This window comes from Dryobates pubescens, chromosome 31 (genome assembly GCF_014839835.1).
Source record: "Dryobates pubescens isolate bDryPub1 chromosome 31, bDryPub1.pri, whole genome shotgun sequence".
In the NCBI taxonomy this organism is placed as follows: Eukaryota; Metazoa; Chordata; class Aves; order Piciformes; family Picidae; genus Dryobates; species Dryobates pubescens.
In genome coordinates, this window is record NC_071642.1 from 9731851 (window position 1) to 9798251 (window position 66401).

At 55.6% G+C, this 66401-nt stretch overlaps 6 protein-coding genes and 1 non-coding gene across 8 annotated transcripts in view; 3 read left to right on the plus strand and 4 right to left on the minus strand.

Moving 5' to 3' along the window:
- Positions 1–2902, minus strand: part of ATP6V1B2 (ATPase H+ transporting V1 subunit B2) — a 9913-nt gene extending 7011 nt beyond the window's left edge. The window contains exon 1 of the mRNA XM_054175160.1: positions 2760–2902. Coding sequence (XP_054031135.1) covers positions 2760–2871 — 112 coding nt within the window. The 5' untranslated portion in view covers positions 2872–2902. The remainder of the gene's footprint in view (positions 1–2759) is intronic.
- A 2727-nt stretch (positions 2903–5629) lies between these two features.
- Positions 5630–21205, plus strand: SLC18A1 (solute carrier family 18 member A1). Its single transcript, XM_054174927.1, has 17 exons — positions 5630–5685; positions 8108–8220; positions 8455–8815; positions 9154–9212; positions 9474–9557; positions 10404–10496; positions 10964–11053; positions 11834–11877; positions 12032–12092; positions 12227–12322; positions 14817–14895; positions 14988–15039; positions 15827–15890; positions 15991–16110; positions 17053–17186; positions 17450–17574; positions 21151–21205. The coding sequence occupies exons 1-17, from the start codon at positions 5630–5632 to the stop codon at positions 21203–21205; spliced, it is 1686 nt and encodes a 561-aa protein (XP_054030902.1).
- A 23-nt stretch (positions 21206–21228) lies between these two features.
- MAK16 (MAK16 homolog) lies at positions 21229–26308 on the plus strand. Its single transcript, XM_054175170.1, has 10 exons — positions 21229–21306; positions 21925–21974; positions 22492–22601; positions 23287–23351; positions 23455–23606; positions 24568–24622; positions 24711–24785; positions 25091–25201; positions 25408–25464; positions 25742–26308. Exons 1-10 carry the CDS (start codon positions 21292–21294, stop codon positions 25937–25939), a joined length of 888 nt encoding a protein of 295 aa, XP_054031145.1. The 5' UTR covers positions 21229–21291; the 3' UTR covers positions 25940–26308.
- A 53-nt stretch (positions 26309–26361) lies between these two features.
- Positions 26362–30838, minus strand: TTI2 (TELO2 interacting protein 2). The gene is made up of 7 exons (XM_009907000.2): positions 30013–30838; positions 29162–29348; positions 28754–28846; positions 28237–28421; positions 28000–28143; positions 27349–27511; positions 26362–26461 (listed from the first exon to the last, which is right to left on the minus strand). The coding sequence occupies exons 1-7, from the start codon at positions 30663–30665 to the stop codon at positions 26381–26383; spliced, it is 1506 nt and encodes a 501-aa protein (XP_009905302.2). The 5' UTR covers positions 30666–30838; the 3' UTR covers positions 26362–26380.
- Positions 30839–31135: 297 nt separating this feature from the next.
- On the plus strand, positions 31136–31229 carry LOC128898795 (small nucleolar RNA U13). Its single transcript, XR_008462978.1, has one exon. It is a non-coding gene; the product is annotated as a small nucleolar RNA U13 (small nucleolar RNA).
- A 2030-nt stretch (positions 31230–33259) lies between these two features.
- Positions 33260–40981, minus strand: RNF122 (ring finger protein 122). Its single transcript, XM_054175192.1, has 6 exons — positions 40878–40981; positions 37644–37800; positions 36293–36338; positions 35536–35577; positions 34794–34876; positions 33260–33450 (listed from the first exon to the last, which is right to left on the minus strand). Exons 1-6 carry the CDS (start codon positions 40900–40902, stop codon positions 33336–33338), a joined length of 468 nt encoding a protein of 155 aa, XP_054031167.1. The 5' UTR covers positions 40903–40981; the 3' UTR covers positions 33260–33335.
- Positions 40982–42960: 1979 nt separating this feature from the next.
- On the minus strand, positions 42961–49505 carry DUSP26 (dual specificity phosphatase 26). Of its 2 annotated transcripts, none has more exons than XM_054175358.1 (4): positions 49150–49505; positions 46820–47092; positions 44517–44758; positions 42961–43712 (listed from the first exon to the last, which is right to left on the minus strand). In XM_054175358.1, the coding sequence occupies exons 2-4, from the start codon at positions 46996–46998 to the stop codon at positions 43513–43515; spliced, it is 621 nt and encodes a 206-aa protein (XP_054031333.1). In that variant the 5' UTR covers positions 46999–47092; positions 49150–49505; the 3' UTR covers positions 42961–43512. The 2 variants fall into 2 exon arrangements, with proteins under 2 accessions (XP_054031333.1, XP_009905188.1); XM_009906886.2 differs by having other exon boundaries at positions 44517–44725; positions 49150–49502.
- Positions 49506–66401: the final 16896 nt, after the last annotated feature.

The following is a 66401-nucleotide window of genomic DNA, read 5'->3' on the forward strand; positions in this document are numbered from 1 at the left end:
GGGGTCCAGTTCTGAACCACTTCTGTCATTTCTGAACTCCACAAGAAGGTTTAGGTACTGGGTTGTGTTGCCAGCAGCCTCACAGTACCTGAGCTACCGTGGAGATATGATATTGCCACTGTCTTGTCTGCAGGCCTCTATCTAGGGACCATCTGAGTGCCACCAGAAACATCAGGGCAGTGGAGAGCTGGCATTTTGAGCTAAGCAAAATAGAGCTGCAAGAAGTTAGGAAGCTCTTCATCAAGAGGGTGGTGAGAGCCTGGCACAGGTTGCCCAGGGAGGTGGTGGAAGCTCCATCCCTGGAGGTTTTTGCAGCCAGGCTGGAGGTGGCTGTGAGCAACCTGCTGTAGTGTGAGGTGTCCCTGGCCATGGCAGGGGGTTGGAACTGGCTAAGCCTTGAGGTCCCTTCCAGCCCTGGCAATTCTGTGATTCTAAGATCTTTCAGAAGCAGGGTGAAGAATCTGTGGTAAGGAAGGTGCCACTGCAGTTTATGTCCAACAAATGGTCAGGACCCCTTAATAATATCAAAATTCAGCCTTGCAGTTGGGTTTCTGCAGCCACAGAAGTGTCCTGCTCCATGACACTGCAGCCACCCACACCTGGTTTCAGCAAAGCCAGCAGATCTCATGCTCCCAAAGCTGATCAGCAAAGCTACTACAGTAAGCTGCGGGGGTTGGGAAGCTTCCAAAACCTTTCCTGTCTCCTGCTCTGTAAAAGGTTGAATTTCATCTCAGCCAAACTCCTCCTGCTCCTGAGCTATCCTGAGTTAAGGATTGACACCTGATAGAAGGCCACAGGCAGCCAGCTCAGCAGAAGGCTCATGTCTTAAACATCAGCAGCTCAGGCATCAGCTCCACACACAATTTCTGCCCTGAATTCCTCACTCTGCCCTCAGCCCAGTCCTCCTGTGTTGTTCCAAGGAGACAGGAGCAACCTGGCCAGAGCTCAGCACCACTTGACCCACAGATCACAGCAACACTGAGTCAAAGCTTTCTGAGGGTCACAAGCAGAAGTGACCAAGAGAGTGACTGTTAACCACTGCCAGGGAAAAATGAGCAAGAGGAGAACAGGAGAGGCATCAGCACCAGGTTCTTAGTCACACTACAAGGCAGAGAGAACTTGTGGTGCTAGGAAATTCCACCAGCACCACTCCAAGCTGCCCAGGCTGGCACTTGCCATGGGGTGTCTCAACTGTCAACAGTGTGGTGTTTACACCTCAACAAACACCTTCAACTGTTGCAATGTAATCTCTCAACCAGCAACAGTCAAAGCCACCTTAGATAAGGGCTGAGGGTCACGGGGGTGTAAAATGGGCTAAGGCTGGAAGGCTTATTCCTCAGTTTTCCTCTCGTCATGTCTGCTGAGCACCCTCAGACACCCACAGGTGTCCCTGAATGTCTTCATCAAAAGCACAAGCTGGCCTCGCTCCTCCCCCCTGGGCAAGGAGTAGCACACAGGCACCATGCTGGGAAGAAGGCTCTGCTTAGTCTCCAAGTGTCTGCAGCCCCCAAGAAATGGAGAACATGACCCTGAGCAAACCATTCCATCTCATGACTGTCTCATGAGCACACTTCCTCCTCAGCCAGCAGCACAGGGCTCACACTCCTTGCTTTGTCCCCACGTTTTCCAGCGTCTCACCATCCCCACTGGAAAGAATTTCTTCCTCATCTCCAGTCTCAAGCTCCCCTCTCCCAGCTCAAAGCCACTGTCCCTCTTCCTAGCACTACAAGCCCTTGTCAAAAGCCCAGGGAAGTGGCTGAATCCCCCACCCCTGGATGGATTCAAAAGCCATCAAGGTGTGATGCAATACTGGCTCTGGTAGACCTGGTGATCTTAGAGGTCTTTTCCAACCACAGTGACTCTGAGATCTGCAGATTTCCCTGACACCAATCAGCATCAGCTCACCCCCAACTCAAAATCCCTCTTTCCAGCAAGATCAAACAGTTCCATGGCAAACCAAAAGCAACTAAAACCTTCTTTGTAGCCGGCTTGCAAGCAACATCAGTTTGGGTAAAAGCCAAAAGCCTGACAGAAAGCCATGAGCTGAATGTGAAGTCACCTTGGCTCCAACCAGAGCAGAGGAAGCTTCTGCTCCACAGTAAAGCAGAGCAGTAAGCTTGAGGGGAGCAGAAGTGGAAATGATCCATTTGGCTTTCAAGCCAAGCTGACATCTGCACTGACCATGGCAAAGCAGCTCCCTGGCCACCACCTCCTAAGCCTTGACACCGTTTAGCTGTGAAGTCCCTCGATTAATTGCTGCCGAGAGCAAGAAAAGGTTAGGAAGAAGAAGCGAACCTTAACCAACTTTGACTCCCCCCCTGCCGCGCTGCAAGGCAAGGGCTTCCTGCCAGCCTGCAGCCTTATTTCCCCTTTCCCTCACATTGCTCAACTCCCTTCCGAACGAACAGAATCCACGTCAGCTCCCGCAACTTACAGCGACCTGCAGCCCTGACAGATCCCCCCCGCGGTTCACCGGGGAGGCCACCCGGGCGCCCTGTGCCACCCGGCGGGCTGCAGGCTCCCGGTTCCGGCGTGGGACCGACCTCAGCCTTCGGAAAGGAGGAAACGCTGCCGAGCAGCGGCGCGGCCCCTACCCCCCCGCGCACCCCCGGGCCTCGCAGCGAGGCCGCTCCCGCCCCTAAGCCGCGGCCCAGCCGCCGGCCTCAGGCCTCCCGCCCGGCTCCGGGGCGGCCCGGCCCGGCCGCGGCCCGGCCGCGGGGAGCCTCCCGCCGCCCTCGCCCGCCGGGCGCCGCACTCACTGAGGCGCGGCTGGGACAGGTAGTCGCGGGTGAGCGCCGCCACCTGCTCGCGGGGCCCGCCGGGCCCGGCGCCGTTCACCAGCCCGCGGACCGCCCGCACCGCCGCCGCCATCTTCTCCGCCTCCGCCGCCCAGGGCCGGCCCGCACCGCGCACGCGCAGATAAGGCCCCGCCGCGCGCCGCCCACCGCCCGGCCCCGGCCGCGGGCGGGCAGCAGCCGGAGCTGGCCGCGGTGCTGGGGGGGGAGGCGCCGCCGAGCAGCCGCAGCCCGCAACCGCAGCCGCGCCGGCGCGGGGGAAGCGGGAGGCGAGGGGAAGAGGGGGAAAGGGAGCGAAAAAGAAAGGGGAAAGAGGAAAAAATAGGGAAGGGGGGGGGGGGGAAAGAAAGGAAGGAAAGAGGGAAAGGAGAAAAAAATGGATGAGAAAGAGGGAAAATAGGGAAAAAAAAGAAAATAGGAAAAAGGAATATGGGGGGAAAGTAAGAAAGAAAGGGGGGAAAGGAAAAAATGGGGAAAAAAGAAAAGAGGAAAAGGGAATGGGGGAGGAAGGAAAAAAAGGGGGAAGAGGAAAAAGGAAAAAGAAGAGAGGGAAAGGAAATATGGGGGAAAAGGAAGAAAACAAAGGAGGGTAAAGAGGGGGGAGAAAAATAGGGAAAAAAGAGAAAAGAGGAAAAGGGAATATGGGAGAAAAGTAAGAGAAAAAAGGGGAAAAGGAAAAAATGAGGGGAAAAAGAAAAGAGGAAAAGGGAATGGTGGGAAGGAAGAAAAAAGGGAAAAGGAAAAAATAGGAAAACAAGAAAGAAAAGAGGGAAAGGGAATATGGGGGAAAGTAAGAAAAAAAGGTGGGGGAAGAGGAAAAAATAGGAAAAGAAATAAAAGAAGAAAAGGGAATATGGGAGAAAAGTAAGAGGAAAAGGGAAAGAAAAAATAGGGGGGGAAGAAAAGAGGAAAAGGGAATAGGGGGAAAAGTAAGAGTAAAAGGGGGAAGGGAAAAGAGGGAAAAAAGTGAACTAAAAAAATGGGTAAAAGGAAAAAGAAAAGGGAAGATAAAAAGATTAATAGAAAAAGAGAAAAGAAATAGGGAAATGAGAGAGGGAAAAGGTAAAAGGAGAAAGGAGGAGGAAGGGAGGAAAGAAGGAAGCAAGGAAGAGTAATTAATTAAAGCATTGACTGAAGGGTCAAATGGCTCAGAAGAAAAGAAAGAGAAAGCAGAGCCCTGACCCCCACCCTGGTGCCCACAGCCCCGAGCCAGGAGTGAGAAGGACATTTGGGGCTCCCTCTCCCCACTGCCTCAGCTCAGCACAGCTCTGGCACTGGGCTTTGGTGTCCCAGGGCTCTATGAGAGCCTTCCCTCAGGATCTCTTCACACAGGTTACGTTTTAGCAGCCGCTGTTTGCTGCCCTCCTCCCTGGGCAGCGAGACAGAGCTATCTGACTTCGGACACCCAAACTCTTCCACCTTAAACCCAGAAATATTTCTGTTTTCAAAGAGCTGTTGGCAATCCTGTGCCGCCCTGGGAGGAGCAGCAAAGTACCAAGGGCTGGGGAGACCGAGGGATAAAACAACCCCAGAGAACTGTTTGGCTAAGGAGGGAGCAAACACAATAAATAATCCCCAGACAAAGGGACAATGCCATGGAGTGGATTAAACACAAACCCAGCAGGCTTTGGCCAGCTTTCAGCTCTCCTTTCTCATGCAACATGACCTCCAGCAAATTACAGACCTCTCCTGCTTCTAAAGACTCCAAAGGACTTAACAAAACCCAAGCCAGCAGGACTTGGGAAGTGAACAGCCTCAAGGGTTGCTTCGACCAGCACCACTTTGCCCACTGGTTCCACCTGCATTCAATGCCTGGCTAAAAGGCAGCCTTGAGGAGGCACCCCCCAGTTGCTCCAAACAGGCATTTTGTGTGCTCTAAATATTTTTACTGAGTCCTTAATTAGTCTCTCAGGCTGAGAAAATTGGCCTGGCAGACCGAGAACAAAGCCAGCCTTGGAGGGGAGGATGCAAATTCGCCTGCTGGAGAGCAGGAGGCAGCAGGCCAGGTCCAGTGCTGGGTTACAGAAACCTCTTGGTAGGGGGAAATGGGCAGAGAGTGGTTTTAAAGCAAAATTGAGAGTTGTACAGGTGGGGCTACTGCATCTGAATGCCATTTGTGTCACACTGCTCGGTCTGGCTGTGCAGCAGGCCTCGTGGCACCCTCCTAGGTGACTCAGCAGCAGGGACCAACCTCCCCGAGCAAAGCCTGAACTCACCAGGACTGCAATCAGCCCACAGAGCCAGTGGGAGGGCTGGCAGCTGGGGATGTTCAGCCTGGAGAAGACTCCAGGTGGACCTTAGAGCTGCCTTCCAATCCTCCAGAATCCTCCAGAAAGGCTGCAGAGGGACATGAGGCTGTCTAGAGACAGGACAAGGGGAAGGGGTTGAAGCTGAAGGAGTGCAGGGTTAGATGAGAGGTGAGGAAGAAGTTCTTCAGTGTGAGGGTGGTGAGGCTCTGGCACAGGTTGCCCAGGGAGGCTGTGGCTGCCTCCTGCCTGGGGGTGTTCAAGGCCAGGCTGGATGAGCAGCAGAGTCTAGTTGAGAGGTGTCCCTGGGCATGGTGGGGAGGTTGGAGCAGATGATCTCTGAGGTCCCTTCCACCCAGAGCCCAAGGCAGAGCTGAGCAATTCTGAGCTCCCTCAGTAGATGGTAGTGCTGCTCTACTCATCCTCTGCTGACTCCACAGACCTTCAGAAAGTCATTTCCAAACCCAGACATTAAATTGTGAGCTCATGAAATATATGGAAAGGCTTGAGCTTGTGCTCTAATGCCCACCCAGGGAATTCCTTGCTGGGATCTACTCATCTCATGTTATTGGCAATAGTTTCTGGGCCATGCAGGAGCTGGATAAATGGCCTCCATGGCAGATTTACATGCCAGTGGAGAGAAGGTGAATATGTTTAGGATTTATTTTCTTCCTCTGAGGTAAATCCCTGCATCCTGGATGGATGATGGTGTCAGAAATTGTGGGGCAAAGTGTCAGGGGTTTAAGGAAACAGAAATGATGGAAGATGACTCCTGCAGCCCAGCAGGCAGCTGTGTGCTGGGCTGCAGCCAGGGGAGTGTGGGCAGCAGGGTAAGAGAGGAGATTCTGCCCCTTGGCTCTGCTCTGCTGAGACCTCACCTCCAATCCTGCCTCCAGTCCTGGTGTTTCCAGCAGAAGAAGGTCACAGAGCTGTTGGAGGGAGTCCAGAGAAGGTCACAAAGATGATCCAAGGGCTGGAGCAGCTCTGCTATGAGGACAGGCTGAGGGAGCTGGGGGTGTTCAGCCTGCAGAAGAGAAGACTCCAGGGCCACTTGATGTTGCCAGCCTTGCCTCCCAGTGAGGAACCCATTCCATGCCCACCTGCTGATGCAGTCCCAGGTTGGCACACTCAGTGTGCTCAGACCCAGGCAAGAACTGAAGTGCTCAGAGAGAGATAAGGTTGATGAAAGCCTGCAGAGCAGGTGGCCTCTGCTGCAGATAAACACTCCTGGCTCTCTCCTCCCAGTTCCCCCTCTGCCCACCCCTTCACCCTGCTCTGATGCAGAGGGAGCTGCAGGGCTGAATGAATCTTGTCTGAGGTCCCAATTAAATCTCCTGTGCAGAGAACCACTCCTATCTTCTTCTGATAAGGGCTAATCATAAATCCACTGGGAGCAGCAGCTGCAGCCCACACCAGCTCCTGTGCCAGCAGCCAGCTCCTCGCACCAAGATGAGCTCCAGGGTAAGAGTTTGGTTTGTTCTGCTCCACTCACCAGGTCTGCACTGAGCAGGGGATGGGGTTGATGGCTTGAGATGTAAAGGCTGTGGCAGTCTACCTGGTTTTGTTGTCTCTGCTCCCCCATTCTCCCTTTCTCTTGCTGTTATCTGGTATTTACAAGTGCTTGGGGGGGCAGTGGGAAGCCAGCCCTGTCTCCCAGCTCAGGTTAGGTGATGGAGGGTTTGGAATGTTTGCTTTTGTTAATTAAAAACTGCTAAATGTCACTGCCTGGGGTTTGGGGAAGGCAGAGGATGGTTGGAGGGAGCACCACAGAATGATTTGGGCTGGGGGGACCTTAAAGATCATCCAGTCCCACGGCAGGGACACCTCCCCTTAGACCAGGCTGCTCGAGGCCTCATCCAGCTTGGCCTTGAACACCTCCAGGGAAGAGGCATCCAGGACCTCCCTGGGCAACCTGTTCCAGGGTCTCCCTCCCCTCACTATAAAGATTTCAGAAATCTACTGCTGTAAAAGCTCTGAAGGACCCAGCTCCACTCATCTTGCCACTCAGCCTGTGTGGTGCCTCAGAGCTGTGAAGGAGGCAGAGGGCTAAGTGCTTGCTTGCTTGCAAATTGCTGATGGACATTTTTCAGAGGGACTGAGCACCCAATCTTCTCTCAGCCCCTCTGAAGCCCTGATCTTAATCACCTATGTGAGGCTTTTAAGTCCTGTTTCTTGCCAGGACATTTCAATTAGGTCAAATGAAAAGACATGCAAGGTAAATGAATTTCCTTTGAGACCTAATTGACTCTCTGAAGAACAAACATGGAATAAAAGATGCTGAGATTACCACAGATAAGCTACAGGCTTGAGCTGTGCTCTGGGTCTTTGCAAGCAGACTTAAATGATGCCTTACAGCAGGAACAAGATGTCTCAGGAGAGTGGAAATGGGTTAGAGGCACTCCCCAGCTGCAAATTGAAATGCAAGCTTGATCCAGCCATGACCTTTGAGAGCAAAGAGGATGGTCCCAGCTCCCAGGGAACAGCACCCAGCTCCTGCAGGACACAGCACTAAGTGACCTCAGGAGTTGCCTCCTCAAGGGAAAAGTCAAGAGGTCTGTGAGATCCTTATGGGGACAGGCTGGGAGAGTTGGGGCTGTTCAGCCTGGAAAAGGCTCCAGGGAGACCTCAGAGCAACCTTCCAGTACTTGAAGGGTGCTACAGAAGAGCTGAGACTTTTGATGAGTGCTTGTAGGGACAGGAGAGGCAATGGCTTTGAGCTGGAAGAGGGGAGGTTGAGACTGGAGATGAGGAAGGAATTCTTGACAGGGAGGGTGGGGAGACACTGGAACAGGTTGCCCTGGGAGGCTGGGGATGCCCCCTCCCTGGAGGTGTTGAAGGCCAGGCTGGATGAGGCCTTAAGCAAGCTGTGCTGGTGGGAGGTGTCCCTGCCCATGGCAGGGGGTTGGAACTGGATGAGCTTTGAGGCTCCTTCCAACCCAGCCCCGTCCATGAACCCATGAATAACCTGAGGTGCTTTCTTCACAGGTTATAGAAGACCATCAGCCCTGAAGACCAGGAGCCAGCAGGTCCCAAGCTGAGCTCCAGGCTCTCAGCCATGTCCTCAGCTGCTGGACACAGGCCCTGGGCCTGGCTGGCAGCAGGCAGAGCATCCAGGAGGCTGGTGCTGGTGGTGGTCTTCGTGGCACTGCTGCTGGACAACATGCTGCTGACGGTCGTGGGTATGGTGTGAGGCTCTCCCTGCGCCCTTTGGGTGCTGCCTTGGGGCTTAGCTCCTTGGGTGATCTCTGGTTGATGGCAGCAGGGTCCCTGCACGGGGAGAGCCACGGGGAGGGCAGGGTGCTGGCAGCTTGCAGGACATCAGTATCTGGCCAGCACCATTCAGTTCAGGTGTGTGCTGGGCAAGCAAATGGAGTCAGATCACTAATTCAGCCCTTCCTTGCCTTTTCTTCCAGTGCCCATCGTGCCAACCTTCCTATACACCACAGAATACAAAGGCACCAACAGCTCTGCTGCCCCAGCCCAGCCCGAGCTGGCTCCTCCAGCCTCAGAGCCTCCTCCTTTCTCCTTCCTGTTCTCCTATTCTGACACCACCACAGTGACTGCCTCGGGCTCCACAAGCACTGTGGGCTTGGGGAACAGGACAGACAGCAGCCCCCCAGCACAGCCAGCCCCCAGCAGCCCCCCAGCACCGAGCAGCTGCTTGGAGGGTGAGGAGTTCCTGGCCGAGGAGAACGCCCGTGTGGGGCTGCTGTTTGCCTCCAAGGCTCTGGTGCAGCTGGTGGTCAACCCAGCCGTGGGGCTCCTGACCAACAGGTAGGTCAGAGACACCTGGGTGAGCCCTTGAGGGCCAGGCAGCTCCTGCCTGCTGATGAAATCAGAGAATGGTGAGGCTTTGAGGGCATCATTGAGGCCACCCTCCCCCTGCCAGAGCAGGGTGGCTCAGGGCAGGGCACACAGCAACACATCCAGGTGGCTTTGGAAGCTCTCCAAAGTAGGAGACTCCACAACCTCTCTGGGCAGCCTGCTCCAGACCTCCAGCACCCTCACAGTAAAGTTTCTCCCCATGCTGAGGTGGAGCTTCCAGCAAGAGCAGCTCTCAGGCTGGAAGGAGGGCTCCTCCCTGAGCTGGTGCCTGTGTTCTGCCTCTGCAGGATAGGATACCACATCCCCATGTTCATCGGCTTCACCATCATGTTCCTCTCCACTCTCAGTGAGTATTGCCCTTCTGCCTGCCCTTCATAGCCAGCAGCACAGCTCAAGGTATTTTGTGCTGGGCTCTGCTGCTGTCTCCACGCAGGAGGAGAGACAGCAGAGCAACCAGGCTCAGAAACCAGTAACAAGCAAGAATGAGTGGCCCCCAGCTCCTTCCAGCGGCCAAACTGCTGCAAGCTGAGGCTGCTTTTACCCTCTGCAGGGTCTGGATGCTCAGGCCACAGTCCTGCCTGATGTCATCTCTCTCCTTCCTCTGCAGTGTTTGCCTTCTCAGGCACCTACACCCTGCTCTTCATCGCCAGAGCCCTCCAAGGCATCGGCTCCTCCTTCTCATCAGTTGCAGGTAAATGCTTTAGCTACAGAACCACAGCTCAGATTGCAGTGGCTTGGAAGGAACCCCCAAAGGGCATCTTCTCCAACCCCCCTGCACTCAGCAGGGACACCTCCAACTAAAGCAGGCTGCCCAGGGCCACACTGAGTCTCATCTTGAATGTCTCCAGGGACAGGGCCTCAACCACATCCCTGGGCAGCCTGTCCCAGTGCCTCCCAACCCCCACTGTGCAGAACTTCCTCCTGGTGTCCAACCTAAATCTGCCCTGCTCCAGCTTCAAACCATTGCCCCTCCTCATATCCCCACAGGCCCTTCTGAACAGCCCCTCCCCAGCCTTCCTGTAGGGCCTTTCAGTGCACCCTAGTCCCTGTGCTGGCTGCCCTGATGCTTAGCCATTATCCCAGTAAAGATCAGCAGCACAAACACACTGAGAGCCTTCCTCAGCTTCAAACTCCTCCTCCTCGCTGCTCCTGCCCAGCTGGTGCAGGCAGAACCTGCTGGCAAGCAGATAAATCCCCTCCTAAGCCACAGGATGCTTCCAGAGAGCAGCCTGGTGGAATACAGAATTAACCAGGTTGTAAAAGACCTTTGAGATCATCAAGTCCAACCTACCACCCAGCACCATCTGCTCACCAAACCACAGCACCAAGGGCCTCAGCCAGGCTCCTCCTGAACACCTCCAGGGATGGGGACTCCACCACCTCCCTGGGCAGCACATCCCAGTGGCCAATCTCTCTTGCTGGGAAGAACTTCTTCCTAACATCCAGCCTGAACCTCCCCTGGAGCAGCTTCAGACTGTGTCCCCTTGCCCTGGCAGCAGCCAGCCTCAGGTGGCCTCTGCCTTCCCTCTGCTGCCAGGGCTGGGCATGCTGGCCAGCGCCTACACCGACGACTTCGAGAGGGGCAGCGCCATGGGCATCGCTCTGGGAGGCCTGGCCTTGGGTGTGCTGAGTAAGGAAAGGAGCAGTGACAGCAGCAGCAGCTCCAGAGCTCTGCTGGCCACCACCTGCCTGGCTGTGCCCCTGCCCTGGGGGCACCCCATGGGCACGGCCTCCTTCCCCTCCTTCCCCTCCTTCCCCTCCTTCCCCTCCTTCCCCTCCTTCCCCTCCTTCCCCTCCTTCCCCTCCTTCCCCTCCTTCCCCTCCTTCCCCTCCTTCCCCTCCTTCCCCTCCTTCCCCTCCTTCCCCTCCTTCCCCTCCTTCCCCTCCTTCCCCTCCTTCCCCTCCTTCCCCTCCTTCCCCTCCTTCCCCTCCTTCCCCTCCTTCCCCTCCTTCCCCTCCTTCCCCTCCTTCCCCTCCTTCCCCTCCTCACCACCTCCACCAAACAGCTGGTGGGGGGTTCAGAGCCCCCCAGGCTGGCAGGAGGGCGTGCTGGGGGCAGTGGCACTGCCAGTCTCTGGCACAGCTTCTCCCTTGCAGTTGGGGCCCCTTTTGGAAGTGTGATGTACGAATTCGTGGGCAAATCATCTCCCTTCCTGGTCCTGGCATTCCTTGCCCTCTTGGATGGAGGTAAGAGGCCAAAGGGTTGAATCCTTCCTTCAGCAGGCCAGGCAGGAATGAAGACTTTGCCCTCACCCAGGGTGATCCTCCTCCTTTCCCTGAGAGAGCCCTCGGAGTGGCACAGCAGAGTTCCAGGCAGCAGCAAAGTGTTTTGTTTTGTAGTGGGAAGTATTAAGCTAATTAAATGATAGCCACAGCTTCCATCTTTGCCTAGCTGTAATGCAAGATATCTGTAGTGAAGCATGTAAGAGCTTGGGGGAACTGAAATGTGGGCCCCAGCCACAGCAAACTTCCTCTCTTCCTTTAATCCTACTCTTTTTTTTCCCCCACATTCAATTCCTGCCATGCTCTGCTTGTGGCTCCCCAGCAGGCAGCCTGATGGAGATCATTTGCATATCTGACTGCTTCATGGCTTGACAGAACACTTCCAGCACATGAAACTCCAGGGAGTTTGGCTGCTCACTCCCATGGGAGCAGGGCTGGCAGCCACCTCTCCCCCAGCTCACTGCAGCAGTGTCCCCAAACACAGACAGAATCATAGAATCAATAAGGTTGGAAAAGACCTCAGAGATCATCAAGTCCAACCTGTCACCCAACACCTCAGGACTAAACCATGGCTTCAAGTGCCACATCCAATCCCTTACTGAACACCTCAAGATACTGCATCCCATGGTGGGGGGGGTCTCTGCCTACCAGAGGGGTCAGGCTGAAGGAAAAGCCAAAGGGAAATGTGGATTGGAAGGATGCTGTCTCCAGAAATGAGCTAAAAAGGCAGTGCTTTCTTCCCAGCTTTGCAGCTCTGCATACTGCAGCCCTCCAAGATCTGCCCCGAGGTGAGTACAGACCCCTGGGCACACCTCAGCTGGTGCCCAGGGCCGTCACCAAGGTGGCTTCCCCAGGCTGCAGAGCTGTGCCAGCTCCAAGCTGAGGATGGGGGTGATGCAGACACAGCTCTCAGCCAGCCCCAACCCCTTTGGCATCCCACAGAGCTCCAAGGGCACACCAGTGTCCACCCTGCTGCGAGACCCCTACATCCTGATCGCTGCAGGTAAGGCAGGGCGCCGGCAGGCAGCACGCTCCCCTCCGGGCACTTCCCTCTCCTGATCGAAGAGACTCCCTCACTGCCTGCTTTGAAACAGCCAGAAGCCAAGTGGCTAAACCAGAGCCTTTTCTCCCCATCAGGAGCCCTCTGCTTCTCCAACATGGGGGTGGCCATGCTGGAGCCCACCTTGCCCATCTGGATGATGCAAACGATGTGCTCCCCTAAATGGCAGCTGGGTGAGTGCTGGGCTTTGCGGCCTCCCCCCAGCCCTGAGCAGCTGCTGGCTGTAGTTCAGCTAGGACTGGGCCTTGCTTTGGCACTGGGAGGTGGGTTGAAAATGCTCAGAGGCCTGGCAGCCCTGCCCTGTGAAGGAAGGCTGAGAGAGTTGTGTTTGTGCAGCCTGGAGAAGAGAAGGCTCAGAGAAGACCTTACTGGCATGGAGCAGGACATAAAGGGAGGCTGCCAGGAGGATGGAGGCTTCCTTCTTACAAGGAGGCAAAGACAAGGGGTGATGGGGACAAGTTACTGCTGGGGAGAGTCCCACTGGGCTCCAGTAGAAAATATTTCTCCATGAGCACAGTCAGACACTGGAATCATCTCCCAAGGGAAGCAGTGGATTGCCCTGCACTGGGCAGCTCAGCTTGCCAGGGTGCTAGGCCAGCTCACTGCAGCTCCACTACCACTTAGACAGCTTGGAGCAGGCAACCCTTGGGGTCCCTTCCAGCCTGGCAGCCTGGGATTTATTTTTTTTTGGTTTTATGTCACTCAAGAAAAAGAAATGTCCTCAGGCAGCCAGAGAGATCCCAGGCTGCTCCCCTTTCATAGCTGGAGATGTCCTCCGTGCTGGCTGCACAATGTCTTGGCCTCCATTACTGGAGGCTTTGCAGCCTCCCCCCACCAGCAGTGGGGGTGGAGGGAAGGCTGCTTTGTGCAGAGGGAGCCTGCTGGATCCTGTCCTCTGCAGGGCAGGCAATGGGCTCGTGCTGGGCTGAAATGGTGGCAGCCAGATGGGTACTGCAGAGGCAGCTGTGAGCAGCACAGGGCCCTGCAGAGGGTCCCAGGCAGGACAGGATGCTACGTGCTCATTACCAGCTGCCTGGGAAATGGGATCTGCAGATAACAGCAGCCTGTGTTTGCTGCACAAGGAAAAACCCAGAGCTCATCAAACCCAACTGGCTGAGAATCCACCCCAGGGGGTGCCCCAGGTGACACTCAGAGCCCAAATTGAATTGCAGCCTGGGAGCAGGAGGCTCTAGAGAGCTCCTAATTGAGTTACCCCCTGGTCAGGCAGCAGCTCCCATCCTGATAAGAGCTCATGAGCAGGGCACTGAGAGGGTGGATGAGGGCAGAGCAGCATCCCAAAGGCTCGTGGTGGTGGGGAGAAGGCACAGTGTAGCTGCCTGGAAAGGACAAGTGTCACAGGCTGAGGAAAGCACTCAGGGCTGCCCCTGTCACCACTGAACTCCAGGGGAACCTTTGAGGTGACCCAGAGGGCAGCAGGCATCTAAGAAATCCCCAGATGCAGTCCCTAGATTTTTCAGGTACAGATCACAGCCGGAAGGGACCCTCAAAGCTCATCTTGTCCAACCCCCCTGCACTCAGCAGGGACACCACCAACTAGGTCAGGCTGCCCAGGGCCACAGTAAGTCTGATCTCGGATGTCTCCACGGATGTGGCTTCAGATTTGAGAGCAGTTTGGGTTTACCACCCAGCTCAGCTGCAAAGCCACCCAGCTCACAAGCTGTGATCACCTCAAGGCCCTTCTCTACTGGCTTGAGCTTGCCCACCCCCAGAATTCTGGAACAAATCCAAAGGAAGGCTTGGACTAAAGCTGGAGGATTACCCATGTTGTGTAGCTGTGAAAGAGAGGCAAGAAAACGAACCATAAATCAGAGTGTTCCAAGAAGGAAGCTGCCTCAGTGCCACGCAGCTAGCAGTTGTGTTTACATCAAACAAAGAGCATATTAAAAACAAACAGCTGGGAGAACAGCAAACACTGCAAGTATTGAACCTGGGCTACAGACTGAGCCCCAGGCTTGCCCCTGGCACACTGAGTTCATTCCTCTTTGTTTAGAATCACAGAACGTTAGGGGTTGGAAGCCACCTCTGGAGATCATCCAATCCAAGCCCCCTGCCAGGGCAGGGCACCCAGGAACGCATCCAGATGGGGCTTGGAAGGCTCCACACAAGGAGACTCCACAGCTTCTGTGGGCAGCCTGCTCCAGGCCTCCAGCACCCTCACACCAAAGCAGCTTTGCCTTGTGTTGAGGTGGAACTTCCTGGGTTCCAGTTTGTGTCCAGTGCCTCTCATCCTGTCACAGGTCCCTGCTGCAATGGGCCTGGCTCCTTCTTCCTGAGCCCTACCCCTCAGATACTTATAGACATGAATAAGATCCCCTCCCAGGCTTCTCTCCTCCAGGCTAGGCAGCCCTAGGTCTCAGCCTTTCCTCATCACACAGATGTTCCAGTCCCTTCAGCATCCTTTTAGCCGCCATTGGACTCTCTCCAGCAGTTCCCTGTCCCTCTTGAACTGGGGAGCCCAAAACTGGACCAAATACTTCTGCTGCAGCCTCACCAGGACAGTGCAGAGGGGCAGGAGAACCTCTCTTGACCTGCTGGCCACATTCCACTCACCCCAGGGCACACTGCTGTCCCATGGACAACTTATTGTTCACCAGCACTCCGAGATCCTTCTCCATGGAGCTGGAACTCTTTTCCTCTCTCTCTCAGGGATGGCCTTCCTCCCTGCCAGCATCTCCTACCTCATTGGCACCAACCTCTTTGGGATCCTGGCTAACAAAATGGGTCGGTAAGTGGGATTCCAGCTCACCCCAGTCCTGTGCTTGCAGCTGCTGGTGCTGTGCACCCTCAGAACCTCTGCTAACTGCAGCCCCCTTGCAGGTGGCTGTGCTCCCTCATTGGCATGGCTGTGGTGGGGATCAGCCTCCTCTGTGTGAGTAGCACCAGACAACATCTCCAACAGCCTGAGCATGAAGGGCTCTGCTCTGCTTTGGTGGGGGGGGGGTGTGTGGGGGGTTTCTTGCTGCTGCTTCTTCCTGCACCAGCAGGGAGAAATGGGTTTTGTTCCCTGGGATGGGTCTCACTTGCAGGAACAAGGCTGAAGCCCAGAGGCACTTTGCTGCCTTCAAAAGCCAGCAGCAAGGGTGGGCAAGGGGTGTGGGGCAAGAGAAGATACTGAAGCCATGAGCATAGAATCAGAGAACTGCTTAAGATGGAAGACCTTTAGGATTAAAGTCCAACCACTAATTCAGCACTGCCAGGTCACCACATGTCCCTCAGCACCACATCTACACAACTTTTAAACCTCTCCAGGGATGGTGACTCCACCACCTCCCTGGGCAGCCTGGGCCAGGCCTTGACAACCCTTTCAGGAAACATTTTTCTCCAAATACCCAACCTAAACCTCCTCTGGCACAACCTGAGGCCATTTCCTCTTGTCTCACTTGTTACTTAGGAGAGGAGACCAACCCCCACCTGCCTCATCTCAGGGAGTTTTAGAGAGCAAGAAGGTCAGAGAATCACAGAATGGTTTGGGTTGGAAGGGACCTTCCTGTAGGAGAATCAGCAGGGGCAGAGTGGGTGGCAGCAGTGGAATGGAGTTAAGGGCCTGGCAGTAGGTGCTCAGTGGGCTGCAGTTGTGCACAGATCTGTGTTACACCTCCACACCTCACACAGCTCCTCTGACCTCATCCATGCACTCCCAATCTCTCCTCTCCAAGGTGCCTCTGGCCAAAACCATTTCTGGGCTGATCGGTCCCAACGCTGGCCTTGGCTTTGCCATAGGTAAGCTGCCAGGGGCCAGGCTGAGCACAGCTCAAAAGCAGCTCTCACCACTGCCCTGGGAGGAGCTGATGACTGACCAGGGGCTTCTTGCTTTGGGCAGGGATGGTGGACTCCTCGATGATGCCTATCATGGGGTACCTGGTGGACCTTCGCCACGCCTCTGTCTATGGCAATGTCTATGCCATAGCTGACATTGCCTTCTGCATGGGCTTTGCCATAGGTATGGCACTGCCTGCCTTCTGCATGGCACTGCCTGCCTTCTGCATGGGCTTTGCCATAGGTATGGCACTGCCTGCCTTCTGCATGGCACTGCCTGCCTTCTGCATGGGCTTTGCCATAGGTATGGCACTGCCTGCCTTCTGCATGGCACTGCCTGCCTTCTGCATGGGCTTTGCCATAGGTATGGCACTGCCTGCCTTCTGCATGGCACTGCCTGCCTTCTGCATGGGCTTTGCCATAGGTATGGCACTGCCAGCCTTCTGCATGGGCTTTGCCATAGGTATGGCACTGCCAGCCTTCTGCATGGCACTGCCAGCCTTCTGCATGGCACTGCCTGCCTTCTGCATGGGCTTTGCCATAGGTATGGCACTGCCTGCCTTCTGCATGGCACTGCCTGCCTTCTGCATGGGCTTTGCCATAGGTATGGCACTGCCTGCCTTCTGCATGGGCTTTGCCATAGGTATGGCACTGCCAGCCTTCTGCATGGCACTGCCAGCCTTCTGCATGGCACTGCCTGCCTTCTGCATGGGCTTTGCCATAGGTATGGCACTGCCAGCCTTCTGCATGGCACTGCCTGCCTTCTGCATGGGCTTTGCCGTAGGTATGGCACTGCCTGCCTTCTGCATGGGCTTTGCCATAGGTATGGGACTACCTTCTGCATTGTATGGAGCTTCTCCATAGGCATGGGATTGCCTTCTGCATGGCCTTTGCCACAGGTATGGAGGAGCTCCTACCTGTGGCATGATGTCCTCAGTGTGTGTCTCCCCCCTGCCTGTGGCATGATGTCCTCAGTGTGTGTCTCTCTCACTCTGTCACTCCCTCTCCTCCACCCAGCAGCCACTGCAAGCAACCAGCACCGTGCCTGCAGCCCAGAACCCCTCCAAAGTGGAAGAGCAGCTTCTTCTCTCTGTCACCTGAGCCTTTCTGAATCTTCCATCTGCAGGCCCCTCCACAGGTGGTGCAGTTGTACGAGCTGTTGGCTTTCCCTGGCTGATGGTCAGCATTGGAGTCATCAACATTGCTTACGCTCCTCTCTGCTGGTACCTGCGCAGCCCTCCTGCTAAGGAGGAGAAGATTGTGAGTTCCTTTATTCCCTGGGGGGTTGACAATCCAAGCATCTCAAAACAGATGTGCCAGGGATTATCTCTTCCAAAAAGGGACAGAAAATTCAGACAGTAAAAGCAGGAAGGCTTAGGGCTGTCACCCTTCCCTTAACTCCCAGCTGCTCTTCCCCAGGCAGAAGTTGTTGGCTTTCTCTGGAAGCAGTAATCCTCTCATTAACTATGCAAATTGATCACCATCTCTATTCTAAAGCAAAGTTTCTCCTCTCCTTTCCCCAGGCAATCCTAAGCCAGGAGTGCCCCATGCAAACCAAAAGCTACACCAGCCAGAAGCCCCTGCGTGAGCTCCCTCTCGCCGCCGGCAGTGCTGTGGGGGCAGAGAGGGTGGAACAGCCCAGGCAAGGGTGTGTGCCCCCCCTGGAAGCCAGGGGATGCTTACAGAACATGCAGTAGCACCCCAAGAACATCCCAGCCTCTCCCAGGGCTTGCAGAGACAGGATGCACACAGGCTCTATGGCTGACCTGCTCCATGCAAGCCACAGCAGGCAGTAAGAGGCCCAGGATCTGGAGGCTCTCTCCGTTTAGCTAAGCCTCTCCTTCACTGCCTGGCTTACAGGCGAGTTACCCAAACCCACTGCTTGTGAGTACAGTTACAAAGGTGAGGAGAACCACATCATAGAATGGCCCAGGTTGGAAGGAACCTCAGAGATCATCTCTTCCACTCTCCACACCATGGGCAAGGACACCTCTCCACTAGACTCAGCTGCTCAAGGCCTCATCCCGCCTGGCCTTGAATACCCCCTGGGAGGAGGCATCCACAACCTCCCTGGGCAGCCTGTGCCAGAGTCTCACCACCCTCACACTGTTCCTCACCTTCCATCTAACCCTGCTCTGCCTCAGCTTCAAACCATTCCCCCTTGTCCTGTCTCTAGACACCCTCAGGAAGTCTCTCTGCAGCCTTCTTGGAGGATCCCTTCAGTGTTGGAAGGCAGCTCTAAGGTCCTGCCAGGGTCTGCTCTTCTCCAGCCTGAACACCTCCAGCTCCCTCAGCCTGTCCCCACAGCAGAGCTGCTCCAGCCCTTGGATCATCTTTGTGGCCTCCTCTGGGCTCAACCTGTCTTGGGCACAGCCTCACCATGCAGCAGGGGCCACCATCCACACCTCTCCCAGATGAATCCATTTGTTAGCTCAGTTAAAGCTCTTGAAAGGGAAGCACTGGAGAAAACAAACTCAGCAGCATCAGCTTTGGGAGGTTTCCTTCTGCAGAGCTCTGCTACTGTCCCCAGCATGAAAGCTTCCTGCAGCAGCAGGGCTTCAGCCATCTGTGTCACTGCCAGGCCATCAATAAAGGTGTCAGCATGCTGCTGGTGTGCTCCATGCTCCTCAGAGGACAGCTAACAACAAGCACTGGCTGCTGGCTAGGGGAAGCTTTATCTGTTGTGCTATTTATGGGCTACTGAGGGCTGCTCTGTGTCCCTGCCACCAGCCATTAAATCAGACACTGGGAGAACTCTAAGAAATCGAGGTAGAAATGGGGCTGAAAGCAGGTTTAGAGTCTCAGACACAGACTCAGCCACCAGAGGTCAGGAGCTTCCTCCCAGGGAAGCCCTGGCCAGGCCATAGCTGGAGTACTAGGTCCAGGTCTGGGCTCTCCAGTTCAAGGCCAGGGACTGGCTGAAGAGGGTACAGAAAAGGGCTACAAAGATGTTGAGAGGGACTGGAACATGAGGAAGGGCTAAGAGAACTGGGGCTTTTTAGCCTGGAGAAGACTGAGGGGGACACGTCTGAAACTCTTCAAGGGAGGCTGGGGCCAGGCTCTGTTCAGTGCTGCTTAGTGACAGGACAAGGGGCAATGGGCACAAACCTGAACATAATGATGAGGAGAAACCTCTTTCATTTAAGGGCAATGAAGGCCTGGTGCAGGCTGCCCAGAGAGGTGGTGGAGTCTCCATCTCTGGAGTCATTCCCAGCTAACCTGGATGTGCTCCTGTGTAACCCACTCTAGGTGACCCTGCCTTGGCTGGGGGTTTGGAGTGGATGATCTCCAGAGGTCCCCTCCAACCCCACCACCCTGTGATCCTCTGATCACTTGTGGTTGTAAGAGACTAAGACAGCATTTTAAACCCTGCCCCTGGGCTGAACTGGGGTAATGTAATCAGCTGTGTTTGTGATCCCAACCCATCGGGAGCAGAAGCACCACCGATGCATTTTAAGAGCCCTTTGGCGAGTTCCTGGCCCCAGGTTTAGATCAGAGAGCAGCTGCACCGGTAACAAGAATTGCTGAGCATAATGGGCTGTAAAACTTGCAGCCAAGAGAGAGTGAAGTCACAGAGGTACCAAATACATTGTGGAGACATCAGAGAAATTCCTCTGATCTCATTTTTCAACTCTTTTGGCAGAGAAGCCTCAAACTTGACACTTTTCTCTGGCTCCTCTGCTGGCAGCTTCTCTAACCAACTCCTTTCTGCCTCCAACGAGCAGTTGGGTAAGGCACAGCCCTTGCCCTTGCCAGACAGCAGAGATGATTCACTGCTCTGCAGCCCCCAGCAGCACAGTGCAGATGCTTTTGCCAGCGGGCAAACGGGAGGACAACGACAATCCATCAGGATTTGGGACCATATGACTCATCACCAAGGGTCATCAACGACTCTTGTCAGGCAGTCCCCCAGCCGGGCCGGGCCCGTTGCCCCCCCTTGCTTTGCACCACCTGAGCCGAAATGATTCTTTCTGAGGCTTGACTGGAAATGACTAATGCTGAGCCTGCTCTCCCAAAGTGGTTATTTTTATCCTCCACCTGTTTCCCTGCTTTGCCAAGAACAAAAGGGGGAAAAAAAATCACCCCACAAAACAACAACAAAAAAGGCTGTTTGCTTTGTGTGATGGAAGGAAGAAAAGTGAGCCTTCCTGTTTGGGGGAACTTATTCACACCTCCACAGCACAGCTCCCAAACATTAATGGTAGTCCTGTCTGCGTGCTGGTTGCTCTGGAAACTCACCTCCTGGCAGCACAGAATGGTTTTGGTTGGCAAAGCCCTTCCATATCAGCCAGTCCATCCATTCCCCAACCCTACTACAACCATCAGCACCACATCTCTGCAGCTCTGAAACTCCTCCAGGGATGGGGATTAAACCACCTCCCTGGTCAGCTTGTTCCAGCTTTGAGAAACTTTTCAGCAAAGAAGTTTCTTTTAATGTCCAACCTAAACCTCCCCAGGGGCAACTTGAGGTCATTTGCTCTCATCCTATCTCTTGTTACTAGGCAGAAAAGACCAACCCCTACCTGACTTCAACCTCCTTTCAGTGGTGGGTGAGGTGCCTGGGGAGAGCTGGCTGGTGAGGAATCCACCTTGCTGGGGCCAGAGACTCCTCTGTCTTCATGATGCAAGTCCAGAGAGGGGCATTAAAGCTGGTGAAGGGTCTGGAGAAGTCTTGTGAGGAACAGCTGGGGGAACTGGGGCTGTCCAGTCTGCAGAAAAGGAGGCTGAAGGGAGACCTCATTGCTCTCTACAACTCTCTGAAAGGAGGTTGGAGCCAGGTGAGGGTTGGTCCCTTCTCTCACCGAACAAGTGATAGGACAAGAGGAAACAGCCTTAAATTGCCCCAGGGCAGGTTCAGGTTGGTCATGAGGAACAATTCCTTTCCCTTGAGGGCTGTCAAGGTCTGGCCCAGGCTGCCCAAGGCAGTGCTGGAGTCTCTGGAGGGGTTTCAAAGCGGTAGAGATGTGGTGCTGAGGGCCATGGTGTGGTGGCGCCCTGGCTAACGGTTGGCCTCCATGATCTCAGAGGGCTCTCCCAATCCAACCCATCCTATGGTTCTGAGCCTTTAGGGCTCGCACTGCGGGTAGGCCGCCGCTGGGTGAGGCGAGCCGGGCCTGCGATTAATGGCCCAGCGCTCAGACCCAAACCAAAGCAAACCGCTCGGTGTGGCGCTCGGCTGCGCGCAGCCACTAAAGGCCTCTCTGTGAGGGACTGCCCCCCGCAGAAGCAGCGCGGCCGCCATGACAGCCCGGCCCGGCCGCGGCCTTCACTTCCGGTGACGCCGCTCTCGCGACAGCTCGCCGCGCCCCGCCCCTTCCGGTGATGGCGGCGCGCTGAGGCGGCGCGGCCCCGCGGAACCGGCAGCATGCACTCGGACGATGTGAGTTGAGTCGGTCCCGTCCGCCCCGCCTCAGGCAGCTGCGGCGGCGGGCCGGACACCCCCTCCCTCCCCACATACCGCCGCATAGCGGGCGCTGGCCTCTACCCAGACCGGGGAGGGTTAGGTACCGAACCCGCGGCGGGGGCGGGTGTCATCTGTACCCAACCCAGAGTGAGCCCGGTACCGAGCTCGGAGCGGGTCCCCTGTAGCGAAGATGGGTGGGTGTTCTTTATACCCATCCCAAAGGGTTCCCGGTCCCCAACCTGGGTGGTTCCCTCGGTCCCCAACACGCGGTGGGGGTCCCCTGTACCCAACGTGGAGTGATCTCAGTATCGAGACTGGGGGCTCCCCCGCCCCCCAGCCCATCGCCGATCCTCAGTACCCAGCCCTGGGGGGTGTCCTCTGTTCCCAGCGCAGTGATTGATAGACCGGGATGGGAGGGCTGTAAATGGGAACATGCCAGCAGCACATCTCCTGTCCCTGCGCCACTGCCACACTGAACCCACTGTGCCGGAGGGGGGCAGAGAGTGGTCCCCTGTCTTGGTGGGGTATTGCCCATCGTTAGAGCCTTGTCGGGGGTGCACAGGGTGCAGAGTGTCACCTGCTGTGTCCTTGCAGGTCGTCTGGGATATGCTGGGAAACAGACAGTTCTGCTCCTACAAGATAACGTGAGTGTGCGTGGGGAGGGGGTGGGCTGAGTTCTCCAGGCATGGGAGCTGCAGGGTGAGGAGTGGGAGGGACAGATTTGGGTGCCCCTCCCCCCTGGCACATTCCTTTGTGTCCTGTGTTGCCACAGCTCCATGTGATGGGCACAAAGGATGGGCACTGGTGAGGCTGCACCTGGACTACTGGGTTCAGTTTGGAGCCTCTACTCCAAGAAGGTCCAGAGAAGGGCAAAGAAGCTGGTGAAGGGTCTGGAGAACAGGGCTGGTGAGGAACCTGGGGTGGTTCAGCCTGGAGAAAAGGAGGCTGAGGGGAGACCTTTTGGCTCTCTACAACTCCCTGAAAGGAGGTTGGAGAGAGGTGGGGGTTGGGCTCTTTTCCCAGGTAACAACTGATAGGACAAGAGGGAGTTCCAAAGCCATGGAGAGGTGGTGCTGAGAGCCACAATTTAATGTTGATCTGGGCCTGATAACCTGAAAGGTCTCTTCCAGCCCAAACAATTCCATCCTCTCTCCTCTGCAGAACGAAGACCCAGAACTTCTGCCGCAATGAGTACAACCTCACCGGCCTCTGCAACCGCTCCTCCTGCCCGCTGGCCAACAGCCAGTATGCCACCATCAGGGAGGAGAAAGGTGGGACTCAGGCAGCTACAAATCAACAACCCCTTGTGTGGGGAGGGGGCAGATAGGTTCTGCCTGAGGGCACCCTCCCAGTGTCAGGGACACTCTCATGTTCACAGAATCATGGAATGCTAGGGGCTGGAAGGGACCTTGAGAGATCACCCAGTCCAACCCCCGAGCCACAGCAGGGTCACCTAGAGCAGATCCCACAGAAACTCATCCAGGCAGGTCTTGAATATCTCCAGAGAGGGAGACTCCACAACCCCCCTGGGCAGCCTGCTCCAGGGCTCTGTCACCCTCACAGGGAAATAACTCTTCCTCCTGTTTCCATGGAACTTCCTATGCCTCAGCTTCCACCACTGCCCCTTGTGCTGGCATTGAGCAGCACCCAGCAGAGCCTGGCTCCAGCCTCTGGAGCCTCCACATCTTTATAAACATTAATGAGGTCACCCCTAAGATTCCTCTTCTCCAAGCTACAGAGCCTCAGCTCCCTCAGGCTCTCCTCCTAAGGCAGATGTTCCACTCCCTTCATCATTTTCATGGCTCTGCGCTGGACTCTCTCAAGCAGTTCCCTTTGCTCCTTCTTGAACTGAGGGGCCCAGAACTGGACACAATACTCCAGCTGTGGCCACACCAGGGCAGAGTAGAGAGGGAGAAGAACCTCTCTCGACCTCCTGACCTCCTGACCTCTCCTCAGGCCGCTGTTACCTGTACATGAAGGCAATAGAGCGAGCACCCTTCCCCCGCCGCCTCTGGGAGCGGGTGAGTCCGGCGGGCTGCTCCCCGGGGGGGACCCCAAAGCAGGGCGTGTCCCTGGCTTTGCTGCCGCTCTGCAGCTCAGCTCTTTCCATCCCTTCCACCCCAGGTCCTGCTAAGCAAGAACTACGAGAAAGCCCTGGAGGAGATCGACGAGAACCTCATCTACTGGCCGCGGTTCCTGCGGCACAAGTGCAAGCAGCGCTTCACCAAGATCACGCAGTACCTGATCCGCATCCGCAAGCTGACGCTCAGGCGGCAGTGAGTGAGGGCAGCGCCGGGGCCGAGGCAGCGCCGTGCCCCAGTGCCCACAGAACCACAGAGCTGGCAGGGTGGAAGGGAACCTCGAGGCTCAGCCACTTCCAACCCCCCTGCCATGGCCAGGGACACCTTCCACCACAGCAGGTTGCTCACAGCCACATCCAGCCTGGCTGCAAACACCTCCAGGCAGGAGGCTTCCACCACCTCCCTGGGCAGCCTGTGCCAGTCTCTCACCACCCTCATGGGGAACAACTTCTTCCTAACACCCAATCTGAATCACCCCACTTCTAGTTTTGTTCCATTTCCCCTAGTCCTATCACTCCCTGACAGCCTAAAAAGTCCTTCCCCAGCTTTCCTGTAGCCCCCTTCAGATACTGGAAGGCCACAAGAAGGTCTCCTGGGAGCCTTCTCTTCTCCAGACTGAACAGCCCCAACTCCTTCAGTCTGTTCTCACACGGGAGGTGCTCCAGCCCTCTGCTCATCCTCATGGCCCTCTCTGTCCACCAAAGCCACCACCACAGCCCTGCTGCTCTTCTCCTGAGGCTTTAGGCAGGCTTGTGAAGGAACCTGGCTGGAATGGAGCTCATTGTGGTGTAGCCTGAGTGTACAAATGACCTGCAGCCTTGTTTCTAAAGACACCACTGGCTGGTTGTTGGCCCAGATGAGCTTATCTGCTCCAGGAGGCTGAGAAATTCATAGTCACAGAAGGGTTTGGGTTGGGAGGGACATTAAAGGTCATCTAGTTCCACCCTTCCACACCATGGGCAGGGACACCTCCCACCAGCCCAGGTTGCTCAAGGCTTCATTCAGCCTGGCCTTGAACACCTCCAGAGAGGTAACATGCACAACCTCCCTGGGCAACCTGTTCCACCCTCACTGTCAAGAATTTCTTCCTCCAGTCTCAGTCCTCCCTCCTCAAGCTTCAGTCCCTTCCCTGACTCTCTGTCCCACGTTCCTGCAGGAGGAAGCTCGTTCCTTTACGCAGGAAGATTGAGAGGCGAGAGAAGAGGAGAGAGGTAACTCCACAGCACTCCTTCAGCTATCTCCTGCTTCTGTTCCAAGCATCTTGCAAATAACTGACACAGCTCCTCTCTCCTCCTTCAGGAGAAGGCCCTGATTGCTGCCCAGCTGGATAATGCCATTGAGAAGGAATTGCTGGAAAGACTAAAGCAGGACACAGTAAGGATCACTGTCTTCAGAGCAGGGCAGGAAAGCTGCTCCTGCCCTCTGTCCTGCTGGCTCTCCAGGGAGGGACACAGGTGTTGGGCATGAAGCATCATTCAGGTAGGAGGGGCAGGGGATGACTGCAGGCTGCCCTTCCTGAGGGGCTTCAGAGCAGCCTGGAGGACCCTAAACCACAGAAGCCCTCATTCTCCGAGTCCTTCACAGTTAGTTTGGTATTGCTCCTGGGCAAGATTTGAAGGACCCTCCCAGCACCACCTGTCTTGCTGCTGTGCTTTATGGCAAATGCTTTTCCTTTGCAGTATGGAGACATCTACAACTTCCCCATCCATGCCTTTGACAAAGCTCTGCAGCAGCAGGAAGCCGAGAGCGAGAGCGAGTCTGAAGCAGAGAAGGAAGAGGAAGATGATGAGGTAATGCCTTCAGCCTCAGCTCTGGGGGGAATCTTTCCCTGCCCTGCTGCAGCACCTCTTGTTCACCTGCATGCTGGGCACTGTTGGGGTGAGCAGAGGAGAGGAAGCAGAGGTGAACTCAGCCCAAGCAAGCGGTGGCCTCGGTGGCTTTGCTGCTCTTGTGCTCAGCTTCTGCTCACTTTCATTCCTGACTTTGTTTCTTGCAGGACATGGATAAAAGGGAGTTTGTGGAAGCAGATGACAGTGACCTCAGTGACTTTGAGGTAGGTGAAGCTCCAGGTATAAACTGTCAGGTTTAAGCTGTTGGGAGGGAACCTCCACCCTCTTGGTGGCTCTGGGGGTGTGCTGGGAGCCAGCAAAATCAGATCTGTTTGACATGGGGATAGAGCCAGAGTGCAGCATCTCCCCTGCAGCCCAGCTCCTCTGCCTGCACAGCTGGGAGCCAGGAATTCTGGAGTGGAACCAGGTACAGGAGAGAATTTTGCAGAGAGAGGTTTAGTTAGAGTGTGCTTTGATGTCACTGCTCTCTGTCTTTCTCAGGACATGGATAAATTGGAGACCAGTAGTGAAGAGGAGCAGGAAGAGGAGGAAGAAGTAGAGAAAAAAGCCTCTCAAGCCTCTCACTCCAAATCCAAAGGGAAAACTCCCCTGAAAGGCCCAGCCAGGAGAAAACGTCCCTACATTGAGATAGAGTATGAGGAAGAGACAGAGCCAGCCAGCAAAACAAAGGCAGCTTGAGCCCTACCTGAACCCCCACTCTGTACTGAAGGACAGGACCCCAGCTGCCACCACCACTCCTTCCAGCTTTGCAGGACCCTCAACAACTCCTCCTTTTCCCATACACTAATGATTGTCTTTCAAAAAAGAAGGGTTTCTGTCCTGACTCCAGGCACTGCAGCCAGCCTGTACAGCCCCCCCTGTCCCCATGAAGCACAGCCTGAAGGAAGAGGCCTTCCCAGCTTCTCTTCAACCCCACAGCTCAGGCTGTGCTCCAGGAAGGAACCTGGCTGGGGGGACACTGCTGCTTGCTTCTGGAGAAGCCCACAGGAGGCATGGGGGAGCACATCAATGTGTCTGCTTTGGGTGAGGGGTGCAGGGTGGCATGAGAAGGAGAGGAACTTTAAATAAATAAACCCTTTTTACTGTACAGAAAGCAGGTGAGCAGTGATCAGCCACCCCTCAGGTGTCCTCTTGCACTCTTCTGATGCACTCCCGGACTCGGTTCTCCTCACAGCTGCTGTACACACCCTCCAGCAGGACCTGAAAGGAGAGAGGCATCCACTTCCAGGCTTGGCTCACTCAGGTTTCTGGGGTTCCCAACCCTCCTCCAGCTATCTGGTGGAAGAGAATTGCACAAAGCATCTCTCCACACCTGTCAGTGTGGGGATCCAGTCACTTAGCAATCAGACTGAGCCAGCACGTGGCCAAGAAGGCCACCAGCATCCTGGCCTGGCTCAGCAATGGTGTGGCCAGCAGGAGTAGGGGAGGGACTGTCCCCTTGGACTGGGCACTGGGTGAGCCCTGGGTTCAATTTTGAGATCCCTACTACAAGGACATGGAGGGGCTAGAGCTTACCCAGAGAAGGGCAATGAAGTTGGTGAAGGATCTGGGGAACTTTTGAGGAGCAGCTGAGAGACCAGAGATTGTTCAGCCTGAAGAAAAGGAGGCCAAGGAGAGACCTTCTGGCTCCCTACAACTCCCTGAAAGGGAGTGAGGTGGGGCTTGGTCCTCCTCTCACAAGGAACAAGCGATAGGACAAGAGGAAGTGGCCTCAGGTTGCACCAGAGGAGGTTTGGGTTGGACACTGGAATAAACTTATCCACTGGAAGGGTTCTCAAAGCCTGGCACAGGCTGCCCAGGAAGGTGGTTGAATCCCCATCCCTGGAGGTGTTTTAAAGAGGCAGAGATGTGGTGCTGAGGGTCATGGTTTGGCCCCAGCCTTGGCAGAGTGAGAGAATGGTTGGACTGGATGAGCTTAAAGGCCTTTTCCAACCAAAGCCATCCTGTGCTTCTACTCAATTCACACACGTGGAGGTGGCTGGAAATTGAGGCTTTGAGAATCCTGAGGAAGCCAGGTGGGCTCTTGCATGCATTCTGTTGCCATTCTAAGAGGCAAGGGATTAGAGCTGAAGCAGTTCTGGGCTCACCTTCACTTGCCCCTCAGAGCAGCGATCCAGCAGGATGAGGCATTCAGTGGCTCCCTGCAGCAAGGCAGCTTTGACTGGCTCTGGTGTTGAGCCCTGGTCAGTGTGCACATCCCACATCATCTTCAGCAGGGCTTTGAGGAGCACAGGGAGCCTGCAGGGCATCCTGCAAAGGAAACCAGCAGCTGCACCCCAGTCTAAACCCTCCTGGCAAGCCAGGGGAATGCTTGGCAGTTCCTACCTGCTTCAGGCAGGAGCTGCCCATTGCCAGTTAGGTGTAAAGAGAGACTGCAGCTAGCCCAAGGGGAGCAACTCCCTCAGCCTGGAGGCTGAAGAAGCTGCCTCGCTCCATGTGTCCACCAGAGGGAGGAGGACACAAGCCCTGAACACAGAGCTGAGCTCGGGGCCGTGTGTTGGGAGTGCTGAACGGGCAGCACAGGCCTGGCTCCACAGTTGTGCCCTGCAGGGAACACAGGAGCCACACCCAAATCAGGACCCACCTTCACTTTGGGGTCAGATGTTTCAGCCAAACAGAACTGCCAGCAACTCCTCCCTGGGACAGATTCTCCCTTGAGGTCTCAGAGCCTTCTCCTCAAGCAACAGTAACTCTGGCTCTGAGAGAGCACCCAGGATATGCTTTCTACAGCTGTGTACCTGGGCCAAGCATACTCTATGGTGCACTGCAGTGTCTCCAGTACTCCCAGTCGGGCTTCTTCCTCAGGGCCGTCCCAGACTTCCAGATACCCCAGGATAACTCTCTCCAGCCTCTTCAGGTGCCTCACTATCAAGATGCCAAGTCTGCCAGCACAAAAAACAACCCAGGCACGCTGAGGAGGGAGCCACAGAGCAAGGGCAAAGCAAGTGCTGCAGGGCCGTGGGTGCTGCTCTCACCTCTGCACGAAGGCAGGCAGGGTCCTGGCGTACACTCGCCGCAGCGCCAGGCGATGCTCGGCCTCCATGTGGGTCAGCACCAGCTGCAGCACCTCCTGCCACTGGGAGGTTGGTCTGGGCTGCTTCTGCTGCCTCTGGGCTCGCTCCAGGATGGGCAGCAAGTCCAGCAGGCACAGCAGTACTGCCTGGTTCAGTGAGAGACAGGGCTCTGAGTGCTGCTGCTGCTGTTGTCTCCACACCACCAGTAGCATCCAGCCCTGCTGACCACCCACAGACCAAATTATTTCTGCTGCTTGTTCCCAAGCCCTCTTCAGCAAGGCTGCCACTTGGATGGGGCCAGGAGGCAAGAGATTTTGCCCTCTGTTTTGGTGTTTTCCTCAGATCTGCTGAGTGACTTTGTCTCTTAGGCATCAGCTGCTAAGAGCCTGTCTGTGGGGGAGAGGTTCTGCCTCCTGCCTGGAGCTGGCCATGCCTCATGGGGCTGACACACCACGGAAACGCAGCTCTGCTGTCCTACCTGGATGAGAGGAGCCTCTCTTGAGTAGAGATGGTTGTAGAGAGCATGGTACACAACCTGAGCTCTGTTGAACTGGCACAGATCAGCAGCTGGCTGCAAGAGCAGAGAACAGAGCGTTAACTGCTGTGCATCCCACTCAGCAGATGCTTCATCTACTGGAAGAGAAAAGGGCTTCACAAACCCTTGGACACACTGTGCAGGAGGAACGCTGCTGCCAAGAGAACAGGCAGCAGGTGGCACAATGAGTGCAGGTTGAAGCCTGCCGTGCACAGCAGCAGCCACCTGCCTTTGCCTGCTTTGCAGCTCCGCCGGCATCGCTGCAACAGCCCGCTCTGCAGGCTGGCACAGGAGCTCAAAAGGTGGCAAGGTGACTCTGTGCAGTGTCAGGAGGTGTGACCTCAACCTTACCACGTTGAGGATGATGTGATGCAGGCAGTGCACCCCCAGGATTTTGTTCTCCTCCCGGTAGTCGTCGGAGAGGAGCAGCGAGGGCGGCAGGACACGCTCCAGGTGAGCGCTGAGCCAGGGCCGGCTGACGTGGGGCAGGCTCCAGGAGAACACAAACTTTGTGGCAGGGTTTCGCTTCCAAGTGTCCCTAGAAAGGCAAACACAGGCTCAGTGAACACTGGAATTAAGCAATCACAGACTGCTGGGGTTTGGAAGAGACCTCTGGGAATCATCCAGTCCAAGCCTCCCTGCTCCAGCAGGGCACCCACAGCAGCTTGCCCAGGAGCACAATACCCAGGGGGAGTTGGAAGCTCTGCACGCAAGGAGACTCCACAACCTCTCTGGGCAGCCTGCTCCAGGCCTCCAGCACCCTCACAGCAAACAAGTTTCTCCTCCTATTCAGACAGAACCTCCTGGGTGCCACTTTGTGCCCCGTGCCCCTTGGCCTGTCCCTGAGCACCACTGAGTGGAGTCTGGTTCCAGTCTCTTGCCCCCCACAGCTCTTTTAGCTCTTGCTGAGCATTGCTCAGATCCCCTTTAGGGCTGCTCTTCTCCAGGCTCAACAGCCTCAGAGCTCTCATCCTTTGCTCCTCACAGAGATGCTCCAGGCCCCTCAGCATCTTTGTGGCCCTAACTAACTACACAGCTGAGCCTCCCAGCTGACAACAAACTCTGATTCCCCCCCACCTCTCTTCTATTTCTGGGGTATTTGTAAAGCTCTTGGCCTCGTATTTATCACTGAGGTTCTTGTAATAGCAGTGTTCACTCCATTGCTTGAAACTTTCCACTATTTCCCTCCCTTCCTTACTCACTTGGTCAACTCCTGTTTCAGGAGCCCCATCACTGCTGCAAATCTTCCTTCCTCATCTTCATTCTTTCCTCGGAGGAATTCAGCCACAGACCCGCAGCCCGCAGCCTGCAGCAGCAGCTCCAGCAGCTCCTGTGCCACCGCTTGAGACCTTGTGTTAGTCCACGGCCTCTCCACCAGGTGTGTAGCAGTGAAGATGTAGATGGGTCCCAACACACAGCGTAGGATTGGACCCACCACGGCGATGCCCAGAGACTCCTGGCTCTTGGCAGCTTCCAGCTTTGCAAGGAGGCAGAGAAACACTGAGCCGACGTCTGCTGCTCTCTCAGCGGTGGCAGCGTAGGCGCTGTCCTTGCTGGGGAGATCCGCAGCATCCTGCTCCTGCTTTGGCGGCGCTGCGTAGCCGTTCAGCGCGGTCACCAACCCGCCCAGCGCCGCAGGGCTCACGCCTCCCAGCAGCCACCGGCAGTCCGCGGCCTCGATGAGCGCACCCAGGTCTCTGACCACGGCGGCCTTGGGGGCACCGCCGGGCCCCTCAGAGAAGAGCATCCCGAGCTGGAGGAGGACTTGTTCGGCCGGTGGGACGGCGGGGGGCGGCTGCTCCTCGTCCCGTGGCTCCTCCAGCCTCAGGGCTCGCACCAGGCCGCTGAGCTCCATAGCCCGACCGCCGCCACCTCCCACCCCAGGGCGCGACTTCCCACACTCAAACCCTCCCTATCAATACACCCCCACAGCCCACTTCAGGTCCACGTCCCGGTACCGACCGCAGGCCACTGACAGACCCCCGGAATCCCTCAGAACCCTTCACTGCAGAGCGCTTCCGCCTCCCGCAACGGCTGCCGCAAAGTGCGTCGCTGTCGCAAAACGCCGCCATTGCCGTAAGCGCGCTTGCGGGTGGGTGTGCTCTTCCAGTCGCACATAAATTAGCATGTATAATTAGCCGCCGGGAGGGAAGGGAATCGCGGCCTTGCAGTCGAAGGAAGAAAGGAAAGAGGCTGAACGAACGGGACAAAGTGGTGGAGAGGCCAGTGCACCGGAGTCTGGCCTGCCAGTGAGGACGTGCGTCACCGTGACTTTGATGTGAGGGGCGCGGTGTTGGGCTCGGGAGCGGGTGGAGACGGGGATTGATCCTTCCGGTTCATATCAATGATGAATGGGAGCGGCACGCGGCTGCGTGACGTGTGCACCCTCCGTTACGACGTTGCACATTCCCATCTGAGCGCCGGGGGGGTCTCCGACGTCATCGCTGGCGTCAGCTTCTCTTTCAGTGTGGGGAAAAAAACAGCTGCAGGGGGGGGTGGTGGTGGTGGTGGTGGTGGTGGTGGGTGCGCGGCGGGTGCGGGGCAGCTGCGCCGCTGCTGGGCTGCAGCCCTTCCGCGCTACGCATCACTGCGAGGCTCCGCTTTGAGGCTAACTCAGGCACTTTCGGTACCTTCTCCCTGACCCAGCACTGAAAGGCTCCAATCTGAGGCTAATTCAGGCACTTTTGGTACCTTCTCCCTCACCCAGCACTGAAAGGCTCCAATCTGAGGCTAATTCAGGCACTTTCGGTACCTTCTCCCTGACCCAGCACTGAAAGGCTCCAATCTGAGGCTAATTCAGGCACTTTCGGTACCTTCTCCCTGACCCAGCACTGAAAGGCTCCAATCTGAGGCTAATTCAGGCACTTTTGGTACCTTCTCCCTGACCCAGCACTGAAAGGCTCCAATCTGAGGCTAATTCAGGCACTTTCGGTACCTTCTCCCTCACCCAGCACTGAAAGGCTCCAATCTGAGGCTAATTCAGGCACTTTTGGTACCTTCTCCCTCACCCAGCACTGAAAGGCTCCAATCTGAGGCTAATTCAGGCACTTTTGGTACCTTCTCCCTCACCCAGCACTGAAAGGCTCCGCTTTGAGGCTAATTCAGGCACTTTTGGTACCTTCTCCCTGACCCAGCACTGAAAGGCTCCAATCTGAGGCTAATTCAGGCACTTTTGGTACCTTCTCCCTCACCCAGCACTGAAAGGCTCCAATCTGAGGCTAATTCAGGCACTTTTGGTACCTTCTCCCTCACCCAGCACTGAAAGGCTCCAATCTGAGGCTAATTCAGGCACTTTTGGTACCTTCTCCCTGACCCAGCACTGAAAGGCTCCAATCTGAGGCTAATTCAGGCACTTTTGGTACCTTCTCCCTCACCCAGCACTGAAAGGCTCCAATCTGAGGCTAATTCAGGCACTTTTGGTACCTTCTCCCTCACCCAGCACTGAAAGGCTCCAATGTGAGGCTAATTCAGGCACTTTCGGTACCTTCTCCCTGACCCAGCACTGAAAGGCTCCAATCGGAGGCTAATTCAGGCACTTTCGGTACCTTCTCCCTGACCCAGCACTGAAAGGCTCCAATCTGAGGCTAATTCAGGCACTTTTGGTACCTTCTCCCTGACCCAGCACTGAAAGGCTCCGCTTTGAGGCTAATTCAGGCACTTTTGGTACCTTCTCCCTGACCCAGCACTGAAAGGCTCCAATCTGAGGCTAATTCAGGCACTTTCGGTACCTTCTCCCTGACCCAGCACTGAAAGGCTCCAATCTGAGGCTAATTCAGGCACTTTCGGTACCTTCTCCCTGACCCAGCACTGAAAGGCTCCAATCTGAGGCTAATTCAGGCACTTTTGGTACCTTCTCCCTGACCCAGCACTGAAAGGCTCCACTTTGAGGCTAATTCAGGCACTTTCAGTACCTTCTACCGCTGCTGCCCCAGCAGGGCCGCAGTCAATGGTGCCCTAGGGCTGTGTGGGTGTCTCAGGGTCCCCACAGCTAGCTGCAGCCCGGGAGGTTTCTTCAGCTCCCACCCCAAGTCCCCTCAAGCCCCCAGGAGTGCTCAAGCTCAGGACAGCTCAGAATTGTCCATTTAATCATTGGTTTTTCCACACAAAACTGTGCAGTGCTGCCCCCACCCCCCCCATCGGGGGGCAGCCTGAGGGCACGCAGGGGATCAGGTACAAAAGTCTTCTGTGCAGCAAAAGGTGTCCTCAGCACCGTAGGGGCTCAGCTCCACACAATCCCTGCCCCTCCCCTCCCCCTCCCCAGGAGCACCAACCGGGGTGATGTCAAAAACCAAACCACCACCCCCCAAAAAAAACCCCCACCACCTCAAAAAATAATAAAGCAACCACCTGAGAGTTACAAAAGTCCCAACTCAGAGATCCCAAATCCTTCCAGACGGAGCGGTGGACCCAGCCGGGGGGGGGGGGGGCTGGCCGGGCAGCGGGGGAGGAGGTGGTGGTGGGCAGCCACGGTCCCGCCATGGCCCCCCCGCTCGGTAGGGTCTGCCTGGCGAGGGAGCTGTGCCGGTCACACCAGCTCGTCCAGGAGGGTGCCGATGCCGGCGCGGGGCTGTGCCAGCCCTGCCATGGGCTTGTTGCACATGGGGCAAACGCAGCGCACCTCCAGCCACTTCAGCAGGCACCTGCGGGGCAGAACCGGGGGAGATGGAACGATCCAGAGGGGGAAAAACAACCAAATCCCTGCCCTGGAGCTGTAGCACTTTGGGGCTTTACCTTTTTTTTGCAGATCCTGAGCAGAAAAGTAGCAAAATGGCAACAAATCACTGCTGGGTGTGAAAAGGGAAACAAAGAGGAGACTAAACAGTCCCTGCTGGAGAGAGAGCTACCAGAAGGTTGGTGGTGCCAAAACAATTCTCTCCTCTCTTCTTGCTTCTTCACTCTGCAGAGATTCTAACTGGCTTCTGCTTGACCTTGGCTGCGTTGTTTCGGTGTTAACTTTCTGTCTCTTCTCCTCTCTGTACAGGGTGGGTAGGGGAAGGCAGAGGGAGAAGCTAGTAGCTGCTAGAAGCTCTTTGGGCTGGGGCAATCCCAAGCACCAATATAGGCTGGGCAGGGACTGCCTTGAGAGCAGCCCTGGAGAAATGGCCTTGGGGGTGCTGGGGGAGGAGAAGCTCAACAGGAGCCAGCAGGGAGCACTTGCAGCCCAGAGAGCCAAGCAGAGCCTGGGCTGCAGCAAGAGAAGCATAGCCAGGAGGGCCAGGGAGGGGATTCTGCCCCTCTGCTCCACTCTGCTGAGACCACAGCTGGAGCTCTGGGGCCAGCTCTGGAGCCTCTGTGCCAGGAAGGATCTGGAGGGGCTGGAAGGTGTCCAGAGAAGGGCCAGGAGGAGGAGCAGAGGGCTGGAGCTGCTCTGCTGTGAGGACAGACTGAGGGAGCTGGGGTTGTGCAGGCTGGAGAGGAGAAGGCTCCCAGGAGACCTCATTGTGGCCTTCAGTGTCTGCAGGGGGCTACAAGAAAGCTGGAGAGGGACTTTTGAGGATGTCAGGGAGGGATAGGACTGGGGGGGATGGAGCAAAGCTAGAAGTGAGGAGATTCAGATTGGATGTTAGGAAGAAGTTCATCCCCAGGAGGGTGGTGAGAGCCTGGCACAGGCTGCCCAGGGAGGTGGTGGAAGCCTCATCCCTGGAGGTGTTTGCAGCCAGGCTGGAGGTGGCTGTGAGCAACCTGCTGCAGTGTGAGGTGTCCCTGCCCATGGCAGGGGGTTGGAACTGGCTGAGCCTTGAGGTCCCTTCCAAGCCTGACAGTTCTGTGGTTCTATGATCCCCCTGGTCTTTGCCCAGGGCAGGGCTCTTGTGCTGTTTATTAATACCTGTAAATATTATCAATCCTGTCTACTTTGTACACATTCATTGCATCCCAGGGTAGCTTTCATTTGCTTCCAGCTGGGCTGGGCTGGCAGAGGGAATGCTGGGTGGGGGAGGAATTTCAACCCACCACAGCTAGCCCAGGCTGGGGCTGTACTCACTTTCTGTGGAAGCCATGCTGGCATGGCAGCACCCCCAGCTCCTCCTTCAGCCTGAAGTCTTCCAGGCAGACAGCGCAGGTCTGCTGTGGGGAGGGAGAAGGGAGGTGAGGTTTGGATCATGGGCACTACCCAACGCCCAGGTGTGGCCCTGATCCCACCAGACATGGAGGAGGTTGAAAGGAGGTTGCAGACAGAGGGGGTTGGGTTCTTCTCCCAGGCAGCCAGTGACAAAAGGAGAGGACACAGCCTCAAGCTGTGCCAGAGGAAGTTTAGGCTGGAGGTGAGGAGAAAGTTCTTCCCAGAAAGAGGAACTGGCCACTGGAATGTGCTGCCCAGGGAGGTGGTGGAGTCCCCATCCCTGGAGGTGTTCAAAAAAGGCCTGGATGTGGCACTTGGAGCCATGGTTTAGTTGTCAGGAGGTGTTAGGGGATAGGTAATAGGTTGGAGTTGATGATCTCTGAGGTCTTTTCCAACCTGGTTGATTCTGTGAAATCCTACTGCTGTGCTGCCCCTTCCTGGGTATTGCCAGCTGGCAGCTCAGCCCAGTTCCCAAGCTGCCCCCAGGGAGGGGTTCCCTCCCCCAGCACCATCATTCCCCTGCCATTCACTGCTGGCATGTCCCCATCCCAGCCTCGCTCTGCCTTCAAGCTGCCTTCAACCTCACAGAGCAGAGGAGCTGTGCCCCAGGGCACTGTCGCAGTTAGCCCCAACTCCAGCCCAGCCCAGCGGTGGTACCACTCACCCCATGCACATTCAGCCTCCGGGCATCACCCTTCAAAACCACCTGAGGGAGAAAAGGAGGCAGAGGATTACCATGTCCAGCTCTGGGGCCCTCAGCTCAAAAAGGACATGGATCAGAGGAGGCCAGGAAGATGATCAGAGTGCTGGAGAACCTCCCCTGTGGGCACAGGCTGAGAGAGTTGGGGCTGCTCAGTCTGGAGAGAAGGTTCCAGGGAGACCTTAGAGCAGCCTGAAGGAGTACAGGAGAGCTGGGGAGGGACTTTTGACAAGGGCTGGGAGTGATAGGACAGGGGACAATGGTTTGAAACTGCAGGAGGGGAGATTTAGATTGAACATTAGGAAGTTGTTCTTCACCATGAGGCTGCTGAGACACTGGACCAGGCTGCCCAGGGAGGCTGTGGAGACCCCACCCCTGGAGACATTCAAGGTCAGGCTTGAAGGGCCTCTGAGCATCCTGATCTAGTTGGGGATGTCCCTGCTGACTTGGGACTAGATGACCTCCAGAGGTCCCTTCCAACCCAAGGCATTCAAGGATTCACATCAGGAGGGAGTTTGCCAGGAGCCCCAGAGGAGCTTGAATGGAGCCAGGCAGGGTCCAGCTGCACCTGGGTGCAGCCAGCACCGCTTCCCATCCAGCTGCTTCTGAATGTGCCCAGCTGGGACAAGCAGCATCAGTCCCCACCGTGCCCACCTGCACCCACCCCCTGCTCTTCCCCAGAGCCCCCTGGGGCCGTGCAGGAAGCCACCATGGACTTTACCTCCTTGTAGCCGAAGCGCTCGCTCTGAGCCTGGTGCCGCAGTTTGCTGCCGAGGGGAGAAAAAGGCTCTGTGAGTTGCAGGGCAGCCACAGCGAAGGGAGGAGCACACACTCCTGCCCAGAGCATCTGGGGAGAAGCAGCTCTGAGCTGTGCCTGAGCAGCCTGGCAGTGCCTGGGGCCGGCAGGAATCGGCAGAGGGGAGCGGTGGGAGCCGGCAGCCCCCCTTGGATTGTTTGCCTTAGGAAGTCGTTGGCGGCGCAGGAAGTGCTCCACTTCCAGCCAGCAGCTCCCAGCCCCTGCTCTGACCTTGGCTGGGGAGAGGGTGCTGGGAAAAACCACCCAGCTGTGAGGAGAAAGGGCCTGGACTGCTCGCAGCAGAGCTTCTGCTCCAACCCAGGCGCTGAGATGTGCTTCCAGTGGCCAAAAGTGGCTGAGGGGTGCATGGGACATGGGAAGGACTTGAGCCACCCAGGCCCTGCAGAAAGAGCAGCTGCTGCCTCGGCTTTGGGTTAAAAATAGCCCTCCCTGAACAGGGAGTGCAATGCACAGACACATCCTCTGCGTGCAGCCCTGCTCCTTCCCTGCCCGACACAATGCATCCCTCCGTGTGCTCCCCTGAAAAACAAGAGCCCCTTCCTGTGTTTCCTGCCCTGCTCCAGCTCAGGGGACTGCAGGGACCATGACCATGCCTGGCCCAAGCATGGCAGGCAGCAGACCCCCTCCTTGGAGCAGATCCTCACAGCAAGCAGCTCAAACAAGGAATGGTGTGGCCAGCAGGAGTAGGGCAGGAATTGTACCCCGGGACTGGACACTGGTGAGGCCACACCTTGAATGCTGGGGTTCAGTTTGGGGTCCTTTACTCCAAAAAGGACATTGAGGAGCTGGAGTGGGTTCAGAGAAGGGCAACGAAGCTGGGGAAGGGTCTGGAGAACACAGCTGGTGAGGAGCAGCTGAGGGAGCTGCGGGGGCTGAGGCTGAGAAGAGTTTGGAGCCAGGTGGAGGCTGGTCTCCTCTCCCTAGTCTCAGGTGATAGAAGGAAAGGAAATAGCCTGAAATTGTGCCAGGAGAGGTTTGGGTTGGACATGAGGGAAAAATTTCTTTGCTGCAGGAGTGGTCAGGGATTGGCACAGGCTGCCCAGGGAGGTGGTGGACTCCCCAGCCCTGGAGGTGTTCAAGAAACCTGTGGCCATGGCACTTGGGGCCAGGGTGGTGTTGGGTGGGTGGTTGGACTGGATGACCTTAGAGGGCTTTTGCAACCCAAAGAATTCCATGATTCTATAATGGGGCACTGGGAAGTGCCTGGTGCCCCAGGGATGCCAGCCCACTGCTGCATGCCCCACTCCCAGCTCACCTGATGAAGTAGCAGCAGAAGATGAGGCTGAGCACGAAGACAAAGATGCCAGTGCCAAAGATGACCATGTAGATGTTGAGTGGCAGGTCCTGGAACGTGATGGGAGGCATTGTGCAGGGTTTACTGGCATAGGTCAGCCCCAGACTGCAGGAGCACCCTAAGTGGGGAGGGAAAAGTCAGTGTTTAAAATGGGAAGAGGTAAAAAGAGGTGAAGAAGAGGTGCTGTGAGAGCAGGGGGGGCCTGGGCTGACTCCATCCCTTTTGGAGTTTGCAAAGTGGGCAGAAATCAACACACCAAGAGATCACCTGGTGGCCTCTGAACTGTCCCCAGGAGGGGCAACAGCTCAGTGCAGCACAGGCAGCAGACACTGCTGCATCACCTCTGCCATCAGGACACCTTCCTCCAGTAGCACAAATGCACCCCAGGCACAATCCAGGTGGCTGGGAGGAGGAGAGGAAAAAACAGGAGGCCCCATGCTTTCCTCTCCAGAGAAATCCACAGAGGCTGGAAGGGGATTTAGGGAAGGACAGAGCAAAAAAACAGCTTGAGAAACAGGAACAGTTGGTGTCTGACATTGCTCCACAGCAGCCAGGAGCAAGTGGTTGGTTTGTCCTTGGTGCTGTCCCCAGGAGCACGTTCAGCACTGCACTCACCACATCCCCTTTCTGAGCAGGAATCTGGGGGCCAGCACACAGCAGCCATGGGCTGCTGCCTGGGCCACCACCTCCTGCTGCCAGCCTGCCAGCATGGGAGTGAAATGTGGAGGTCACACAGAGCCACGGCAGGAGGGTCCCCAGCTAACTGAGGGGGAAAGGCACAGAAACAGATCCACTGCAGCTGCCTCTGCTGGAGGAGGCTGCAAAGGCAGGCTCTGGCACTACTGAAGCACTGCTTTGAATGTCTGAGGATCATGCTGGCCCCACAAGAGCTGGAGCTTTGATTTCTCATCAGATCTCACTCAGATGAGACTTAAAAGGCGAGCAGCCCCCGAGCCCCATCTGTGCTCTGCGGAGCATCTCCCCTTCCGCTCGGCTCCCTCTGCCCTGTGCTGCGCAGCCCCATCAAAAACCTCCTCCAGGAACACATCTGGGGGCAATTACTGCCTCTGAGAAGCTGCTGCCTGTTTCTCACGAGGATGAAATTTGCTCTCCACCATGCAGGGCAAAGGCAGAAGCCTCTGCGCCAGCAGCGAGATCCCAGGCTTGCTCTGGGTGGTTTCTTTCTTGATGCAATGAGGAGCAAAGGAGCAAAGAGTGTGGGCTCCAACACCTCTCCAAAAGCAGACCCTCCTGTGGGTGGTGTCCACATGGTTTAGCCCTCTGGACAAAACAGTTTGCAGGGCAGGATCATTTAAGCTCATCCAGTCCAACCCTTCTCTAACTCTGCTATGGTTGGGCTAAACCATGGCCCTCAGCACCACATCTCTGTGGCTCTGAAACACCTCCAGGGATGGGGATTCAAACCCCTCCCTGGGCAGCCTGAGCCAGGCTTTGAGAACCCTTTCAGTGAAGATGGTTTTGTCTAATGTCCAACCTAAACCTCCCCTGATGCAACTTGAGGCCATTTCCTCTCATTCTATCACCTTGGGAGACCAACCCCCACCTGGCTCCAACCTCCTTTCAGAAAGCTGTAGGGAGCCAGAAGGTCTCTCCTCAGCCTCCTCTTCTCCAGGTTGAACACCCCCAGATCCCTCATCCGCTCCTCAAAAGTTCTCCACACCCTTCTCCAGCTTCATTGCCTTTCTCTGGACCTGCTCCAGCACCCCAGACTGTGCAGGCATGGGAGGGTTTTTGCTGAGCAGAGCTTCTCTCTCACCCCAATTCTTGTTCAATAAAACAAATGGAGAACGCAGCAGGACATTAAATAAAACCATTCTCTCCTCCTCCCACACAAAAGCTGTGGGCTCTGCCTCAGAAAGCTGAATGCAGCTCCCATGGAATTGCTGCTGTGATGCTGGAGCAGGCTCCCTGCTAAAGCTGCCCCAAAGCTGAGCAGTTCTGCCTCCAAAGTTCCCTGGCTCATGCCCAGTGACTGCAAAGCCCCTGAGCAGCAGAAGAGGAAAACCTGGGGTGCAGAACAGAGGAGCTGCAGTGCCCCAGCAGCACTGCACCCACTGGCTGCCCACTTGGGCTGACAGTGGCATTGCTGTCCTGCCTGACACCAGTGGCCACAGCTCTCCACAGGTCCTTAGCACAGGTAAGAGACTTTGCTGGACCCTGCTGGTTGAAATCTTTGCCAGCTCAGGGCTTGAAGCCAAAATGCACAACGTTAGCTGCCCACGGCAGGCCTCCTCACCCCACTTCTTGGCCTCTGAAACAAGGGGGGGCTCTGTCCTCCCTGCTTCCCAAAGCCCCTGCCTGGGCACGCCAGCAAAAGCCTCCCAAAGCAAAGTCTCTCTTATTTAGGCTGTTTCTCCACCACGGCCAAGTTTGCACTTTCTGCTTGTGCCCCATTTAGGGGGAACCTGGGCACTGCCCACACGTCCAGGGCTAGCTGCCTGCAGGACCTATGGCTTCTCCCCCCTCAGGCTGCACAAGAGCACACACGGGGCACCTTTTAGGGGAGAAGAAGCTACTGCTTGCGTTACATCGAGCTTCAAAGGCTGGAAGCCTCTCACAAATTAGAAGGACCCAGCCTTTGTTGCTGAGGCAGGGCTGCGATGGGAGAATTCCCAGCGCGGCTTCTCAGCTGCTTAAGTCATAAAAAGCAACCACTGCTGGGTTAAACCAAGCCCCTCTCACATGTGCAAGCTCAGTTCCACGCTCCTGCGAGTTTCTTGCAGCCGACGCAAGAGCCAGGAGCCAGGGGCTCGTCTAGGGGCTCTTAAAAATAAGTTTATTCCACTTCTGCGGGAACATGAAAGAAGCTTTTTCCTCTGCAGCCAGCAGGAGAAGCGAAAGCGTGGCCAATCCACTTAGGAACGGGCTTATTCTCGCCAGCCGAGCAGGACCCTGGGTGTAAAACCGCTCCCCCAGCTCCTCCCAGAACCGGGGCGGCAGGGCTAGGGCTCCCGGGGACCGACCGGAGCCGGGGCTGGAAGTTAGGAGCCGAGCGAAGGGCAGGGAGGGAGCCGGGAGAGTCCGGGAGGCGAAGCGGAGGGGCTGGGGAATGGCTGGTCCCCCCTAGACTGCCGCCCCGCCACCTCTCCCAGGGAAGGAAGGAGGTGGGGGAGCAGCACCCCATCTTCCCTCCCCCAAACCCGACCCTTCCCCAGCCCCGGTCCCTGCTCTCACCGTTGCACCACTGGAAGGGGGGCATCCGGCAGCGGCTCCGCGGGGCCGGGGAGGCTCCGCCGGGCCATGGCCGGGAGCAGGGCTGGGCTGAGCCGGGTTGTACTGGGCTGGGCTGGGCTGGGCTGGGCTGGGCTGGGCGGCCGGGAGCGGCCCCTGCCCTCAAACCCCGCCCCGGAGCCGCCCCCCGCGGCCGCCCCCGCAGCGGCGAGCGCGCAGCGGAGCCCTGGGGCTGCAGCGGGGGCGGTGGGATGGCAGGGAACGGGGAGGTCCCGGGGCGGTCTCGGGGCGGTGGAGCCACGGAGTTGGAGGATCGTAGATCACACAATGGGTTTGGGTGGAAAAGTCCTCGAAGCTCATCCAGTCCAACCATTCTCTGACTGCCAAGGCTGCGGCTGAACCCTGGCCCTCAGCACCACAGCTCTGCAGCTCTGAAACACCTCCAGGGATGGGGATTCCACCACCTCCCTGAGCAGCCTGTGCCAGGCTCTTAGAACCTTCTCAGGGAAGAAGTTTCTTCAGATGTCCAACCTCAACCTCCCCTGGGGCAAACTGAGGCCATTTCCTCTTGTCCTATCACTTGCTCCGTAGGAGAAGAGACCAACCCCCACCTGGCTCCAACCTCCTCTCACAGGGAGTTGTAGAGTGCCAGAATGTCTCCTCTCAGCCTCCTTTTCTTCAGGCTGAATGATCCCAGCTCCCTCAGCTGCTCCTCACCAGCCCTGTTCTCCAGATCCTTCACCAGCTTTGTTTGTCCTTCTCTGGACCCACTCCAGGGCCTCAATGTCTTCCTTGCAGTGAAACACCCTCGCTGAAGCTCCTGGCATGTCCACCAGTCCCAGCACCACCCAGCGTGGCTGCAGAATGTGCCCAGCCCCTGAGGGTTGCCCAACAGCAGCTCCTCCTCAGTGTTTGCAGCCCTGGCTCGGGGTAAGCTTGGCCTTGCTGCCAGCAGCTGATCTGTTCTACCAGTGCCTTTCTGGGATGGTGCCATGCCCTGGGCACCCTGGGGCAGCTCAGGAGCCTGTAAGAGCAGAGTCCCTATCCCAGGAGCCATGCAACACACGTAGAGGACACCACAGCTTCTGCAAACTGGAGTTTGCTCTCCCTGCTGCACTTGGGCAGATGTTTCCTGGAGCAGGATGGCTTGGGGCCACCAGTCAGCAGTGAAGGGGTGTCAGAGCACCACCTCCCCCCCAAGCCAGGCAGCCCACCCTGCGTGGTCCTCAGGCTCTTCCAGCTCCGTGTTTCCGTGTCCCCAGCACATCCCGGAGCCGGCAGCGCTGCTCCCTGTGCTCTCAGGAAGCAGAGGAAGAATGGAGCTATAATAAGAGCCTGTGGACAATGAGTGCTGGCAGCATGCAGGGGCAGCCCGGCACCCCTGGGGCCACCCAGAGCCCGCGTGGCTGGTGCCATCGCAGACACTTGCCCCTGGCAGTGGTCACTCTCCTGGGGCTCAGCTCTCCCATCCCTTCTGCAAGAGGTGAAGGCGATTCTTGCTGTCCCCGGAGGACGAGGTCCTCCCTGCTGCAAGCCTGGGCGGCAGCTTGGCACCTGCCTGCCTTTGGGAGACCAACATCGCCACCTCGTGCTGGATGGGGACCCTGGCGGCTGCCAGCGCGGCTCTGCTCTCCACCAGGAGCCTTTCCTTTCTGTCCCCACGGCTGGAAAGGAGTTGTGAAGCCCAACACAAGCAGTGGCCACCAGCGGGGGCTGGCAGATTCAGCCCCTGGAGCGGAAATCCCGAAGGACTCAGGCCCACCTCGACCCAGAACACCCAGGGTGATGCTTTCCCATCAGCTCCTGCCATGGGTCTCAGCCTGAATCACACAGGCTGGGCTTAGAAGGGACCTCTGGAGACCATCCAGTCCATGCTAAAGCAGGACACTCACAGCAGCCTGCTCAGGATCACGATGTCCAGGTGGGGTTGGAAGCTCTGCAGAGCAGGAGACTCCACAACGTCTCTGGGCAGCCTGCTCCAGGCCTCCAGCTCCTTCACACCAAAGAAGTCTCTCCTCACGTTTAACCAAGACATGAATGACCACATCAAGTCTGTCCTGAAGCACACAGTGGGAGGGGGGTGTGAACTTTTTGTCTTTATTCTATCAGGGAACACCAGGCATGGAGGACATCAAACACCACGACAAAAGGGCTGTTTGCCTGAGCCCAGGCACCAGACCCGATTCACAGACCAAAAACACGTGGGGGGAACAAGACAAGGAACACACAGAGCTTCAGACTCCTGCGAGGGAGGGACAGGACTGGCTTGGCAAATGCATCTGCCACGTGGGAGAAGCAGCTTGGGAGGCTTCCTGGAGCCAGCACGGATCCAGAGTAACCTGAAACGTGGGGCTGAGTCCCCCTGGAGGCATCTTGGAGCGAGCAGGCTGGGAAGGAGGCTACATGTCAGGCCTACCTAGGTGGTAAGATTGCAGGTTGAGGGTCTATGCTTCACCACTGGGAAGAGCTCTGGGTCTGGGGACTCCCTTAGCTGAGGGGGAGGCCCAGGGGCCAGCTGCTCATTAGCCCATCAGCTGCCAAGGTCTGCCTCCTGCATGTGGGCATGGGGGTGAGGTGAGCAGCACACACACAACGCTCCCCCCATCCCCCCCTCCCTCCTCCTCCTCCTCCTCCTCCTTCAGGAGCTCCTCTTCAGCCTCAGGGCATTGTCCAGGGCGACCAGCTGGCGCAGGAAGCCCCGGTTGGGGATGATACCACGGTGGTCCTTGACTGTCTTTATGGCTTCTACAAGGGGCATGTGGTGGCGGATCATGAGGTAGGCGAGGACCAAGGTGGCTGACCTGCTCACCCCCACAGCACAGTGCACAAGGATCCTTCCTGGGGGGGTGGGAAACACAGGGGTTGTGTCACAGCAGAGGAAATAGCCCAGCCCAGAACAATCCCTGAGGGCCCAGCTGTGCCCTGGTGCCTCCTGGAGCTGTGGCTCAGGTGTGCAGCCTCTGGCTTGGATGTGGGGTCCCACTGTGGGGCACTGAGGTGCCCTTCTTGGCCAGGTCAGGGTGTTGTAATAACAGGCTGGTTTGGGTTGGAAGGAACCTTTAAAGGTTGTCTTAGTCCAACCCCCCTGCAGCCAGCAGGGACATCTGCAACTGGAGCAGGCTGCTCAGAGCCCCAAACAACCTGACCTGAAATGGTTCCAGGGATGGGGCAGCTCCCAGCCCTCTGCTGGTCTCCCAAACCAGACAGAACAGAATCACAGAATGGTAGTTGGGGTTGGAAAGGACCTCTAGAGCTCCAGTCCAACTTCCCTGCCAGGGCAGGATCACCCAGGGCAGGCCACTCAGGAAGGCATCCAGATGGGTCTTGAAAGTCTCCAGAGAAAGAGACTCCACAACCTCTCTGGGCAGGCAGCTCCAGGGCTCCAGCAGCCTCACAGCAGAGCAGCTTCTCCTGGTGCTGAGGTGGAACTTTGTGTGGTGGGGCTGTGCCCGGGGGCACCAGTGCTCCCATCTAGCCCCTTCCCTCTCTGGACGAGGTGGTTCCAGTGCAGAAATCACCACCCCAGTCTGGCAGTGCTGTGTGTCCCGGGGTGAGGATGTCAGCCTGACTTCCCACCCAGCCGGGACGGATCCTTCCCACCCCCTCCCCTGCGCCTCCCTCCCGGCGGCCTCTCGAACCGACCTTCGTTCAGCGCCTGGTGGATGAAGTCAGCGGCGGGGTAGAAGTAGGGGCTCATGTCGAAGGAAGGGGAGTCGTGGGCCTCGATGCCCAGGTAGTGGATGCCTGTGCCCTCGTAGTACTCGGCACCCCCCCTCCAGCGGCTGTGGGAGGCGTTGAGGACGTGGGTGATGCGCAGCTGGGCCAGCTCGCGCCGGTTGGCTGCTATATCCCTGCGGGGAGCCAGAAGCAGAGCAGAGAGACGGCTGCCTTCAGGTTAGTTAAGTGAGAAGTTTCCAAGGACACTGCTGAGGCTTGTCCTGGACAAGCAGGGGAGGTTCAGGCTGGGTGTGAGGAAGAAATTCTTCCCAGAAAGAGAGATTGGCCGCTGGGATGTGCTGCCCAGGGAGGTGGTGGAGTCACCATCCCTGGAGATGTTTAAAAAGAGCCTGGATGAGGCACTTGGTGCCATGGATTAGTTGATTAGATGGTGTTGGGTCATAGAATCAATAAGGTTGGAAAAGACCTCAAGGATCATCAAGTCCAACCTGTCACCACAGACCTCATGGCTACTAAACCATCTAAACCATGGCTTCTAAACCAAGTGCCACATCCAATCTCCCCTCTTGAACACCTCCAGGGATGGTGACTCCACCACCTCCCTGGACAGCACATTCCAATGGCTAACAACTCCCTCTGTGAAGAACTTTCTCCTCACCTCCAGCCTAAACCTCCCCTGGCACAGCTTGAGACTGTGTCCTCTTGTTCTGGGTGCCTGGAAGAGACCAACCCCCACCTGGCTACACCCTCCCTTCAGGGAGTTGGAGAGAGCAATGAGGTCTGCCCTGAGCCTCCTCTTCTCCAGGCTAAGCACCCCCAGCTCCCTCAGCCTCTCCTCACAGGGCTGTGCTCGAGGCCTTGACTCGATGATCTTGAAGGTCCTTTCCAAGCTGGTTAATTCTGTATTCTGTCTGCTGTGACCTTTACACCTGAGGAAGCTGCATGTGGAGGAACGATGCCAAGAGTCTGGTAGGCATCAGTCTGATCCCCTGGACAATCCACCTCCACCTAGCCCTCCACAGCAGTGCTCTCAGCTCTCTGCACAACCATGCTTACCACAGAATCACAGAATTCTAGGGGCTGGAAGGGACCTTGAGAGATCACCCAGTCCAACCCCTCAGCCACAGCAGGGGCAGCTAGAGCAGATCACACAGGAACTCACCCAGGCAGGTCTTGAATATCTCCAGAGAGGGAGACTCCACACCCACCCTGGGCAGCCTGCTCCAGGGCTCTGTCACCCTCACAGGGAAATAACTCTTCCTCCTCTCCATGGAACTTCCTATGCCTCAGCTTCCACCACTACCCCTTGTGCTGGCATTGGGCATCCCCCAGCAGAGCCTGGCTCCAGCCTCTGGGCACTCACCCTTTGTGTGTTTATAAACATGAGTGAGGCCATGCTTATGTCCTTCCTTTGTCCCAGTGGCCCACACCCATCATGGAATCATTAAGGTTGGAAAAGACCTCGAGGATCATCCAGTCCAACCAGCAACCCAACCCCACCATGGCCACAGGTTTCTTGAACACCTCCAGGGATGGGGACTCCACCACCCCCCTGGGCAGCCTGTGCCAGTCCCTCACCACTCTGGTAGCAAAGACATTTTTTTCTTCCCCTTCACATTCATAGATTCATTGAATGGTTTGGGTTGGAAGGGACCTTAAAGATCATCCAGTTTCAAACCCCTGCCATGGGTGGGGACATCTCCCACTGCACCAGGGCACTGCACCTTGAGCACCAAAGAGAAGGGCCAGAGAAGGGCCATGAGGATGGGCAGAGGGCTGGAGCACCACTCCTATGAAGACAGACTGAGGGAGTTGGGGTTGTTCAGTCTGGAGAAGAAAAGGCTCCAAGGAGACCTTCTTGTAGCCTTCCAGTATCTGAAGGGAGCTACAAGAAAGCTGGGGAGGGACTTCTGAGGGTGTCAGGGAGTGATAGGCCTGGGGGGATGGAGCAAAGCTAGAAGTGGGGAGATTGAGATTGGATGTCAGGAAGTTGTTCCCCAGGAGGGTGGTGAGAGACTGGCACAGGTTGCCCAGGGAGGTGGTGGAAGCCTCATCCCTGGAGGTGTTTGCAGCCAGGCTGGATGTGGCTGTGAGCAACCTGCTGTAGTGTGAGGTGTCCCTGGCTATGGCAGGGGTTGGGACTGGCTGCTCCTTGAGGTCCCTTCCAACCCTGACACTTCTCTGATTTCCCAACCTCCCCTCTCTCAGTTTGTCAAACAAATCAGCCCCAAATGCCCTGCTGGTTCTTGTCCTCTCATGATACATACTGGTCACCCAGGTAGAGCCCTGGCCAGACCTCATCAGCATGGTTGCAGGCTGTCTTCCCTGTGTAGAGCAGCCTCTCAAGCTCGAAGATGCTGAGGATGGGGTGGCTGTGGCGCTCCTCCCGTGGGCCCCGGCTGGGCGACCTGGTGCTGTTCCTGGAGAACCTGGACAGGAAAGCCATTGGAGCTGTCCAGACCCACAAGGCATACCTGTGGGCTCCTGAAGGCCGGAGAGGGGCCTGCAGGTCGCTTCTGCTGCTTCTGCCACCCACGGTCCTGTCATGGAAGCAGTGAAGATGGCATCAGAAGAAGTGGAGACCTCTGGCTCCCTCCCTGTGGTAGCAATGCTGGCCCAGAGCAGCCACTTCTCACCTGCCTGGTCAAAGGGCTGTGTCAAGTCAGCTACCCAGGGGTTCCCAGTGTGAGGCAGAGTACCACCTACAGCCCCTTCCAAGGATCAGTCCTGCTGGGGAGATGTTTGTGATGCCAGGGCTGGTGAGAGGCAGGCAGAGAGGCAGCCAGATTGCTGAGTCTCCACAGGCTGAGGTTTTGTTCCAGCCTCACAGCTTTGGGTTGAGGCCACATTGGCAGAGATGTTCTACACAGGACCACCTTCCTTCTGAGCTGGCTCTGGGGCTTTGCCTGCCAGCAGGACAATGCCAGCTCGAGACTGATGCTGCCAACCTGCGATCGCAAGCAATGAGAGGCAGCCAGGTCTGGGCAAGGCACCAGGGCTGGGGAGGAAAAACCCCCAGACAGGTGGAGGATTCCATATGGCACCACACAGAGCCTGGCCAGGACCCAGACTCCTACAGACCAGGCACAAAAGCCTGTGGAGAGGGAGAGGAAGGATTAACCTCTCCAAGTGCAGCAGTTCTGCTGCTGTGTTTGAACATGCAGGACTGCTCTGGTGTGGAAGAGTTAACGGCAGGGGACCAGAAGCTCATTTTACAGAGTGGCTTCTCTGGGAAGAAGCTCTGCTCACAAACCTTTAGATCATGTTTGTCACACACCTGCAAGACTCCTCCCTGGATAGCCTTACCCATGGGGAGCAGTTCCCCATCCCTGCAGCCCGATGTTTCCCAAAGCTGCCTTTTTGGTTTTGCTCCTTTGCTGCTGCCCCACTGACAGAACCCCCCAGGGAGGAGCACACAATTCTCTGCCCACCATCACTGCTGCTGCCCTGGAAGGTGTCCAAAGAGCATCCCACTGGAGCCTCCCCTACCCCCCAGCACTGGCCTGAGTCTCTGGGACTCTGGGGAGGAAAATCAGCGACCTTGGGCTGGCCAGACTGGCTCAGAGCGTGTCTGTCTGTCCTGAATCAGAGCATATCCGTCTGTCCTGGACCAGAGCATGTCTGTCTGCACTGACATTTTGCTTAAGGCACCAGCCAGCACTGATGGTGCAGGAGCAAGAAGCCTCCAGCCATTTCTTGGCAGTGTGCAGAGGAGGAAAACATTGCAAGGGCACAGGGGAGCTCAGAGGGGGCAGACAGAGACTCGTGGACACCTCCCTCCCCACTCCCTGCTCCAAGGTGGCAGTTCAGGCCCTGCCTGGCATCCTGGGGTGCTGGCACCGAGCACACCACAGTGGCTATGGGCCAGGTCTCACCCTCACAGCTCTCCCCTGCCCTGATGAATGTTGGACTCCTTCACGCTGGGAATTCAGACTTGGCAAAGCCCCCCTGGAGAAGGCATCCAGCATGGCACAGGGCCCTTAAACCTTGGGTGACCTTGGCTGCAGCACAGCCACATGCCACCAGCCCCGGGGCAGCAGTAAGAAACAAACAAGCAGAAGGGTCTGGGGAAAAAAAACAACTGAATCATCAGGCTGTAACCAGGCAAAACAGCAGAGCCTTACAGCCACGGCCGCCTGCAAAAAGAGTGACCCAGAGCTGTCCTGGGATGGAGCTCTGGAAACCTCAGAGCCAAAGCTGACTTCCAGCATCCCCCCGCCCAGCACACGACCAGCACAAACGGCTGCAGGGGAAGAGGAACTGCTCCACATCCAAGAGCTCAGAGCAGACCCCAGAGCACTCCTGGCACCCCAAACCCTCACAGGCGTCGGCTGCACCCCCCCCTTTCATCAGCAAAGGGGGAAGGGGCTCGGCCCCTGCTGCCACGAGCAGGCTGATGGCTGCCTCCAGAGCCCCTGTGCCAGTCGTGCCATGCTGGGAGGGAGGGAGGGGAGGCACAGGCTGAGCCTGCCTGGATGCACGGCGCGGAGCGAGCTCTGGAGAGGCATCGCCGGAGAAGCGCGGGCTGCTCAGCCCCGCCGAGACAGACAGACAGACACGCAGGAGGAGGAGGAGATGCCCACCCCCTTAACACTACCTTGGTGAGGGCCGGGATTCCTCAGCGCGGAGGGAGTGCAGGAGTCAGATCCAGTCGGCCATGTCTCGCCGCCGCCGCCGCTGGAGAAGGGCTGATGTAGGAACATCTATTTTAAGCCATGACATGTCCAGAGGCAGCTTTGTTTATATCCTGCTGTGCATGGCTGGCTGAGGCAGGCAGGAGGGAGCTGGGCACGGCCACGGGGCTGGCAGGCGAGGCAGGCACAGCCGCGCAGCCCAGCGCTCGCCCATGGCCGCGCAGGCAGCGGCGGCAGCAAGGCTGCGAACGGCTCAGGATTCTCCTGCCGGCTTGGCTCTCACCCCTCCTCCAGCAAACCCGGAGCCACAGGCGTGCAGAGGAGAGGGGGGGATGGAACAGCTGAGAAAGTGCTGCTGCTGCTGCTGACAGGGTTACTCAGCTCAGAAATCTGAAGCTGTCTCTACAGGCTGCTCCTTCTTCACCTTCTCTGTTTTGCAGCTGACCTTGTCCTTGCTCACCTTCTAGGATCATAGAATCACAGAATTGTCAGGGCTGGAAGGGACCTCAAGGCTCAGCCAGTTCCAAACCCCTTGCCATGGCTAGGGACACCTCACACTACAGCAGGTTGCTCACAGCCACATCCAGCCTGGCTGCTAAAACCTCCAGGGATGAGGCTTCCACCACCTCCCTGGGCAACCTGTGCCAGGCTCTCACCACCCTCATGGGGAACAACTTCTTCCTAACACCCAATCTGAAACTACCCTTTTCAATTTTTGTTCCATTCCCCTCAGTCCTATCACTTCCTGACAGCCTAAAAACTCCCTCCCCAGCTTTCTTGTAGCCCCCTGCAGACACTGGAAGGCCACAATTAGGTTGCCTTGGAGCCTTCTCCTCTCCAGACTGAACCACCCCAACTCCCTCAGTCTGTGCTCATAGCAGAGCAGCTCCAGCCCTCTGCTCCTCCTCGTGGCCCTTCTCTGGACACCTTCCAGCACCTCCAGATCCTTCCTGGCACAGGAGCTCCAGATCTGGACACAGAGCTCCAGCTGTGGTCTCAGCAAAGTGGAGCAGAGGGGGAGAATCCCCTCCCAGTGATTGCTGTGGCTCAGCCAGGGCTTGGGGACATTTGGATCACTTGCTAAGAACATAAGCCTGGGGGTGTCTGTGGTGAGATGCCAAACTGTTTACAAATCCATGTCCAAGTCAGGGAAGGCTTCCCTGGGTAATTTTCCTTTTTGTTTTTTCCTTTGGGGAGGAATCAAAGGGAGGAACCCCAAAGGGTGAAGGCTTTTTGCTTTGACATTTTCTAAACCAGAATCACAGAACCCTCAGGCTGGGAGAGACCTCAGAGCTCATCTAGCCCAGCCTGAGAGCTGCCAGGGACACCTCTCAACTAGACTCAGCTGCCCAAGGCCTCATCCAGCCTGGCCCTGAACACCCCCAGGTTGTCCCCATAAGCTCTCCTGCCAGCTACACTTACCTGATCCTCAGGGAACAGAGGCTCCAGCTCCATTCATCCCAAATGCTCCTTACCAAGCAGCTCTGCTGTGTGAACACCCCCAGGGTGGCTGTGCCCACCCTGACTGGCTCCATGTCCATCAGCCATGCCAGGGCTGTGACAGGTCAGGTAGCTACACTGCCACCAGCTCCAGGCACAGAGAGCCACAGCTGGTAGGTACAGCCCTGCAGGCTGGCCAGGGGCAGCCTCCCCCTCCTCCCCTGGCATGGCCTCCAAAAGCTCCTGCCCTCCAGAAATGCTGCCCTGCTGCCAGCTGCCACTGCTCCCAGGCAACAGGCAGCAAGGAGCGGTTGCTGGTCTCACCCTGTAGCTGCAGTGCAGCACATGAGAAGCAGCACCCAGAGGCCTGATTCTGGCCCTTCCTCCAAGCCCAGGCTCCCAGGGGCAGCCAGCAAGGAGCAGACCCCAGGAGGTCCTGGCTGAGGGCTGGCTTTGCTGTCCCCACTGAGCTAACAGAATTTCATTGCTGTGTGAGGCTGCCAGCTTGGGACAAGCCTGTCCTGCCCCCGGCTAAGGGCTTTGATTCCACTCACCTGCAGAAGGGTCAAGCTTTTCACTTCTGCCAGGCAGCACTCCTCCCAAAACCCCCAAACAACCCAGCTTGAGTGACCTAAAAGGCAATCTGCACTTTCACAGCTCTGCAAGACACCTTTAACAGGTGACTGCCTGGTGGATGTGGGGCAGGCTGTGGATGTGGTCTACCTGGACCTCAGCAAGGCCTTTGACACTGTCCCCCACAGCAAACTGCTGTCTAAGCTGTCAGCTCATGGCTTGGACAGCAACACTCTGAGCTGGGTTAGGAACTGGCTGGAGGCTGAGCCCAGAGAGTGGTGGTGAATGGTGCCACAGCCAGCTGGCAGCCAGGCACCAGTGGCATCCCCCAGGGATCAGTGCTGGGCCCTGTGCTCTTTAACATCTTCATTGATGATCTGGATGAGGGGATTGAGTCAGTCATCAGCAAGTTTGCAGATGACACCAAGCTGGGAGCAGATGTTGGTCAGTTAGAGGGCAGAAGGGCTCTGCAGAGGGACCTCGACCAACTGGACAGATGGGCAGAGGCCAACAGGATGGCATTCAACAAGTCCAAGTGCCAGGGGCTGCACTTTGGCCACGGCAACCCCAGGCAGAGCTACAGGCTGGGGGCAGAGTGGCTGAGAGCTGCCAAACAGAGAGGGACCTGGGGGTGCTGATTGACAGCCACCTAAACATGAGCCAGCAGTGTGCCCAGGTGGCCAAGAAGGCCAATGGCATCCTGGCCTGCATTAGGAATAGTGTAGCCAGCAGGAGCAGGGAGGTCATTGTGCCCTGTACTCTGCATTGGTTAGGCTGCACCTTGAGCCCTGTTCTGGGCCCCTCAGTTTAGGAAGGACATTGAGACTCTTGAAGGTGTCCAGAGAAGGGCAACAAGGCTGGGGAGAGGCCTTGAGCACAGCCCTGTGAGGAGAGGCTGAGGGAGCTGGGGTTGCTTAGCCTGGAGAAGAGGAGGCTCAGGGGAGACCTCATTGCCCTCTACAACTACCTGAAAGGTGGTTGTAGCCAGGAAGGGGTTGGTCTCTTCTCCCAGCACCAGAACAAGAGGACACAGTCCCAAGCTGCGCCAGGGGAGGTTTAGGCTGGAGGTGAGGAGAAAGTTCTTCACTGAGAGAGTCATTCATCATTGGGATGTGCTGCCCAGGGAGGTGGTGGAGTCTCCATCCCTGGAGGTGTTCAAGAGGGGATTGGATGTGGTACTTGGTGCCATGGTCTAGTCCTGAGGTCTGTGGAGACAGGTTGGACTCGATGATCCTCGAGGTCTCTTCCAACCTTATACTGTGATACTGTGATACTGTAACAAGGACAAGCAGAGGCCCTCTCCCTCCCCCTGCACCAAGGAGCTACATTCCCAGTGCTTCATAAAATGTTCTGTTAAACAGAAGCGCCTACAACCCCCATCACCAAAGGTTCCATCTGAATTTAAGGGGGGAGAGTAAAAAAGACCCAAAGCAGCACCAAACCACCCAACAAAACCCCAGCAAGCCACAGACCTACATGAAATAAAATCAGGTGGATGAATGTTTTGGCAGAGCCTTGCCTGCAGGGAGCTTGCTGGTCATTTAAGCAGAGGATTAGTGGTTGTTTTTATTCCAATAATAACACTGGAATTGCTTTGTAAAGCAGCCAGAAGTCCCCAGCAAAGCCACTGGCTGCTTCTTAGATAATGAATTCTCTGCTGCTTTGAAATGCCTGGGCAGCTGCAGCAAGGAGAAGTGGCAGCAAGCTGTCTTTCTATGAAGGGAAGTTTCTCTGACACAAACCAGAGCTCTTTGCCTCACCTTCTCTCCTCCTTTTCCACAAGCATCAGGTCTGGAGCAGAGACTGAGCTGCTCCTGGCTCCCTGGCAGCTCAGCAGGCTGCTTCTGGAGCTCCAGTCCTTGAAGACAAGAGGCCTCTCAGAGCACCAGCACCATTTGGGCTTTGTTGTGACTTTGTTGTGACTGTAGGTGTCCAAGAGGGGATTGAAAGGTGTTCAGGAGGGGATTGGATGTGGCACTTGGTGCCATGGTCTAGTAGCCATGAGGTCTTGGGTGACAGGTTGGACTTGATGATCTTTGAGGTCTTTTCCAACCTTAGTGATTCTATGATTTTCACATACACCTTGGTCAGTTTCCTGACTTCCTTCTCATCACCTCCCACTTCAGAGCCCTGGCTCTCACCTATTTTGCCCTGAAGGGCCCTGAGAAGCAAAACTCACTCTGAGAACTGATCAAGACCCAGGGAGAAAGTTAAAAGGACCAACCCCCAGACTCTCTCTCCTCTTGGCAGTGATTCTCTCTAAGCATCCAGCTGTGGGAGGGGTTGGAAGGGACCTCTGGAGATCATCCAGCTCAACCCTGCTGCCAAAGCAGGGTCACCTAGGGCAGGTCACACAGGAATGCATCCAGATGGGGCTTGAAAGTCTCCAGAGAAGGAGACTCCATGACCACTTGAAAGTCTTCAGAGAAGAAGATTCCATGACCACTTGAATCTCCAGAGGAGACTCCATGACCACTTGAATCTCCAGAGAAGGAGGCTCCATGACCACTTGAATCTCCAGAGAAGGAGGCTCCATGACCACTTGAATCTCCAGAGATGGAGGCTCCATGACCACTTGAAAGTCTTCAGAGAAGAAGATTCCATGACCACTTGAATCTCCAGAGGAGACTCCATGACCACTTGAATCTCCAGAGATGGAGGCTCCATGACCACTTGAAAGTCTTCAGAGAAGAAGATTCCATGACCACTTGAATCTCCAGAGGAGACTCCATGCCCACTTGAATCTCCAGAGGAGGAGGCTCCATGACCACTTGAATCTCCAGAGGAGGAGGCTCCATGACCACTTGAATCTCCAGAGAAGGGGGCTCCATGACCACTTGAAAGTCTCCAGAGAAGGAGACTCCATGACCACTTGAATCTCCAGAGGAGGAGGCTCCATGACCACTTGAAAGTCTCCAGAGGAGGAGGCTCCATGACCACTTGAATCTCCAGAGGAGGAGGCTCCATGACCACTTGAATCTCCAGAGGAGGAGGCTCCATGACCACTTGAAAGTCTCCAGAGGAGGAGGCTCCATGACCACTTGAATCTCCAGAGGAGGAGGCTCCATGACCACTTGAATCTCCAGAGGAGGAGGCTCCATGACCACTTGAATCTCCAGAGAAGGAGACTCCTTGACCATAATGCCTGAGGCCAGCAACTGAGAAGGATCACCTGGTCCTTGGCAGGTAAAGCTTGGATGGGAGCAGGGCTATGGAGGCACAGAGAGGCAGGGTCTGGCTTCCCCCCCTGGGCACCACTGCAGGGAGGGGTGGGCAGTACGAGCACGGCGCTGGCAGTGTTCCTGCGTGCCCCGGCTGGCAGAGGTGGGCGGCTGCTGTTGCCGCAGGGGTGGGATGCTGGCAGGGGCAGCTCTGATCTCCCTGTGTCTCTGATTTCCCTGTATCTCAGCTATTGTCAGAAACTGCTGTGCACAGCAGGCCTGCGGCAGCGGGGACGGAGCAGCTGTTTTCAGCTCAATTAGGGACCAAATCAGCTCCCAGCAGCGGCAGCAGGACACCCGCTGCTCCCGGCTCTCCCCTCCCTTCTCCTCGGCTGAGCTCGGAGCGGGGAGGGATCAGGCTTGGGGCTTTGCAAAACCCACGAGGAGGGAGCGAAGCTAAAAAAGGGCTGCTCGGAGGGAAGTTCCTGGGTCCAACCACTGGAGGCTGCTCTGGTTATACATAAATCACCACCGTCAGCGCTGCCAGGTGGCAAAGTCCACGCAAGGAAATAAAAGGGCAGGGGTGAGGGAGTTGCAGAGCTGCTGTTCCCTGCCTTTGGGTTCCTCGTGCATGCAAATCCAGCCTGGCCTTCACAGCTCTGTCTTAGAGAGCAGAGATCAGTCACTTCACACACTAAATGCTGCATGTCCAAAAGCCACCTAGGAGGCAGAGGAAGCCAGGTTTTAGCACACTCAAATCACAAACAGAAGCTACACACTGCAGCCAGGTTGAGAGACCCTCTGCAGAGGAAGGTGGCAGATGGAGGGGGTGCAGAGGGCACAGAGAGCTGGAGCATAAGAGAAGAGGAGGCTGATGGGAGACCTTCTGGCTCTCTACAGCTCCCTGAAAGGAGGCTGGAGTGAGGTGGGGGTCAGTCTCATCTCCTAAATAACTACTGATAGGCCTCAAGTTGCACCAGGGGAGGTTTGGAATCATAGAATCACAGACTTGTTTTGGTTGGGAAAGAATTCTAAGATCATTGAACCCAACTGTTGACCTCACTGCAGATGAGGAACAATTTCTTTGCTGCAAGAGTGGTCAGGGATTGGAAGAGGCTGCCCAGGGAGGTGGTGGAGTCCCCATCCCTGGAGGTGTTCAAGAACCCTGTGGCCATGGCACTTAGGGCCATGGTTTGGTGGCCATGGTGGGGTTGGGTTGCTGGTTGGACTGGATGATCCTCGAGGTCTTTTCCAACCTTAATGCTTCTATGAGGTAAAACTAAGCCTACCATGAGTTAAGAGTCCCAGTCCAGCACACCCTCCTCACCCCTGGGGCAGAAGTTTTGTGCTGTTGAATCTTTTCCCAGCCCCCAAACACCCTCTCTGCTTCCCTGTAAGGGCTGTGGTCGAAGGTAATAAACCCTTGCAGAGATGATGTGCAAGCAGCACAACCCCTCTGTGCCCATTGCAGGAGTGTCAGGCAGAAAGTTAAAGCCTCATCACTTGGCTGTATTGATTCACTGCTGGAGGAGGCCACTTGAGCTCTGAGATATTTTCCATTAAAAGAAAGGGGGGGGGGGGGGGGGGGGAAGGCAAGTGAGGAAAAAAAAGACTAAGAAAAGGAGAAGGAGGCAACAACAGGCACCAGAGTCATTGTCCAACAGCTGTAAGAGCAGCAGAGCCTCAATTTGTGAGGAAGCAAATCCTTGTCCAGAGGGAGAGAGACAGCTGCTGGCTTTGTTGCAAACTTGCAGCATTTATGATCACTTAGCAGGGAGACTTTGGGTTGCTCAGGGATGCATTTTTGCCTGTCATCCACTGCCTTGGTAATGTCAGGAGCAGCCTGGGATGGATTTGAGTTGCTACAGTGTGAGGAGGGGAGGAAAAAAAAACCCCAAACAAACAAACAAACAAACAAAAAACAAACCCCCAAACTACAAAATCAGAGGTAAGGAAAAAAAAAAGGAAAGAAAAAAGGAATAAAGAAAAAGGAAAGACAGAAAGGGAGAAAAGAAAGGGAAAAATAAGGGGAAAAAGAAAGGGAAAAAGAAGGGGAAAAGAACAAAGAACAAAGAACAAAGAAAGAAAAAAGAACAAAGAAAGAAAAAAAGAAAAAAGAAAGAAAAAAGAAAAAAGAAAAGAAAAAAGAAAAAAGAAAGAAAATGGAAAGAAAAAGGAAAGAAAAAAGGAAAGAAGGAAAGAAAAAAGGAAGAAAATGGAAAGGAAAAAGGAAAGGAAAAAGGAGAGAAAAAAGAAAGAAGAAAAAAGGAATGAAAAAAGAAAAGAAAGGAAAGGGAAAAGGGAAAAGGAAAGGGAAAAGGGAAAAGGAAAGGGGAAAGGAAAGGGGAAAGGAAAGGGGAAAGGAAAGGGGAAAGGAAAGGGGAAAGGAAAGGGGAAAGGAAAGGGGAAAGGAAAGGGGAAAGGAAAGGGGAAAGGAAAGGAAAAAAAACAAGGAAAGGAGAAAGGAAAGGAGAAAGGAAAGGAGAAAGGAAAGGAGAAAGGAAAGGAGAAAGGAAAGGAGAAAGGAAAGGAGAAAGGAAAGGAGAAAGGAAAGGAGAAAGGAAAGGAGAAAGGAAAGGAGAAAGGAAAGGAGAAAGGAAAGGAGAAAGGAAAGGAGAAAGGAAAGGAGAAAGGAAAGGAGAAAGGAAAGGAGAAAGGAAAGGAGAAAGGAAAGGAGAAAGGAAAGGAGAAAGGAAAGGAGAAAGGAAAGGAGAAAGGAAAGGAGAAAGGAAAGGAGAAAGGAAAGGAGAAAGGAAAGGAGAAAGGAAAGAAAAAAAAAGGAAAGGAAAAAGGAAAGGAAAGGAAAAAGGAAAGGAAAGGAAAAAGGAAAGGAAAGGAAAAAGGAAAGGAAAGGAAAAAGGAAAGGAAAAAGGAAAGGAAAGGAAAAAGGAAAGGAAAAAGGAAAGGAAAAAGGAAAGGAAAAAGGAAAGGAAAAAGGAAAGGAAAAAGGAAAGGAAAAAGGAAAGGAAAAAGGAAAGGAAAAAGGAAAGGAAAAAAGAAAAAAGAAAGGAAAAAGAAAAAAGGAAAAAGGAAAGGAAAAAGAAAGAAGGAAAAAAAGAAAGGGGGGGGAGGGGAATAAAGAAGCTGAACCCCCCCCACCAACAAGTTGCTGGCAAACGAGGCTGTGAAATCCTGATGCTTTCTGTCTAACTGTTCACTTCAGCTTGTCACATCTTGTTAGCAGAGGAGGCTGGGGCACAGTCCAAACCTTCTCGAAGCTGGTGAGAGGTTTGCTGTTGACTTGCTAGTCGTCGTGTTTCAACGCTTGGAAAGATGTCAAACGGAAGAGAGCTGCCCACAGCCCCTCCCCACCCTGGAAGGGAGCACAGCCGAAGCGTTCCTGATCCCCCCTCCCCCATTAGCAAGGAGCCTGAGCTGCTCAGGCTTTTGAAAGGCTGAGCTGAAGGTCAAAACAGAGCTTTGAAGGTCAAAACCAACGCTTGCCCCTCAAAGGGCTGGGAGATATAGATCATAGAATCACTTCGGTTGGAAGGGACCTCCAAAGGTCATCCAGTCCAATCCCTCTGCAGTCAGCAGGGACATCCTCCACTAGATCAGGTTGCCCAGAGCCCTGTTGAGCCTGGCCTTGCATATCTCCAGGGATGGGACTCCAACCCCCTCCCTGTGTTACCTGTTCCAGCACTCAACCACCCTCATGGTGAAGAACTTTCTCCTAACCTGCAGTCTAAATCTCCTGCATGGTGCAGGTCCTTTTGGCTGGCTCTGCTCTGTATGTAGCTCACCACCACCTCTGCACAGCTCAAACCCACCTGTGAAAACCTCCCAGAGCTGAGTGCTCATCACTGCATCACACCCCTGCCTCTCTAGAAGCTCCAATTTTACCCCTGAAACCCCCAGATCCTTAGGGAAGTCTACCTGGGAGGAGAACGGAACTCTCTCTGCACCAGGATGGACACTGGAGCCAAGTCCCTAGGAAATTCACACTGATTGCAGGCAGGCTGAGACCTGTCTGTGATTGTTTCTCTTCTTGAGTTGTTCTTGGAGCAAGTCTGTGATTATTTCTCTTCTTGAGTTGTTCTTGGAGCAGGACCTCCTCGTTCTGAGCACATCCAGGCATCAGCAGCACCTCGGTGTGAGGCTGCTGTTAACACAAAGCATTTCCATTCCCTGTGCCTATGGCGCTAAGACTGCCAGCAGCAGCCCAGCTCTGCTTTCTAAAGCAGCCAGAACAGCTCAGGAGCTCCAACTAGAAAGTCAACGAGGGTTGGCTCTCTTAATTCCTTTCAATCTTCTCTTCTAATTCCTAGCCTTGAGGCTTTGAGGAAGTGGTTGGTTTGATTTGATGAAGAGAGGAGGGCGGGGGGGGAAGGAGGGGGGGGGGGGGGAGGGGGTTGGGGGGAAAGAAGGGGGAGTGGGGCAAAAATAAAAAGCTGTTCTATTAGCAGGTCTGATGTTGGAGAGGTTTCTTTCAGGCTGTGATGAATCCCAGCACCCTCCATCGGGCCACAGTGGCTGCTGGATCCTATTTTCCCTTCAGTGACATTATGTCTTAAACAGGCTTTCAGTGTAATAACATTTGCGGTAATGAAATCACCCGGCTCTGCGGGCTGCTTTTAACAGCCCCAAAAAGATCTGAGCTGGCTACAAAGGGAGATTTAAATGTCACAGAGAATGTGCTGGATGTGTCCATCAGAAGATAAGGTTTCTCTTTGTTGAGGAAGGGAGAGGCACCAGGGTGACTGCTGGGCATTGGGAGCACAAAGGCTCCGCTCGGCTCCTTGAATAGGGAACGAGGAGGCTTCGTCTGGGGGGGAGGGAGTGAGACAAGGGGGAGACAGCTAATACAGAGAGCTTTGAAAATCCCAGCCTGGCTACAGGGCTCCTAAAGATCTAACGCTGGTTCGGCACTACCGCTGCAAATGCACGAATCAAAACCAGCTCCTCGCTTTCCTTCTGAGCCCAGGGTTTGCTCTCCGGCGGCAGGTTGGGAAGGGAGGGAGGGGAGGATCTCCAAGTGCTCCCAGCAGTGATGCTGTGGAAAGCTTGTAGAGGCCTTGGCAGGTCAACACTTCAGGGATATTAAGTGAGATGTCCACAGATCCAGGAGAGTGGCACAGCCCAAGCCCACATTCAGCCTTTCCAGCAGTCCCTGATTTGCTTCAGCTGGATTAGATCCCAAACTGATGCTTCAAATTAGATTGCCAGGAATGATCCTCCCCCTGAATATTTGGCTGCTTGATTTCATAGCATGGGAATTCTTTTCTGCTTCTTCCCAGGAAAGCTCTCACTTGATTAATTTTTTCCAAGAAAACCTAATAAAATCCCAGTGGCATCCAAGCCTCTCCACATAGACCCACAGAATGGTTCAGGTTGGAAGGGACCTCAGCAATCATCTGCTCCAACCTCTACACCATGCCTAGGGATACCTCTCAACTAGACTCAGCTGCTCAAGACCTCATCCAGCCTGGCCTTGAACACCCCCAGGCAGGAGGCAGCCACAACCTCCCTGGGCAACCTGTGCCAGAGCCTCACCACCCTCAGAGCCTCACCATCACAACTTCTTCCTCAGCTCCAGTCTAACCCTGCTCTGCCTCAGCTTCAAACCCTTCCCCCTTGGCCTGTCTCTAGACACCCTCAGGAAACATCTCTCTGCAGCCTTCCTGCAGGATCCCTTCAGCTATTGGAAGGCAGCTCTAAGGTCTTCCTGGTTTCTTATCTTCTCCAGGCTGAACACCCCCAGCTCCCTCAGCCTGTCCCCATAGCAGGATTTTACCAGTAGACAGAACACAGATCTGTGCCTCAGGCCTATTTGGTTATGATGATGATAATAATTATTGTTGTTGTTTTGTTGTTCTTTTCCCCCTTCTCCTTCTCCTTCTCCTACTCCTTCTCCTTCTCTCCTCTCCTTCTTTCCTTCTCCTTATCTCCTGCTCTCCTTCTCCTTCTCTCCTGCTCTCCCTCTCCTCTCTTTCTCCTTCTCTCCTCCTCCTCCTCCTTTCCACTTCCTTCTTCTCCTTCTACTTCTCCTTCTACTATTATTATTATCATTATTAAACATTTCTGAGAACCATCTCTGTCCCTGCCTGGAAGGGTTACACTCCAAACCATTCCATTTAGCTGCTGGCTCTTACTGGTAGCATCTCCTGTACCTCTAGCTTGGCTTCCCATCTGCTGCCAGCACAGGCAGCAATATTACAGTCAACATGGGAAGTCCTCCTGCTCCAAGGAGAGGAATAATGAGAGAAGGAAAACAGATTAAAGCTGTTGATGATTTAGCCTGAGAAAGGGCAGATGATAGCATCTGATGTGCCCTGTGGCACAGCTCTGACAAAGCAACCTCCCCTCTGCAGGAATGCTTGGTGCAATGGGAAGAGGAACCAATCCTCCACCTCTGTTAGTGTCAGCAAAAGAAGTAAAGGTCGTGGAGGACAAAAAAGTAGGAGGTGGTTAAAAAAAAAAGCACAACAACCCAACCCAAACCTTCTCCTCCCTCCCCAAAGACCTGAGAGTCTGAGCTGCTTTGCCTAATAGGAACAGGCAGCAAAGAACATTTTTGGCTTTTAATAATTCTAATTATTGCAGAGTATTGTGAAATAAATTAGAAATCCAAATGAAATCAGTGTCCCATGGCACTGGGAAACATCCAGTGGCAGAATGCAGGTACCTAAATCTATCCTGAGCTCTGCCTGGGCAGAGACAAGGCAGAAAAGGCTGGAAAATCTGCTTAGAAAGAGGAGAGAAAATTAAAGCCCTCACTTCTGCACAGCAGCTGCTGCAGAGCCAGGCAGGGAGCTGAGGCAAAAGCAGCCCTGAAGCTAAGCCTCCTGCACACCACTCCCATGCCATAGCTCTCACGTTCTTCACTTTCCTGCAGCTGATGAGGATATTTCCATGTTTTCCCCTCTGCCTTTCTCCCATGGGATATGCAGCTGTGATTCCTTGACCTGGAAGTTACAGCAGCAGTCCCTCAGGAATGGAGAACCTTTGGAGCTGGGAAGTGCCAAGGGATTAGGGCACATAACAGGCTGTGAAATCCACCAAGATTTGCTGCAGTCCCAGGGGTGTCTGTGGGGCTTCCTCGGAGACACTGCCCCACGGGAAGGAGCTGGCTGTAAAGCAGGGGGAAAGTTGGTCTTTATTTACAGGAAAGCAGCAGAAAATCCTCAGCCTTTATCACAGACCCCAACTTTAACCCTGAGAACAGCAGCTGCAGCTGCAGAAGTCTTGAGCAGTTTGCTTGGGAAGCAGGTGAGCAGCAAGACAATTCATACAGCCACACGTGAGAGGAGCTGAGGGCCAAAAATAGACTTTCTCCTCAAAGCAGCTCTTTATCAGCATCCTCATCCATCATGCTGAAGGATGAAAGGCCAAACAAATGACCCTGCTCCTGGCCTGTTATTCCAGCACTGCACAGGGGAAGGCAGATAGCTTGAAACGACTTGGCTGAACCCAGGAGGCCACATCCTGATCCTGCCTCGCCCAAAGCCATGGCACTAACAGGCTCTGGCAGCAGCTAAACAACTGTGTCCAGGTGAGGCCATCCTGGAGAGGGGAACCGTGGCTGTGCAGTGGCTCTTGGCTGATTTATGCTGCCCAGAGGTGGCAGGTATAGTGCAGCTCCTTCTCCAACCCCTCAGCTTGTTTCTCACCAACAAGAGAGTGATAACCTGGCCTCAGCAGGCTGTTATCTCCCCACACACACCTGGGGGAGGGCTCAAGCAAAAGCCATTCCTCTCTGTTTTGCTCAGTGGGATAACAATGCAGCATCAGTGGCTGCTCTTTGACCGTGGGCATCTCTTCTTCTGCCAAGGGCTGCTTTCACCTACCACTGCCCAGCCCTCCTTTGACAGCCAGCCCTGGAGCTATGGCAGAAAGCCAAAGGGCAGCCAGCACTGCAGGACCTGCTTTTATCTTCTCCATGCACCTGGCACTCATGGCAGTGTCCTCACAGCTGAGCTTTAGCAAGAGAGGAGGAGCCACCACCTGCAGCAGGTGTTCACAGCAATGCCCACAGGAAAGGAGAGCAAGCAGCAAGCTGCCAGCCCCAGCAATTAAAACACAGAGAGTGTGCCACAGGAAAGGACACCAAAGGGAAAAACCACAAAGATTATTTACCAGGTCCTAGGTTTTCTCAGGGGACTGACAGAGGGGAGCTGGCTCATTCCTGAGCCTCCAGCCCCCCTGCCAGGTGAAATTACCCTTCCTGCATATGCACAAATAGCTGCCCCAATCTGTGCTGATTGCTCTCTGGGAGATGGTCCCTGTGTGCTCTGGGCAGTACCAGCCAAGCAGTGCAAGGTCTCTCCATCTTCCACCCTCTGGCTTGCAGTGATTTACAATGTCAGGCCAAAGCTGGAGGCAGAGCAGGAAATTAAAGCAGGTTTCCCAGCTTGACTCCCTGCTTTGAATCCCTCCTCACCTCACCAGTGAGCTTCTGCAAACTCTCAGGGTCAAAGCTGAGCCTGTGTGGCACTGCTGCATGGCACTGCATGGCGAGAGGAGAAGCAGGGCAGTGCTCAGAGGCCTGGCTGTGGCTCTGTGCCAGCCCCTGCTGGGTCTGCAGGAGGAATTCCTGAGCTGTGTGATACACATGGACAGGGGGAGAGAGTTGGGGTTGCTTAGTCTGGAGAAGAGAGGGCTCAGAGGAGACCTTCCAGGATCTGAAGGGGGCTACAAGAAAGCTGGGGAAGGACTTTTGAGGGTGTTAGGGAATGATAGGACTTGGGGGGGATGGAACAAAACTAGAAGTTGGGAGATTCAGATTGGATGTTAGGAAGAAGTTGTTCCCCATGAGGGTGGTGGCAGGGGGGGTTGGAACTGGCTGATCCTTGAGGTCCCTTCCAAGCCTAACAATTCTATGATCCTATACTCCCAGACCACCCTTTTTGCCCATTTGGCACTTCTGAAATAAATCATGTGGGGTTTGGACATTTTGGGCCTGTAGTTCTCCCCACAGGTGCTGGCAGCATTGGCTGGATTGAAGCAGAGCAAGGTGCAGCTCTTGGATACCATGATGCTGAAAAACTCTTTCCAGTGCACTGCTTCCTCCTCAGGCTATGCTGGCCACAGCATCAGTTGGAAAAGGCCTCTAAGCTCATCCAGTCCAACCATCGACTCACCACCACCATGGCCACCAAACCACATCCCCAAGTGCCATGGCCACACTTTTCTTGGACACCTCCAGGGATGGGGACTCCACCACTGCACAGGCAGCCTCCCACGGGCTCCTGCTGCTGGCTGCAGGGCTGAGCCCCTTTCTGGGAAGCATTTCCTTCCCTCAGAGGCTATTCCCTAGAAGTGGGACAGTCCCACTTTAGGCTGTCAGGGAGTGAGAGGACTGGGGGGGGATGGAACAAAACTAGAAATGGGGAGATTCAGATTGGATGTTAGGAAGAGTTCTTCCCCAGGAGGGTGGTGAGAGCCTGGCACAGGCTGCCCAGGGAGGTGGTGGAAGCCTCCTGCCTGGAGGTGTTTGCAGCCAGGCTGGATGTGGCTGTGAGCAACCTGCTGTGGTGTGAGGTGTCCCTGCCCATGGCAGGGGGGGTTGGAACTGGCTGAGCCTTGAGGTCCCTTCCAGCCCTGACAATTCTATGCTTCTATGCCTGAAGCCCCTGCCCTGGCCTCCATTCCAAGCGGCATCCTCTGCTCTCTTACGCCGGGTTTAAGCTCTGCACCTCTGCATCTCTCAGTCCTTTCCTGGGCTTTCTTGCCATCACTCCCTGACAGACATTTCATGGGCCTGGGGAGCCAACCCCTTCTGTTCATTTCAAACTCACTTTGCTGAGCACAGGGCAGGGCTGAGCTCCTTTGCTTTGAATCTTTTGTTCTCCCCCCCCACCCCCCCACCCCCTCGCTGCTTCTGCTGGCTTTGGCCTATCTTTCTTCATAAGTTTCCCAACAAGTGACAAGGGCAATTTATTATGTGAGCAGAAGGCCTTGGGAATCTCCTGGAGACATATCATTCCTGCTATTATCCTCCTCACACGAGGAGCTGTAGTTCTTGTCGAGCTCTCTGCCTTCCTCCCTTGCAAAGAGAAGAAAGGATGCTGGGGAGGGCTTTTTTTTTCCCATTTCATTAATCATTTCTCTCTCTCTCTCTCTCTCTCTTTTTTCCTTAAACACTGAGAGCTGCAGCTCCCCTCTGCATTCTGATCACTTCTGATCTCTGCCACCATTTTTCATGGCAGCACTTAGGAGGATTGTTTTATGCTGCCGGTTTCGAGGTGCGTTAATGAGCGACCGAGCGGAGTCCAGGGCAAAGCCTTAAATTCAATGTACACTCCAGTGGGGGGAAATCTATTACAGCTATACATCTTCCTGCTCCTCCTCGAGGAAGGTGCCACTTGCAAAGGGTGGGAGGAGGGAGGGAAGCAGAGGCTGACAGGAGCAGCTTGGGTTGTGGATGAAAAGGAAGGAGAAGCCGGCAGAGGTTTGTGCACTGGAGCCAGGGCTTGGAGCTGGTGTGGCTGAGAGGGTCCAGCAGAGGTTATGAGGATGATGAAGGGGGCTGGAAGATCTCTGCTGGTGAAGAAAGGCTGAGAGACCTGGGGCTGTTTAGTCTGGAGAAGGTGATCAATGTCTCTAAATATCTGAGCATAGGGGGTCAGGATGCAGGTGCCAGGCTCTGTTTGGTGGTGCCCAGTGACAGGATAAGGAACAACAGGGACAAGCTAGAACCCAGAAGGTTCCACCTGAAGATGAGGAGAAACTTGTTTGGTGTGAGGGTGCTGTGGAGGCTGGACTCATAAACATGAGGGGTGGGTGTCAGGATGCAGGTGCCAGGCTCTGTTTGGTGGTGCCCAGTGACAGGATAAGGAACAACAGGGACAAGCTAGAACCCAGGAGGTTCCACCTGAAGATGAGGAGAAACTTGTTTGGTGTGAGGGTGCTGTGGAGGCTGGACTCATAAACATGAGGGGTGGGTGTCAGGATGCAGGTGCCAGGCTCTGTTTGGTGGTGCCCAGTGATAGGAGAAGGGGCAATGGGTACAGGCTGGAATTCAGGAGGTTTCACCTCTGGAGCAGGTTGTCCAGAGAGGTTGTGGAGCCTCCTTCTTTGACTTTCAAGCCCCATCTGGTTGTGTTCCTGTGTGACCTGCCTTGGGTGACCCTCCTTTGGCAGGAGGATTGGACTGGATGATCTCTGGAGGTCCCTTCCAACCTCTAATGTTCTCTGGTTCTGTGATTCTGTGGCTGAAAACGTGAAGATCCAGGCAAGGAACGGCCAGGTGGGCAGGGAGGATATTGCCAAAGCAGAATGCTTTTGACTGAGAGGAGCTCAGCATGGCCTGATTGCTGCTCCAACAGGTAGAGCTGCTCCTGGCAGTGTGCTGGAGTTTCTGAGGTTCATCTCTGGCAGATGGGACAGTACCAAGCACAGGGCACTTCCACCACAGACCCAGCCTCTTCACACAGATGCAGCAGAGCCAGGCTGCAAGGTTACACAAGGCTGAGGCTGAATCGGCTTGGTGCAGCTCCAGGCTTTGAGTTCTTCACTCCCTGGGCATTCCCAGCACCCAGGAGCTGCACTGAGAAGTCCAATAGCTGATTGTTGCTAACGCCAAAGCCACCTAACTTCTGTCACCTGAGCTCCACGTCCTTCAGACAGGCAGCAGGGCCAAGCAGCACTCTGCCATTTCCTCTCCAGAGGGTGGTGGAAATGTTCTGTGTCTAAAAATAAACCACCCAAGGTCTAAAACTGGCCCTTGGCTGAGTCCCTTCCTTTTGCTGTGCCTCTGGACTCCTCCCAGCTCCTGCCTCTCTTGTGTGCTAATTTTGTGCTGGCTCTCTCTGCAGCAGAACATCAGAGGCTGCTCCTGGCATCGGGGATCAGTGCCCCCTTCCTTGATGTGCACCTCCTGGCACCTCTGGCCATGCAGAATTAATCTCAGATGTAATCTTGTCTTTTTACACAGGGGTCAGGAACTGGCTCCTGCTCTGTGTGTGTGTGACTGGGTGCACAGTGCCTTGGTAATTCAGCTCCTTTGACATCTCATTTTAATACAAAAAGCATAAAACATAGCAGCAAGAGCCTGGAAAAGACCTTCTGGACCAGGGAGTTCAGCTCTTTGAGATCAGATC

Coding starts and splice junctions, on each gene's coding strand:
- SLC18A1 (XM_054174927.1), top strand. CDS start 5,630: ATGCAGGAGCTGGATAAATGGCCTCCATGGCAGATTTACATGCCAGTG. Junction 10,497..10,963: donor CCTGGCCTTGGGTGTGCTGA/GTAAGGAAAGGA, acceptor TCTCCCTTGCAG/TTGGGGCCCCTTTTGGAAGT. Junction 14,896..14,987: donor CTGGCTAACAAAATGGGTCG/GTAAGTGGGATT, acceptor GCCCCCTTGCAG/GTGGCTGTGCTCCCTCATTG.
- MAK16 (XM_054175170.1), top strand. Junction 25,202..25,407: donor AGGAAGAGGAAGATGATGAG/GTAATGCCTTCA, acceptor TGTTTCTTGCAG/GACATGGATAAAAGGGAGTT. Junction 25,465..25,741: donor GTGACCTCAGTGACTTTGAG/GTAGGTGAAGCT, acceptor TGTCTTTCTCAG/GACATGGATAAATTGGAGAC.
- TTI2 (XM_009907000.2), bottom strand. CDS start 30,665: ATGGAGCTCAGCGGCCTGGTGCGAGCCCTGAGGCTGGAGGAGCCACGG. Junction 28,422..28,753: donor GAGAGGCTCCTCTCATCCAG/GTAGGACAGCAG, acceptor TCACTGAACCAG/GCAGTACTGCTGTGCCTGCT. Junction 27,512..27,999: donor ATAGAGTATGCTTGGCCCAG/GTACACAGCTGT, acceptor TTTCCTTTGCAG/GATGCCCTGCAGGCTCCCTG.
- RNF122 (XM_054175192.1), bottom strand. CDS start 40,902: ATGCCCCCCTTCCAGTGGTGCAACG. Junction 35,578..36,292: donor AGCGCTTCGGCTACAAGGAG/GTAAAGTCCATG, acceptor TTTCTCCCTCAG/GTGGTTTTGAAGGGTGATGC. Junction 34,877..35,535: donor GGAGGCTGAATGTGCATGGG/GTGAGTGGTACC, acceptor CCCTCCCCACAG/CAGACCTGCGCTGTCTGCCT.
- DUSP26 (XM_054175358.1), bottom strand. CDS start 46,998: ATGGCTTTCCTGTCCAGGTTCTCCAGGAACAGCACCAGGTCGCCCAGC. Junction 44,759..46,819: donor GGGCTCTACCTGGGTGACCA/GTATGTATCATG, acceptor ACCTGAAGGCAG/CCGTCTCTCTGCTCTGCTTC. Junction 43,713..44,516: donor CCACCAGGCGCTGAACGAAG/GTCGGTTCGAGA, acceptor CCACCCCCCCAG/GAAGGATCCTTGTGCACTGT.